This window comes from Aedes aegypti, chromosome 3 (genome assembly GCF_002204515.2).
Source record: "Aedes aegypti strain LVP_AGWG chromosome 3, AaegL5.0 Primary Assembly, whole genome shotgun sequence".
NCBI lineage: Eukaryota > Metazoa > Arthropoda > Insecta > Diptera > Culicidae > Aedes > Aedes aegypti.
In genome coordinates, this window is record NC_035109.1 from 127944353 (window position 1) to 128016441 (window position 72089).

Genomic DNA, 72089 nt, shown 5'->3' on the forward strand with positions numbered 1-72089 from the left:
AAGGGATTATTTTAATACAAATATAATGTTTTTACATCATTTTAACCAAATTGTAACTCTTAGCTAGTAACAGATCATTTATATTGTATCAAATATTAGATATATTAGAAGTTCTTCTTCATCTTCTTTCTGGCATTACGTCCCCACTGGGACAGAGCCTGCTTCTCAGCTTAGTGTTCTTACGAGCACTTCCACAGTTATTGACTGAGAGCTTACTGTGCCAATGACCATTTTTGCATTCGTATATCGTGTAGCAGGTACGAAGATACTCTATGCCCTGGGAAGTCGAGATAATTTCCAACCCAAAAAGATCCTCGACCGGTGGGATTCGAACCCACGACCCTCAGCTTGGTCTTGCTGAATAGCTGCGCGTTTACCGCTACGGCTATCTGGGCCCCTGGAAGTATTAATCCCGATATTAGGCAGTGTTTGGCCCCTCTAGCTTTTTGAAGTGAAGTATTGTTGCTTTCGGGTTCATTGACCGGACTCGACCATGTTTTCCGGGTCCGCTTCGCCTCCCGAGTCTTCTTCACTGTCGTGATCTTCTGCCTCGGCATCCCAATTTGATTCCACTTCTCCTGCCGAAAATGGCGCTATTATATAATAATTGTGTAACTGAAAAAGGCGACAGCATGTATGGTAGGTATGATTACTGAAGAACAAAATTAAAATGAGCAAGAAATCTGCATTGGTGTACTGATATTTCTTGAACAAACTTCAAGTCTTCAATTTGCATTCCAGTTGATCACCCAGACTCACCCACAGATTTAACTGATCCATAGCGGTATTATCGTTACATGATGTCATATTTATCATTCCGGTTGATTCTGTAGATCGGATGAATCGCGACAAATTGATCTCAAATGGAGGCAAGTCAACTTTTGTCCCGTAAGGGCCTATTTCTTCACCTCCGCTTATGCCTTAAATCTAGGTTAATTATATGGGTAAACAAGGTTTACGGCTTGGGTACGGCTTTGTTTTTGATTTTGCTTCTAAAAAACCTGGAGCGTCTGTACTCCATGTTAGGAGCGGCTCACAACAGCGTCTGTTCCCCATGCAGGGGCGGCTGATCATCGTCCGAGTGCCAGAGAAGAACTCTAAGCTAAACTGCGCACTATGGCCTTTCGAACGTTTAGGGGGAATGGTCCTCCGGAAATCTAGGGGGTTGGTGTCAGGCCCTGCAAGCCAACCGTAAAAACACATCAGCACAGGAACGTTAACGAGAGAATACGGACCGGAACAATCGGCAAAGACCACAGCGACGAAAATGGACTAGCGATTGGAAACTCGGTACGTGGAACTGCAAATCTCTCTACTTCATTGGAAGTACTCGCATACTCTCCGATGTACTTAAGACCCGCGGTTTCGGTATCGTAGTGTTGCAGGAGGTGTGCTGGACAGGAGCATTGGTGCAGAGCTACGGCGACACACGCGAGCTGGGGACAGCTTTTATAGTGATGAGTGATATGCAAAGGTGCGTGATCGGATGGTGGCCGATCAATGAACGAATGTGCAAGTTAAGAATCAAAAGCCGATTCTTTAACTTCAGCATAATCAACGTGCAAAGCCCACACTCCGGAAGCACTGATGATGACAAGGAAGCATTTTACGCGCAGCTCGAACACGAGTACGACCGCTGCCCAAACCACGACGTCAAGATTATCATAGGATATTTGAACGCTCAGGTTGGCCACGAGAAGGAGTTCAGACCGACGATTGGAAAGTGCAGCGCCCACCGGCTGATGAACGAGAACGACCTAAGACTGATAGATTTTGCCGCCTTCAAGAATATGGCCATTCGTAGCACCTAGACCTAGACGTAGACAAAATCGCAAATCGACCACGTTTTGATCGATGGACGGCACTTCTCCGACATAACCGACGTCAGAACCTATCGTGGTGCTAACATTGACTCCGATCACTACCTGGTGATGGTGAAACTGCGCCAAAAACTATCCGTCATCAATGTTGTACGGTACCGACGCCCGCCTCGGTACAATATAGCGCGACTGAAACAACCGGATGTCGCAAATGCGTACGCGCAGCATCTTGAAGCAGCGATAGTCCTCAAGAGGGGCCTGCTGGAGGGCAGTCAAAGCAGCCATTAACGACGCTGCCGAAAGCATTGTCGGATATGTGGAATGGAGCTCAAGAAACGATTGGTTTGACGAAGAGTGCCACGAGGTTTTAGAGGAGAAGAATGCAGCGCGGGCTCCAATGCTGCAGCATGGTACGCGACAAGACGTGGAACGATACAGACTGAAGACGAAACAGCAAACTCGCCTATTCCGGGACAAAACGCGCCGCCTAGAAGAGGTGGAATGCCAAGAGATGGAGTTGCTGTACCGTTCTTAAGAAACGCGGAAGTTCTATCAGAAGCTCAACACATCCCGCAAAGGCTTCGTGCCGCGAGCTGAAATGTGCCGGGATAAGGATGGGAGCATCTTGACGGACGGACGCGAGGTGATCGGAAGGTGGAAGCAGCACTACGATGAACACCTGAATGGCGCAGAGAAAACAGGCACAGAAGGTCAGCGAAAGTGATGGCTAAGTCAGCACAGCGGAAAGTGGAAACCAACCAGCTCCCACGATGTGGGAAGTTAAGGATGCTATTCAACAGCTCAAGAACAACAAGGCCGCTGACAAGGGTGGTATCGGAGCCGAACTCATCAAGATGGGCCCGGACAGGTTGGCCGCTTGTCTGCATCGGCTGATACTCAGAATCTGGGAAACGCAACAGCTACCGGAGGAGTTGAAGCAGGGCGTTATGTGCCCTATCAACAAAAAGGGCGACAAACTGGAGTGTGAGAATTATCGTGCAATCACCATCCTAAACGCCGCCTACAAAGTGCTATCCCAGATCCTCTTCCGTCGTCTATCACCTATAGCAAACGAGTTCGTGGGAAGTTATCAAGCAGGTTGCATCGACGGCCGCTCGACAACGGACCAGATCTTTTCCGTGCGGCAAATCCTCTATACACGCCGTGAGAACCAGGTCCCTACGCATCATCTGTTCATCGATTTCAAGACGGCATACGACAGTATTGACCATGTAAAGCTATGGAAGATCATGGACGAGAACAGCTTTCCCGAGAAGCTCATAAGATTGATTAGAGCAACGATGGACTCCAGTTCATTCGAGTCTCGGCGGGGACTACGACAGAGCGACGGACTTATGTCATGCGGAGAGCCGGACTTAACAGTCGAAACACGATTTTCACGAGATCCGGACAATTTGTTTGCTTCGCGGACGACATGGACATTATTGGGAGAAACTTTGAAACGGTGGAAGATTTGAACAGCCGCCTAAAACGCGAAGCAACAAGAGTCTGGTGGTGAATGCGTTGAAAACAAAGTACAAGCTGGTTGGCGGAACTGAGCGCGGCAGGGCCCGCCTAGAAAGCAGTGTTACGATAGACGGGGATACCTTCAAGGTGGTGGACGAGTTCGTCTACCTCGGATCTTTGTTGTCGGCTGACAACAACGTTAGTCGGGAAATACAAAGACGCACATCAGCGGAAGTCGTGCCTACTATTGGCTCCAGAAGAAACTACGGTCAAGAAAGATTCACCCCCGCACCAAATGCACGATGTACAAAGCGCTCATAAGACCGGTAGTCCTCTACGGACATGAGACGTGGACTATGCTCGAGGAGGGCTTGCAAGCTCTTGGGGTTTTCGAACACCGAGTGCTAAGGACGATCTTCGGCGGCGTGCAGGAGAACGGCGTGTGGCGGCGAAGGATGAACCACGAGCTCACTCAACTCCACGGCGAACCCAGTATCGTGAAGGTAGCTAAAGCTGGAAGGATACACTGGGCAGGGCATGTTTCAAGAATGCCGGACAACAACCCTGTAAAGATGGTGTTCGCTACGAATCCGGTCGGAACAAGAAGGCATGGGGCGCAGCGAGCTAGGTGGATTGACCAGGTGCACCAGGACCTGGAGAACGTGGGTCACAGCCGAGGATGGAGAGAAGCGGCCATGAACCGAGTGAATTGGCGAAATGTTGTTGGCGAGGCTTTATCAAGATAATTGATGTAAAGCCAAATAAGTAAGTAAGTGGTTTACGGCTTAAGCAATGGTGAAAAAATCGGCCCAAAGTCGACTTGTTAACCTCAGGTGATACATATGATAAATAAAATTCTCTTGTTGGATTATTTCCGATTAAGTTATTTATCATCCTACTATCAATCGAAATCATCATCTTCGCCCTCTAAATGTTTTGGCAAGGAATGTAACTTAATTAGATGTCACATTTATAACAACAATTCACCATAAGCAGGAAACTATATCCTACAGGCGGAATTTTTGATGCTCTTCGTTAATAGTAATTTACGGAACAAGTTGCAGAATGATGATTTTTACAGCACGAGTCGTAAATTTATCCTACGAGGCTTGCATAGTAGGATAATTACGACGAGTCTTGTAAAAATCGAGTTCTGCAACGAGTTACGTACAACATTTTTTGCAATTTCGTAGTAGACCACTTGAGGGTATCAAAAATTATATCGGAATGCATTCACCATTATATTACGATTTCTAAAAAAATGTGTTATGGTTCATTACGCAACTCAAACCAGTTGCGTAATGAGAAAGAGTTGCGTAATGAATCATTACAGCACTGGTTTCAGTTGCGTAATGACTATTCCCGCACTGCATACTTCAGTGCAGGAAAGTAGGCCGTTTCATGACAGATTGGCGTGATGAAAATCAGCCTATTACGATGAGAAATTGCAAAAAAATCTTTTACTAAATGCCTCCAAAATTGGCCGTTTTGTTTTACGCATTAAAGCTCATTTAATGTAGAAAATTCAAGGAGATTAAGTTGTTCTATGTTCAACCGTATCAGGTTTAGGCCCACATTCCAAGTTATTAACCACGGTCGCACACTGTAAAACTTGATAATTAACAAATATTTCGAGCATTACACTTGAAGTTGTCATTGGATAAAGATCAGTAGTTACACTCCCGTGCAAAAGTTTGGGTTCACCCCCTCAAAAACATACAAAAGTGTTCTGTCCATATCTCTGTGATTACACGTCCAATTGAAGCTCTTTAAGCCGCATTCGAAAGGCAAAGAGTTATTTTTACTTCGTATGTATTTTTCCAAAAGCATTTTTTGAACTTTGTATGCTAATTTTTTACTTAAAGTTGTTACATTTTTCAAAAAACACACTGAAAAATCATATCTAATTTCTTCAGCAATGAGTCGACTAAAATTTCAAATCAAAGTGTCATTAGAATCGTGAGACCCCAAGAAATTTTGGCGGAAAAATCTGGTAAGTATTCAAAATCAATGAAACAGTGAGTCAAGTCATCGTGCAAAAGTTTGGGTTCACCCCTCAGTATGATGCAAATCGTGCAAAAGTTTGGGTTCACCTGAACCGCACGCGCATCATTTTTGTCAATATCTCAGCCATTTTTCAACCGATTTTAATAGTTTAAAGCTTTTTTGAGCGCAAATAATGGCGCGTACATGATTGTTTTGAGATTTCACAGATTTAAGTAAGTTCAGGTGAACCCAAACTTTTGCACGATATACCATACTGAGGGGTGAACCCAAACTTTTGCACGATGACTTGACTGAATGTTTCATTGATTTTGAATACTTACCAGATTTTTCCGCAAAAAATTCATGATTGCTCTTTAAAGAATATAAGATTACGATTCTAATCACATCTTGTTTTAAAATTTTGGTCGATCCAATGCTGAGGAAATTAGATATGATTTTTTAGTGTGTTTTTTGAAAAATGTCACAACTTTAAGTAAAAATTTAGTATACAAAGTTCAAAAAATATTTTTGGAAAAATACATACGAAGTAAATATAACTCTTTGCCTTTCGAATGCGGCTTAAAGAGTTTCCATTGGACGTGTAATCACAGAGATATGGACTGAACACTTTTGCATGTTTTTGAGGGGGTGAACCCAAACTTATGCACGGGAGTGTATATATAGAGAACGATGACATTTTGAAAGAATAATAAATTCAACAGATCATTATGCTTCCAATATTGAACAATAAATAGACACGATAAGTTTTGAACTTCTTCCCGTCTTCCAATCCAAAAAATACTGAGGAATAAGAACATTCACAACAATAATTTGTACTATATAGACACAAGTACATATACTAATCACTAATGTAGTTAATAATTATCATGTAGATAGATTCGTTACTAACTTCTGATGAAAAATATGTTTGCCCAAAATAAACGTAATATAATCTCCACTGAACAATAATTCTAGTTCGGTTTCATATATGTTTAAAAAAAAGATTTTTCGATAAATCCTTCCAAAATGATCTTTCGACGAAAAAGTTCTAAAACCATTCAACCAAATATCCCTTCGACCAAACGTACTTTCGACCAAATGTCATTCGATCAAATGTCTTTCGACCAAATGTCCTAAAGCCCCCTTCTCCAATGATTCTATCACTGTGTTTTAACGTCAAAACGACACTCTGTAAAATAATCTGAAAATCCCTCTTCGACTACATTTTAGACTCCAAATCCTTTCAACAAAATAAAAAATGCTTCTTGAGGCAATTAAATTATTTTCGACCAAATGTCCATTCCACCAAATGTACTTTCGACTAAATGTCATTCCACCAAACATCATTCGACCAAATGTCACAGATTCGTCTGTAACATACATCCAAATCAGTTCCAGATACAATTATGGGCCCCGCACATTTAGGTAGATCCGTCTGAATTACAAAATTAAACCCAGTTATGAAGAATGAATTTCGAATAGGTATTTCAGCTACTCTAACCACTAATAACATTGATCATGGGACCCCTACGCTTTGTCGATCAACGTCACCTTCAAACTTAAAACTTATAAGCAGGTGAAATCATCTCACCTGTAAAAAATCTGAACTGCTACGGCTTAACAAAATGTCAATAAAATCTTGAATTTGTTTTACCAAATTCGAATGATAGTGTTGTCTAATAACACAGAACACCTAGATATAAGGAATGAATGTAATGTTTGGATTGATAATTGCATAAGTGACCTTTATTCAATAACTGTACATTTCCTTAAAACTTTGTGAGGATACAAAAAAAACAATGAAATGTAATACAATTCTTAAGTCTTTGATTAACGTTAAACATCAGTTTAAGTCTTAGGACCAAGCGTAAAATTTGAAAAAAGAAATCGGTAAGTTAAGAATGGCTCTAACAAAGTAATGCATCTCATAACAAGATCCTTAAATGCGGCTTGTTAATTCGTAGAATACGCAAATAGGCTGCCATTCTTCGCATATTTGTCTTGCGGTCCATTAGGTTTACATAGAACATGGGACAAGTAGGTGTAGAAGGGCAGTAAGCTTCTTATTATTTTTAATTGATATGAGATTTTTTAAAGACGTGCCGATGTGCTTCCAGTGGACGATTAGTCTCCATTGTAGAAAGCACCACACTAGACGATTGTGCTACTTTTTAACAAATGTCGGTTCCCCGAACGCCAGTTTCCCGAATGACCCGTTTCCCCGAATGTCCTTACCCCGAGTGACCCATTTTCCCGTAAAGTGTAGCAGTAGGTGCTACAATAGTTTTCAGTGGCTGGATGATGAATTTGAGAGAACGGGTCAAAGCAATCAAAATTCTCGACTATACACATGTTGCCAAAAATGCTGAGGACGGTAAAACTCGTAAGAATCACCAATTAAATAAAGAAGGGTGCATATCAGATAATCAGTACGTTTAACTTCTGAAATGTATAAAGTTATGACAAATATGAGTGCCAACAATTTTTCGGGGAAGTGAGCTATTCGGGGAAACGGAATATTCGGGAAACTGGCATTCGGGGAACTGGCGTTCGGGGAACCGACATACGGGGAAAACTAGCACTAGTGTGGGACAAAATTTAGATTCTCGCTCCAGTCCACTTTTTGGATTGCATTTAGGTCCCATAACAACTGTGCAAAATTTCAGCTCGATCGATGAAACTATATTTACGCGCCAGCCGTTCAAAGTTTGTATGGGATTTTCTATGGGAAAACATACTTTTGCAAAGAAAAATCACCAGAGGTCGCTCATTGACCTCTATAAGAATTCTGAACACAGACCTCGATAGGTATTTTTACGATGAAGAATATTGCCAAAGACCGCGAAACAATCCGACACTTGTGAAAAAAGTTATTCAATGAAAACCTATAGGCAAGGCGACGTTGATTAACACGTAAAGGAATAACAAAATCGGGCAAAATTTTCGAATAGTCTATGGTTAATAACTTTTTTCACAAGCATCGGATTGCTTTACGGTCTTCAGCAATGTTGTTCATCGTAAAAATACCTATCGAGGTCTTTATTTAGAATTTTTATAGAGGTCAATGGGTAAACTCTGGCGATTTTTCTTTGCAAAAGTAAGTTTTCCCATAGTAAATGCCATACAAATTTTGAACGGCTGGCGCGTAAATATAGTTTCACCGATCGAGCTGAAATTTTGCACAGTTGTTATGGGACCTAAATGCAATCAAAAAAGTGGTTTGCACAGCTAAAAATATGTTGTAAAATTAAGTGTATTTTCATGCACATATTTGGAGCATCAAAATAAACCTAAATTTCAACGACCAATCAATTATTTTTCAATAGATTTCACTTTAAATTTACATGATCATGTAATATTCAACCATTTCTAGTTGAAAACTGAATGTATATTCATTTAAATTTACATGATGCTGTAACAACACATGCATTTGATTTATTTTTTACAGTAGACTTCAATTTACATCACATTGAAAATTAAATATTTTTTCCTGTGTGGAGCGAGAATCTAAATCTTTCATATAACAGTGTCCCAGGCTAACAACCACACTAGACAACGGACTAGCATGCATCGCCCAGTGGTACAGTTGAAATACGTTCCTGGCGAAAAGTTTTCCGAGCTGAAGCGAGAATCGAACTCACACTCTTTGAGTCGATGCGGCCAAAAGCTTGGTAACATTAACCGCACGGCTACGAAGCTCACAAATTTGTTATTTGAAATTTACAGTACTTTGAAGCATATTGCATATATCCCACCTATACTTGTCAGGATCTCATTTAGTATTGGCTAAAATATTAACGCCCCATAAAAAAGTATAAAATTTCCATAAAAAATGCAAAATTTGCCAGTAAAGAAACAAGGGTAAAATCAACAGAAAAGTTAAGAATTTACATGAAAAAATAAAGTAGTGCATAGAAAAAACAAAATTTCTCATAAATAAAAAAATTTTGAGCAATAAATGGATTCAAAAGTGCAGTAGAATCGACAATATTCTCACAAAAAAATATCGAATTTTACATTTAAAAACCTCAAAATGTCCATATTTTCTTCACAAAGAGCAAGAAATAATTATAAATTTTCCACAAATAAAGCCAAAATTTGCAATAAATAAATAATAATTCGCCCACAATAAATAAAAAATTTCCATTCAAAAATCACAAAGAGCAATACAGTCGCCTCTCCACATCTCGATATCGAAGGGACCACCGAGATAGGGAGAGATCGAGACAAAGAAGATTAATTTAATGAACACTAGTATGAAAATCATTCCTTTACTAGGAAAATAATAAACAAACAAACTTCATTTCGAGTTTTCAAATTGTTCTGAACCTCTTAAATCTGGTCTAGTAACCTTTGATTACATTCATATCGACATATGAAGAGAAAATTCGGAACATGAAATCAACAGGAACACATCGAGATATGGAGATATCGAGATAAGGAGGATATCGAGATATAGAGAGAGAAATCGTATGCAGAATGAAGGGACCGAAGCAATCATCGACATAGGGAGAGATATCGAGATGTAGAACATCGAGATGTGGAGAGTCGACTGTAGCAGTAAATGCAAAGTTGCAATAAACAAACCCAACTGAGCAATTCAAAATGACAATCAATATATGAAAATGTTGTAGAAAATAAATATTTAAGTAAAACTTTCCATAAAAATAACGTAATTTTCCAATAATGAGTAATAATGTGTGTAATGGATTTCATAAATTTTCAGTCAAACTGAAGCATTGTTTTCACAATTGGAGCTAATTAGTCGTCGTATGTAGATGTAGTAATTGCATTTTAGAGTTCGATAATTAATTACGTAAGAATTTAGGGGAGGGGAGAGTGGGGAGATTGGCCGGGTTTGAAAAAAATATGTCTTGCCATATAGAAAAAAAAATGTTTCATACAAAAAATCATACATGGAGGGGAGGCGAGGTTTCGAAAAATCACAAACAAATGTTTTTTTAATACACCCCATCGTTAGGCGCTACAATTTTAATTATTTCGGCAAAGTTGAAATGAAACATGGAACATGGGATATCTAATCTTCCAATATTAGGAACACTTATGTCACTGCTTGGGTTATGTCCAACTACATTGATAGTAGAAGCAGTTGCAGAAATGTGTATACTTCGATTGATGAGTTTTTTCCTAATTTTTTTTTATTTGCATACGAACATAACGCTTTTTAAAGTATCTTCTAATAGGTTCATTTTTAGATCTAATGGGTTGTCTCAGTACTACAAATATGGTTAAGCATGCTGTAACGCTACTTTTGTACCTCATCACCCACTTCATGCAACTACGTCAGTGGTCTAACAACACTTAGCGCGCTCGGCAAAGTTCCATCATGCCGCATAAAGTGTTGCCACAAATGATGCTTAGTTTGTAAACACCAGTTCCCTGGCTGGTGGGGCATGAGAGCATAAGCTTCTACCATCAATGTAGTTGGACATAACCCAAGCAGTGACAAAAGTGTTCCTAATATTGGAATATTATCCATGTTCCATGTTTCATTTCAACTTTGCCGAAATAATTAAAATTGTAGCGCCTAACGATGGGGTGTATTAAAAAACATTTTTTTGTGATTTTTCGAAACCTCGCCTCCCCTCCATGTATGATTTTTTGTATGAAAATTTTTTTTTTCTTTATGGCAAGACATATTTTTTTCAAACCCGGCCAATCTCCCCACTCTCCCCTCCCCTAAATTCTTACGTAATTAATTATCGAACTCTAAAATGCAATTACTACATCTACATACGACGACTAATTAGCTACAATTGTGAAAACAATGCTTCAGTTTGACTGAAAATTTATGAAATCCATTACACACATTATTACTCATTATTGGAAAATTACGTTATTTTTATGGAAAGTTTTACTTAAATATTTATTGTCTACAACATTTTCATGTATTGATTGTCATTTTGAATTGCTCAGTTGGGTTTGTTTATTGCAACTTTGCATTTACTGCTATTGCTCTTTTTGATTTTTTGAATGGAAATTTTTGATTTATTGTGGGCGAATCATTATTTATTTATTGCAAATTTTGGCTTTTTTTGTGGAAAATTTATAATTATTTCTTGCTTTTTGTGAAGAAAATAGGGACATTTAGAGGTTTTTAAATGTAAAATTCGATATTTTTTTGTGAGATTATTGTCGATTCTACTGCACTTATGAATCTATTTATTGCTCAAATTTTTTTATTTATGGAAAATTTTGTTTTTTCTATGCACTACTTTATTTTTTCATGTAAATTTTTAACTTTTCTATTGATTTTACCCTTGTTTCTTTACTGGCAAATTTTGCATTTTTTATGGAAATTTTATATTTTTTTATGGAACGATTAATTGTCTGCCATGTAGTATTCCTAAAATATTTGATATCTTAATAATCCACTACGATATTGTTGAAAATGTACATTTCTCCGATGACAATATTCAAAATTTTATTATTCTCAGGCTGATTAGTGGCATTTTCCGAATTTCTCTGGAAACCTTTTAGAGAATACATAATATACCACTAGAAATCTACAGTATCACGCTAAGAATTCACAGGATGCCCCAGAAATTTTAAGAGTGTATCAAGAATTATCAGATTTGGCACAGTTTCCCCAAAAATAAAAACCAATTACACATTCTCAAGATCCCGCAAGAAACCCACCCAGTGTCCACTAGGAATCTCCAGGCATCCTCCAGGATCCATTGAAATTCCTGAGATGCCCCCCAAAAACCATGAATCCCCAGAGGATTCTCAGGGTATAGTTAGAAAATTCATAGACCCAGCTAGTAAAGAACATTTTGATAATTTCATGGGACCCGTATCTTTGATAACAAATTTTGTATGTAATGTTAGATCGTATAAAAAAGAACGTCTTACAGAATGTATAACACAATAAATTGTGTTAGTAAACTGCATTATCACTAACGCATTGAAATTCTTCAAAAGGTAAGGTGCAAAACTTTTTGCTTTATTTGTTTAAATTACTGCGGTGTGTTTTTGCATACGGAATGTATGTAATTCTATAAAAATAAGAACAGCGAGCTTAAAAATATGACAAAATTGATTTGAACTCTGTGTGAGTCATAGACTTTTAGTTCCTTTTGTGTCAGTGCTTGTATTTTCAAACGAACAGTTTCCAAATCTGAAGAAAAGTGGTTATTATTAAGTGCATTACCTACTGGCAGACTCAATTTGGCTGGTTACACAGTATAAATGCCTGAAAAAAGAGGTTAGCCTCTTGTTGAGATACTGGTGGAGATTAATGAACCCATGAAACGTTGCGAATGCGTGACCAATGACCATTCTGAAGTAAATAAGCGCGTACGTGAGCCCATAGTAGTTGGTGGGATTTGGGAATATCGAAAACGATGGAGCTCTCGGACGTAGTTGGTGTGTAGATGAACTGCTGTTTAAATGACTTAAGCAAAAGACACGATAATACGTACAAAAAATTACATGTTTTAGTCGTATTCAAAAATATTGCCAAAAACGGATCCATTTTGTTGCCAAAATCGGGGGGTGCCAAAAACGGAGCATGTCAAAAATGGAGCATGCCAAAAACGGAATCCCACTGTATATATGCACATATATCGCCTAAACCTTTGTACGCAAAAGGCTTTTCTGCAACATCTTACACGTTGTACTTTGCACATTTAAGCATCCCATAACGCAAAAGGTGATTTCGTTATACGTACATTCTGGTTCTCTGGGCATTAGGGTGTGGCTTATTTTTCAAAAGTACTCATAATTAAAATTTCGTGTGCTCTACTTAATTCAAATTACATTAAAAGAGAAACCTCAAAATCTGAGCCAAAAATATTAACATTTAGAGGTGGCTCAAGCGTCTTGAAGGTAAATTTTCAGGTTATGAAAAATGACCTTCAGTGAAGTAAACATAACTTTGTTATTTTTCAACCGATTTTAAAACTTTAAGCATCAATAACTTTAAAATTGAATTTATGAAAACTTTGTACAACACCAAATTTGTCTTAAATCAAAACAAGTTTTAGTTAAAAGTAATTTATTCCACATTTTTTCTCATTGTACAAAAAATTTCAACTTTGTTTGACCATAACTTCATGATTACTCAACCAAATAGAAATCATTTTACATGCTTTTAAAGCTAGTTCAATTGTTTTCAAACCTTTATACACATTATGCACCACATTTCACTTAAATATGTTTTGACCAAATAATTCAGAAAAAAATGCACAAAAGCATGATTTTTTGAAGAAAATGCCAGTTTTTTTTTCAAATTTTTGCCAGTTAAATATTATTTCTAGTTTTTCCCATGTGTTAAACTTTTGAGAAGGACTTTGTAACAATTTTCAAATAATTTTGCAACAAATATATGTTTGTATATGTTAAAAAATACATGCACTATTCAACTCGTAATTAAGGCAAGATGCTTTTCAAGTTTAAGTTTAATAGAAAATATGCAATTTCCGGCGAAAAAACTAAAACAATCCAAAGAAATGATTTGATTAAATCATGTTTTTGGGGAGTTTTTGTTAAATATCTAAGTCAAAACCATTTTTTTTTTGAAAAATATGTTGTATGAACAGTTTGAAAACAACCAAATTTGCTTCAAAAACATGTCAAAAGATTCGATTGAGTATTTATAAAGTTATGGTCAAACAAAAATGATTTTTTTAGTTAAATGAGGAAAAATTTGGATAAGAGTATTTTTGACTAAGACTAGTTTTTATTTAAGATAAATTTGATGTTCTACAAAGCTTTCATAGATTTAATCTGGAAGATAATAGTGCTAAAAGTTCCAAAATTGGTTGAAAAATAACTAAGTTATGTTTACTTCACTGAAGGTCATTTTTTAAACTTGAAAATTCACCTTCAGACGCTTGAGCCATCTCAAAATGTTAATATTTTTGGCTCAGATTTTGAGGTGTCACTTTTAATGTGATTCAAATTCAGTAGAGCACACGAATTTTTGGTTTTGAGAACTTTTGAAAAATATACCGCTCCCTACTGGGCATGCTACCCCACTCCACGGCCCATGCATTGAAGTCTCCTCCAGTTAGTACTGGCGTCCCACCGACAAGTTCATCGACCAATTCCTCTAACATCCTCATGAATTCGTTAAGTGTCCACCTTGGACGAGCGTAGCAGCTGCCTACGTAGACACAATTGACATTCGCGATCACGAATCTTCTTTAGTGGTAGAAACCACATCGTGGATGAGGCACCTGTATGCCGCTATATCCGTGCTGTCCACCACTTAGTTGGCATTATCGAGCGGTACTCGATACGGCTCAGCTAAAATTGCAACGACGTAATTTGCTTCCGTTGTTGACTGCCACAAAAAGTTGCGCCTTTCATTCCTCCGGATTATGGAGTGAACATTTTCGTCGCTTCGTGTAATCTTTCCCGAAGTGCCCTTTCTCCCCGCATTTCCTGCACAATTCGGATCTGTCCGGACCTTTTCCGTATCATTGAAATTACACAATATCCCGTAACGCCCATTAGGGGTCGTAGAGTTGTCTGCATCTTTCTGTTGAATCAGGAATCAGGCAGGAAAGCTTTCGACTGTTGAAGGATGCGTAAATCTTATCTAAGAGTCAAGGTCTAGTCCTAAATCTCTGACTTTGGTAACGAACGGGTAGGAGGCAACCCTCATTAAAAATGTACCACTAGGGCGGCTCAAAAATTAAAAAATGTTTGCAAACCCAATTTCCCATATCTTCCTTTCCATCCTTACACTCTTAAAAATAATGACAGTTACGGGTAACGGGTTACGGGTTACCACCAGCGAGTGACCAATCGATTAAGTTTTCAGCTTAAACGGATGTTTGGGTCTCCAGATCCGTGCTCTTGAAAATTTGAGGTTTGGCTTCGATTCATGTTCACCTTGAATACGATTGTGTCTGATTCGGGAAATGTCAATCATAGCGGCATCGTTTTCATGTCCTTCATAATGTAAGATTACATTTTTTTTCAATACATCTTTCATAACCCATTTTTACGTCATTTCATCACTTACATCATGTATCATTCAGTCATAATGTGAATTACGTCCGGAATGATTTTCATTATTTTTAAGAGTGTGTGGTTGAAGATGTCAGTTCGTTTCGAAAATGAACCTTGCTACTGATTAGCGAATGTACAGTTTAATAAGTTAGGGAGAATTCCTGTAGATACTGATAAGAAGGTCCTAATGTACCACTTACGAATTTGTGCGACAAAATGTCGAAAATGATTTGCTTGGTGGGAAATTTATCCTTCTTTGAAAAATAAATTGATTATTGGGATGATAGAATTGTCTTACACAAAACACCTAGGCATAAGAAATTAATGTAATGTTTGAGGGTATACTAATCGATTTATAAAATATCGAGTAAAGAAGAGTTGACTGTATCTGCTTTACGAGTGATAAGACTGATTTTTTTTTGACTGGATCGCAAAACGACATTTTTCTACCATTAATATTGCTTTATTTCATCATCATCAAACAGTTTTAAGGATCTTCACAACGCTGAGCATCACAAATCTATTACATCAACATATTGTGCGAAATGAAAATTACTTCCCACATAGTGATAGTAAGCAATTTTCAGATATTCCTGTCGTTGTAGTCGTTTCGGGGAGAAAAGTGTAGGTGGGAACGGGTGTTGGATACACTGTGGGAAATCCAGTTGTAGGATGACCATTGATATGGGACATGTGTGTTGCGGTGACGAGAGGCGGAGCTGTGAAAGAAAAGAGAAAAGATGTTGTTAGAGAAGTCATATGATATTTTTTTCCATGCACTATCCTTGATCTATGTTAAAACATAGCCAAATTATTTAATTTCAATTATTTCGAAGCATTACAAAGAATTATTTATCCATCGATACATTGGCAATGTTAGCATTGTTTTTAGAAACAAAATGATCGACATCCCTGGGCTAGGTCTAAGTTACTGATGGACTGATTTGAATGAAATTTTTCAGTACGTCAGACATAACCCAAATGTGAGCACATGTTTCGAATTTATGTAGTAGGACTACGTCTTTCTTCTCTATACAGGAGTAAAATTGGAATTTCAAAACCAAGAGCGTTACGTTGGCATGACATATTTTAAACGTTTATAACATTTTGCTGGCTTAACGAAATCTTTTGATTATCACCTCAATCGTAAGGCAAGACATCAAAGGTTCATGTTGTTTACTCACTGAATCTCACATACAGTGTTGCGAAGAACTTAATTTCTCACAACTCACGTTTGAGATTTTTCATGCGTGAGTTGACAATCACGCAACTCAGCAGTCTAAAATTCATGGATGAGTTGGCTCACCTTTTTGACTCATTGTCTCGTATTTCCACAGTTTACTCACACACGGCAATAATTTCTTGTTAGTCTGGTGAAATTATAGTAATTCTTTCTAACGTAAATAACAACATTCGGGTTTCACAAGTTTTTGCCGGGTCTTTCGATTGAATTATTTTTTACAGTTTGAGTTGATTGAGTTGATTTTTCATCCAAATGCTAGAGAAAATTTGACGACATTTGTTTTCCATACTGCGCTTGGATCGCATCTCAATAGGGGATTTTTTTTTATAACCGTACGGGTTTGGGCCGAAGGGTCTCAGATTTTCATGAAACTTTTTCCACAGGCAGGGCTCATGGATATATGAATAAAAAAATTGAGAAAAATTCAGGGTCGCCTATTTTTCCGGAAAACTCAGGTGGAATTTTTTTGTTTTCCCTCGACACTACTTACTTTGAAAAATCATAACTCAAGAACGAAGCATCGTAGAAACAAAGTTTTTATATGAAAATTTAAGCAAATTTTCTCAACAATCCAAAAAAATATGAACTGGAAAAAGTTTTCCACAAAATTTTCCACCGTTGGAAAAATTCGTAAAGAAAAGCCGGAAAAACTATGCCCGAACTCGTGGAAAATTTTCAAAAAAATATTTTCGAGAAGGTAATTTTATAAGCTTTAATCACTGAAATTTTTGGAATGCACTTTTTTTTCGTTTTTGAGTTATGGCCAATTTTGTGAAAAATGTCCAGATGTGCCATATAAGACTTTTTTTTTTTTTTTTTTTTTTTAAATTCTTTATTAGTATCATTCCAAACATTACATTCATTTCTTATATCTAGGTGTTCTGTGTTATTTGACAACACTATCATCCTAATTTGGTAAAACAAATTTAAGATTTAATTAACATTTTGTTAACAACATATTACATTTCATTTGCCGTAGCAGTTCAGTTTTTTTTTTTTACAGGTGAGTTGATTTCACCTGCTTATAAGAGAAAAAAAATGTTTTAATATACTTAACCTAACTTAACCTAAACATATAACGCATTAATCGTGGCAATAGAAGATTGTAACGATTTTTGCCTGAAATTATTTATTATTTTATTTGACATTTGTTCCAATGTTTCAACATTGGATATTCTATGTAACTCATTGGTACTATACCAGGGAGGAAGTCTCAGAATCATTTTCAAAATTTTATTTTGAATTCTCTGCAGAGCTTTCTTCCTGGTATTACAACAGCTAGTCCATATTGGTACAGCATACAACATGGCTGGCCTGAAAATTTGTTTGAATATCAACAGCTTGTTCTTAAGACAAAGTTTTGATTTTCTATTAATAAGGGGATAGAGACATTTTACATATTTATTGCATTTGGCTTGAATGCCCTCAATGTGATTTTTGAAAGTTAAATTCTTATCTAGCATGAGCCCTAGATACTTAACTTCATCTGACCAATTTATTGGAACCCCTCTCATCGTGACAACATGTCTACTTGAAGGTTTCAAATAAAGAGCTTTTGGTTTATGTGGGAATATTATTAGTTGAGTTTTGGAAGCATTAGGAGAAATCTTCCATTTTTGCAAGTATAAAGAAAAAATATCCAAACTTTTTTGCAATCGACTACAGATGACACGCAGGCTTCGTCCTTTGGGGGAGAGGCCTGTGTCATCCGCAAACAAAGATTTTTGACATCCCTGAGGTAGCTCAGGTAAGTCAGATGTGAAAATATTGTATAATATTGGTCCCAAAATGCTGCCTTGGGGAACACCAGCTCTTACAGGAAGTCTTTCAGATTTGGAGTTCTGATAATTAACCTGAAGTGTACGATTTGACAGATAACTTTGAATTATTCTAACAATGTATGTTGGAAAATTAAAGTTTTTCAATTTTACAATCAAACCTTCATGCCAAACACTGTCGAATGCTTTTTCTATGTCTAGAAGAGCAAGACCAGTAGAATAGCCTTCAGATTTGTTGGAACGGATCAAATTTGTTACACGTAAAAGTTGATGAGTGGTCGAATGTCCATGGCGGAATCCGAACTGTTCATTGGCAAAAATTGAATTTTCGTTGATGTGGGCCATCATTCTGTTCAAAATAACCTTTTCAAAAAGTTTACTGATGGAGGAAAGCAAACTGATTGGACGATAGCTAGAAGCTTCTGCAGGATTTTTGTCTGGTTTTAAAATTGGAACAACCTTAGCATTTTTCCATTTGTCAGGAAAATATGCTAATTGAAAACATTTGTTAAATATATCAACTAAAAATGATAAGCTACTTTCTGGAAGTTTCTTGATGAGGATGTAGAAAATTCCATCATCGCCAGGAGCTTTCATGTTTTTGAATTTTTTAATAATAGTTCTCACTTCTTCCAAATCAGTCTCCCAGGCATTTTCGAAAACGTTCTCTTGATTGAGAATATTTTCGAACTCCTGAGTAACTTCATTTTCAATTGGACTAGTAAGTCCTAGATTAAAATTGTGCGCACTTTCAAACTGCATAGCAAGTTTTTGAGCTTTTTGGCAATTAGTTAGTAATAATTTGTTTTCCTCTTTCAATGCCGGTATTGGCTTCTGAGGTTTTTTCAAGATTTTCGATAATTTCCAAAAGGGCTTAGAGCCAGGGTCCAATTGAGAAATTTTATTTTCAAAATTTTTGTTTCTTAATTGAGCAAAACGTTTCTTGATTTCTTTCTGCAAATCCTGCCATATAATTTTCATAGCAGGATCGCGAGTGCGTTGAAATTGCCTTCTCCTCACGTTTTTAAGACGGATCAAGAGTTTAAGATCATCGTCTACAATCACGGATTCAAATTTTACTTCACATTTTGGAATTGCAATGCTCCGGGCTTCAACAATGGAATTTGTTAAAGTTTCAAGAGCATTGTCAATATCAAGTTTAGTTTCTAAAGAAATGTTAACATCAAGATTGGAGTCAACATACGTTTTATATATATTCCAGTCGGCTCGTAAATAATTGAAAGTGGAGCTGATAGGATTGAGAATCGCTTCTTGGGATATTTGAAATGTAACAGGGACATGATCAGAATCAAAATCAGCATGAGTAATCAGTTGGCTACAAAGATGACTAGAGTCGGTTAAGACCAAATCAATCGTAAATGGGATTCTAGAAGAGGAAAAACATGTGGGGCTATCAGGGTATTGAATTGAGAAATATCCTGAAGAGCACTGCCGTTGGAATTACTTTGAGAATTATTCCATGACCGATGTTTGGCATTAAAGTCACCAATGACAAAAAAATTTGACTTATTGCGAGTCAATTTACGCAAGTCAGTTTGGAGCAAATTTACTTGCTGTCCAGAGCATTGAAAAGGCAAATAGGCAGCTATGAAAGTATATTTACCAAACTGTGTTTCAACAGAAACACCTAAAGTTTCAAAAACTTTAGTTTCAAATGATGAAAACAGTTGATGTTTTATACGCCTATGAATGATGATTGCAACTCCCCCACATGCCCCATCAAGTCGATCATTACGATAAACAAAAAAGTTAGGATCTCTTTTGAGTTTAGATCCAGGTTTTAAATACGTTTCGGTAATAACTGCTATATGCACGTTATTAACCGTAAGAAAATTAAACAGCTCGTCCTCTTTACCATTCAGAGAACGAGCATTCCAATTTAAAATATTTAAATTATTATTTGGATCCATTAGAAAAACGTAATCCAATAACAATTTGATTTGTAAATTTGACACCAACTTGGACTGCTTCAGTCATAGTGGTGGCTTTGAACATTGCATCAATCATTAGATTCAATTGTTCAGTTAGAAAATTAAAATCAGAGGCAGACATGTCATGTGATTTCCCATTGGAATTTTCGGTAGACGAAGAAGCGGAGTTACCTGTGGCGGTAGGGTTTTTTCCATTTGATTTGAAACTAGTAGAATGGGTACCCATGGATCGAACAGGGGAGGAGTTCGAATTTCCTGCTACGATATCGGCAAAGGATTTACCGTGGGTAGATACATTCGAAATAGAAAGATTCGAACGGCTACCCGATGGATTAAAATTAGTTTGTGACTGAGCATGATTATGATCTTCCTGATGGGTATGATTCCTAATCAAGCGATCGTTAACTGAAAAATGAGCATTGTTCGATACTCTACCAGGCAAATTCCGGAAACGACCGTTATCGTAACGGATATTATCTTTCATCTGCCTGGCACGAGCCTCAATGACCTTTTTTCGTGAAGGACAATTCCAAAAATTGGACTTATGGTTAGCCCCGCAATTACAACATATGAATTTGGTGGTATCTTCCTTCACTGGACAGACGTCTTTGGCGTGAGAAGAACCTCCGCAAATCATGCATTTAGCATCCATGCGACAATTTTTTGTACCATGACCCCACTTTTGGCACCGACGGCACTGAGTGGGGTTCTGGTAATTTCCTCCAGGTTTCTGGAAATGTTCCCATGTCACACGGACATCAAACAAAAGTTTTGCTTTTTCTAAAGCTTTAATATTATTTAGTTCTTTTTTGTTAAAGTGAACTAAATAAAATTCTTGAGATAGCCCTTTCCGAACAATGCCAGATTGGGTTCTCTTTTTCATAATGATAACTTGGACTGGGGAAAATCCAAGTAAATCATTTATTCCATTTTTGATCTCTTCAGGTGATTTATAGTCACTTGAGAGACCTTTCAAGACAACTTTGAACAAACGTTCAGTTTTGTCGTCATAAGTAAAAAATTTGTGCTTCTTCTCTTCAAGATGTTTGAGAAGAAGCTCACGATCTTTAAGAGTTTCCGGCAAAACGCGACAGTCTCCTTTCTTTGCGATTTGGAAGGAAACCTTGATTCCCCTAATGGAGTTCAAGATCTCCTGCCTAAATCCCCCAAATTCGGAACAACTGACCACGATAGGCGGCACTCTTTGCTTCCTCACTTGAATCAAAGAGCCTGGGCTAGAGGCTGCTTCGATTTGGTGTTCGGAAAATTTGTCTAAAGCATCGAACTGATTGCTCATTTCGATACAATTATTCATTTCACCCTTGGAAGAAACTTCGCATTCCGGGGAAGCGTCCTTTCTTCCATTCTTGCCACGTGTAGTGACAGTTTTAAAACCCACTTTTTTGGAAGGAAGTAGTGAATTCAGAGATTCACCCTTCCTTTTGTTAGTTGTTGATACCATGTTTAATTAATAAACGAAAGAAGACGTGACCTTCGAAAGGTTTTTTCCCAAGACGGTGTCCAAGAAGGATTACCACCGCTAGCTATCGCTAACGGGTCCAACGAAAAATCGAAGGCACGGGTCCAAACAAGGATCGTAAAGGAATCAATAGTAGAAAAAATAGTACGGAAAAGTACTGTTTTAGTAGCACTGAAAAGTACCGTTTTTAATTTTAGCACTGAAAAGTACTGTTTTTGTAGCACTGAAAAGTACTGTTTTATTGCTTTAGGTAGTTAAAAGAAAACTTCCAAGAGCAGAGAGAATTCGTGTACGCACAGCACGAAGGTACGATGCGCACTGAAGAGTTTTTTCTTTGAAAAATCATAACTCAAGAACGAAACATTGTAGAAACAAAGTTTTTATATGAAAATTTAAGCAAATTTTCTCAGAAATAAAAAAAAAATGAACTGGAAAAAGGGTTTCACCATTGGGGAAATTCATAAAGAAAAGCTGGAAAATCTATGCCCGAACTCGCGGAAATTTTTCGGATAACTGGTAACTGGTAACTTTTAGGATGTACTTTTCTTTAGTTCCTGATCTATGGTCAATTTTGTAAAAAATGCAAATATTTGCCATACATGCCTTTTCGTTTAAAAATCATGACTCAAGACTCATCATGACTTGTCGAACCGGATTCAAATTATCTCAAAAATATGAAATTTTTGAAATGGAATCAGTTTCCCAGGACATTTTTCACTGTTTATGAAAACAAATAATGAAAACCCGATTAGATATTCCAGCTTTCAAACAAAGTATATTTGAAAAGAGCGATCAATAAGATCCAATCCTACAATATTTTTCAATACGATCATTTTTCGTTCCTAAAACATGTTCAAATATTGCTAGGATGACCTGTTTGAACCATATATTTACAAATTTATAAGTTCATAAACAAAATTTCTTAAGAACGAAACTACATAGAAACAAAGTTTTCTTCATTCAGAATGTAGGCATTTTTTTCCTGTTAGGTAACTACAAAATTGACAGTTAAATAAATGGGTAGACAATATGACAAATAGGTATTTACCAATTCAAGTTTAAAGCGTTGAAATGGCTTGAGAATCATAAGTTTACCAAAAACTAACAAAGAGCAGTAAGAAAGTGCAAGTGTTGTCTATCAGCTGTATATTCCTCGTTATTGATTTTTGGAAAGTGAAAAAAGTTTTCCCGAAGCTGTTGAAATGGACAAAGTTCAATATTACTTTATTAATTTATGCTGTAACCCCTTCGGACTGGACGGCCACAAATCAGTAAGGACAAATCTACGATCGATCAGCCAAGGCCTCATCAGTAAGCTTCATTCGAATGGAGTTCGGTGGATTACGGAAAAGATGAAAATTTGCGTGAAGTGCTCCATTACCGGTGACCAGAAGGCTCTCGTAACGGATCTTCCAAAAGCAATGGCGTTTGAGGAACAAGTTTCACCACTATCTTCGTTGGCGTCGCCAATGGAAACTCCTTCCTCGGGTGAGTCAGTTGGTTCTATAAATAATGTACAAAAAATACAAGAGCTTGCTAAATTCTTGGAAATTTCTTTTCAAGTAAAATCTTCACGTTTGGATGCTTCTAGTAGTATTTATCGCAATGCTTCTATGGACGAAATGTTCAATCAAATTTTGAGTAAAATAAAGACTTGGTTTCCGCCTAATATTGTCGATGTTACAGAGGATTTTAATTCCGTTTTATTAAATTTGAACTCAGCCGTTACAAAAGCCGAACCTGACAAGCAAATTGAACTTCTAAAATTACTTCCTAGGAATTGGTCATATGCCAAAGTTAAAGCTTATGTTGACGTGTCTAAACACGTTATAACTGAATCAAAAAAATACAATTTAGGGATTCAACCACATTCAAAACTAGGACGACCCTCGCATGGATCAGATGTCCAAGACATAGTTTCAAATTTTTACCTAAGGGATGATATCAGTTGGCCATTTCCTGGCTTGAAAGATACCATATCTATTAAGTTACCCAATGGAGTGCGCCAAAATGTTCAAAAACGCCTTTTGCTTGACCCTTTGGATACTTTATATAAACAATATTTGGAAACCTGTAAGAGTGAACAGGAATCTGTCTCATTCACATCGTTCTGGAAACTTAAACCAAAACAATGTGTTTATACAAAGGATTCATCGGCCATGAATGTTTGTGTTTGCATGATACATGAGAATATGAAATTCATGGTTGATGCATTGAAAAAAAACTAATTGCTTTGAAGTTCATAATACTGAAAAAAAAACTCAACACCTTCTTGACTAGTCAAATGATATATCCAGATAGTACAGATGATTGTTACCTGAGGTCCTGTGAGGATTGTAAATTAAAGAAATTAGATTTTGTTGCCAATCGCTTAGATGAAAACAACGTTGAAGAAGTTAAGTATTGTTTTTGGATTATTTCTCCTCGTTGTGAAATTATCAACAAAGAGGAAAATGTAAATGATTTTATAGAAAACTTGAAAAATCTCACAGAGAAGTTTCTTGTGCATCAATTCAAAGTAGATAAACAAAATAAATTTATAAGAGCTAAAAAGGAATCACTAGTTGAAAACAAAGAAATAATGTGCCAGATGGATTTCGCGGAAAATTATTCGTGCGTGATACATGATTCCATTCAAAGCCATTACTTTGTACGACCTCAAGTAACAATACATCCATTTGTAATTTATTACAAAGACAAATCTTCGATCAAAGTCTTAAATTTTGTTGTAATTGCTGCAATAAAAAAGCATAACACGACATCAGTTTATGCTTTTCAAAAAAAAAACTAATTTCAAGATTGAAAAATAAATTTCCTGAGCTTGAAAAAATCATTTATCTTTCTGATGGTTGCGGAGAGCAGTACAAAAATAAATAAAATTTCAAAAATGTATGCAACCATGAAAATGATTTTAAATTAGAGCAGAATGGCACTTTTTCCCAACCTCACATGGAAAAGGTCCATGTGATGGTATCGGTGGCAATATTAAGCGAATGGTTAGAGATGCTAGTATTAGAAAGTCAGCGGAAATTAATAACGCCAAACAATTTTTTGACTGGGCTGTGTCGCAAAAGGTGAAAGACCAATTTAAAAAAGATTGGGAATTCATCTATGCAACTGAAAATGACTATTCAGAGGCTGGAAAATTACTTCAGGAGAGATTTTCTAACCTTGTTTTAATTCCTGGAACAAAAAAATATCATTCATTTATTCCAAAAGACGAACGCAGCATTTTTGCGAGTGAATTCTCAGATGCACATGAAAACCAAGAAAATACAGTTCTTAATACTACAAAGAAACGAAAATCTTCTGATGGTAGCAACCAAAGGCAATCTTCCCGGTTGAAAAATTAGATAGTTTTAAGATAAAATGTAAGTTATGTATGTACTGAATAATTGAATAAATAAAATTAAAGAAAAATATAAAAAGAATCTTATTTGTTCCATAGAAAAGAAAGAATCCCTTGGAATGGAAAAGAAACAGTTTTTTCAGCTTTGCTTAACGGTGTAATGTTTATGAAAAATATAATCCAATCTGACTTATACTTCATTAAAACCAATCCCATATCGTTTCTTTCAGATCTTTTAGAAAATTTGCAATTGCTTTGATCAAAAAAAACCTTGTTCTTCTGATGCTTCGATTGAAATATGGGTTTTCAAAGAAAAGGCTAACATGGTCATTTTTCACAAAATTGACCATAACTCAGGAACAAAAAAAAGTACATCCTAAAAGTTACTAGAATTGAAGTTTATAAAGTTTCCTTCTCAAAAATATTTTAATTTTTATTCCGCGAGTTCGGGCATAGATTTTCCAGCTTTTCTTTATGAATTTCCCTAACGGTGGAAAATTTTGTGGAAAACTTTTTCCAGTTCATATTTTGTTTTGCATTCCTGAAAAAATTTGCTTAAATGTTCATATAAAAACTTTGTTTCTACAATGTTTCGTTCTTGAGTTATGATTTTTCAAAGAAAAGTCTTATATGGCACATCTGGACATTTTTCACAAAATTGGCCATAACTCAAAAACGAAAAAAAAGTGCATTCCAAAAATTTCAGTGTTTAAAGCTTATAAAATTACCTTATCGAAAATATTTTTTTGAAAATTTTCCACGAGTTCGGGCATAGTTTTTCCGGCTTTTCTTTAAGAATTTTCCCAACGGTGGAAAATTTTGTGGAAAACTTTTTCCAATTCATATTTTTTTGGATTTTTGAGAAAATTTGCTTAAATTTTCATATAAAAACTTTGTTTCTACGATGCTTCGTTCTTGAGTTATGATTTTTCAAAGTAAGTAGTGTCAAGGGAAAACAAAAAATTTCCACCTGAGTTTTCCGAAAAAATAGGCGACCCTGAATTTTTCTCAATTTTTTTATTCATATATCCATGAGCCCTGCCTGTGGAAAAAGTTTCATGAAAATCTGAGACCCTTCGGCCCAATTTGTACGGTAATAAAAAAAAATCCCCAGGCAACAGATCGTCTTGCTCTGACCGGGCGTGCTTCTCAGGCACAGACATCGATAGGAAACGACCTCAATCGGATCGGCTCAACTTGAATAGCCATGTCGGTTATGCCTGCGAGAAGGCAACTAAGGCGATCCAGGATTATGCTGAACAGTTCAGAAATAAGCTACAGAGAGAAGGTTATTGGCTAGCGTGTCCTTATCCATCCATAGGTACGCTGGTCCAGCGTGGGAAGCTGCGCTGAAGACAGAGAGAAATCGAGTTCAGCTTGACAGTTAGTTCAGGCTGATGGCCATGCGGGTATCGAGTGCCTAGCGCACCATACCGTCGAAGGCGTTATAATGTTATTTCTCCAGCCAGTAGCGCAACCAGGATTTGATTCTAGGGGGGGGGGGGTTTGCAATTTTTAAAATACTTTTTGAGAAGATATTTTCCGATGAAATTAATCGAGGTGAAGGATTTATTTTTTGCATAGTAAACGAAATTAGATTATAATCTTTTAGCGCAGCGATTTGTATTAGAAATCACTGGTACTATTGTTGCAGTAGGTCGAAAGCTGATCAACATTGAAAACTCAACCATCGGTAGAAAACTAATTGTAACTTCATATAGAATTGGAAATATAGAATATCCAATGATTCAATGGTCAAAAATGAGTTCTGCTTTCATTGTGATGATTTTATGTCCCAATTTTTGATAACACCTTAAAATTAAAGATAAAACGACAAATAAACTTTGGTTTCCACCGGCAGCTAAATATTCCACTAGCAGATTTTTCTTCTCCGTAATCTTCCAAAATCAAGGAATTCGTTAATCTTAAGGTCGTCCAATTTGGCAAAATGCTGAGAAACTAAGAAAATTTTGATATTTCGGATGCTGCACCAATTAAAAAGATTCAATTTATCTGAAGGTTTGACAAACTATAGACACAACGCCTTCAGTTTCTGTTTTAAAAGGATTAGAGAATTTTGTTATTTTTCAGCTTATTGTCTTGATAATTTGCATATAATTTTGTTGTTTTCAAATCATCTGAAGAATAATTCATCAAAACCTACACAGCTTAGAAGAATATAACTGTGAAAACCATTGACATTTCCAAAGTTAATACGAATCAAATTAAGATACGGCTCTGTAGTTGTACGATTTTCAAAAATATACTTGGCAAGCCTTATAATTTTTCGGCTCTGGGGGGGGGGGGGTTGTTTTGACCCCCAAAACCCCTCCTTGTTTGCGCCACTGTCTCCAGCTGAAATGGAAAGAACAGCAAACGAGTGATTGAAAGTACAATTCGAGCCGGGTGTCGTAGAAAAAAAAGGTTCATAAAAGGCATGTGTGTCAGTACAAGTAGTGCGCTAGGGGACGAACCTGGTGTAATGGTTAGAACACACGCCTCTCACGCCGAGGACCTGAGATCAAATCCCATCTCCGAGATAGTCACTATAAATTTCAGTGACGACTTCCTTCGGAAGGGAAGAAGCCGCCAAATACAAGTCTCTGCCGCTGAAAGCTCTTCCTGTGTCAGCATGCCGTATTGTAAAGATTCGTTTTGCAGCTTCTTCCGGTTGCTCAGATACCTCCGCACGTAGCGCACACTACGCAACAGCCGATTCCATGCGGAAAAGCGACTCCAATCAATCGTTCTTGAACAACTGCCTTCCTGGTGTATCAGGCATACCCGGATCTCTTCTGAAGTTTCGTATCTGACCTGTTTGTCAACCGGCCATTCACTTTCCGAACTATACAAAAAATCGGGTCCCCGAAACCATCGGCTAGTAGAAAAGAAGCTTGGTCCACTATCCCACTTTGTAGCATCGTTCGCAACGTTTTCTTTAGATGGAACCCAGCGCCATTCTTTTTCTTCAGATTCGGTCAAAATCTCCCCAATTCTCACGGCAACATATTGACGGTAGTTGCGGTGATCAGAGTTGATCCACGTTAATACGTTTTTGGAGTCCGTGTGGTAGAAGCATTGGTTGAGCGGTAGCCTGTGCGATTGACGAATCATCTTCTTCAAGCGTACTCCCAGAACAGCGGCTTGCTTCCATACGCGGAAATGACAGGAATTTCAACGGCGCTACTTTGGATTTTGCAGCCACCAAAGCACATTGCATCTTGCCGCCATATTTGGCTCTGAAGTACGTTACGCAAGCATAGGCTCCTTCACTTGCATCCACGAAGATGTGAAGTAGTAGTGACTCACATTTTTCACCGCCGCAGTTCGGAAAATAGCAACGCTGAATCCGAGTATGATCTAGCTGACCGCATAGTTTTGCCCACTGCCACCATCTATGACATAACTTCTCCGGGATAGGTTCATCCCAATCCGTTTTCGCTCTCCAGATGTCTTGAATGAGTACCTTGTCGTGAATGATAAAGAAGGATATCAATCCTAGCGGGTCGAACAGACTCATGACCGCCCGCAGAATTATGCGCTTGGTTGGTAGTTGAGAATTCACTTCCTTGTTCGTGGAGTATGTGAAGTTATCCTTCTCGGGACACCACAGCATCCCTAGAATACGTTCAGTTGTGTTGCTTTTATCCAAGTTTAGCTGTTTCGACGTAGCTTTGCTGGGTTCCCCGACCCGTTGGAGAACTTCCTCTGCGTTGGACATCCAGTTCCTAATATGAAAACCTCCTCGGGAATGAACGGTTCATACTTCCTTCGTTAGTTTTACTGCTTCGTCGATGGTTTCAGCACTGTTAAGATAATCGTCGACGTAGTGCTTTTTAACTATAGCATTAGCGGCCACCGGAAATTCTTCAGCATGTTCAGCCGCATTGAGGTTCTTGACGTACTGCGCTGAACACGGAGAGCAGGTAGAGACGAAAGTTGCAACGTCCATGAGATAAACTGCAGGATCATCCTCCAGAGAGTCACGCCACAACAGTCGTTGAGCATGACTGTCCTCTTTCTTGATTATTGGGGTTTGGAGCTACCCCTTGAGGGAGATACCAAATTCTTCTTTCAATTCTGCTTCTGTCGCCTGGTGGATATACCCCTTTCCCTGGTATTCTACCATCTGTTTCTTAACGCTTTCACCTATGGCTGGATCTTTCGCCATGCGCCGCTCAAGACACAGCATTCGCTTGACGGACATTTGATAACTGCCGGGGAATTCCATCTGGTCGAACTTCCATAGTAGGCCGGTTTCAAAACGCTGCCCAATCCACCTCGTTGAACTCTTCAGTAAGCGATTGGCTCTCTGGATCTCTTGCGACTCTGGTCCGTCGCCAACTTTAACCCCCAGACTTTCTACGGAAAAGTATTGTTTCACCAGCTAATGAAGCGATTAATCCGTCTCACAGCTACAGATGTGAAAACTCAGAGCATGATCAGTGCTACCGGGTACCGATCTGTAAATGGTCCCCCCCAAACGGGTTTTCGCCGCAATGGATTCCTGAGGGTTTCCTTCGCGAATTTTCAAAACTACCCCAAGATGTGAGTTATCGTTGCCGATAAGTAGTTTGCGAATAGCGTTGACATAATCCCTTATGGGCAATATTTCCAAGTAAGGATACTTCCTCATCATATCCGCATAGCGAATTGACTGTCGTGGTAGATCTAGGTGACCTAATAGACTGATGCAAATTTTGAAGTTTTTGCTTCCTCATGCTTAAACGATTTCAATTATGATGGAAATGATCCTCTCAAAACTTGAAGTGATTCGGAAGAAATTTGGTTGTGCACGCACTATTTAAGAATTATATGGGAATTACTATGGAAAAGGCAAACCTTTTGTGTTCAGTCCTCTAACTGCTCGTCATAATAATCTATGGAAAAGTGAACACACTCATCTCATGTGAAAACTTCCCAGCTACAACTTTGCCGAAGAGCACATTTTGATGGGACGTAAGGATAATCTGTTATTATTGATAACGAAGCCTATATCATGCTGAGATGATCATTCAATTACTTTCAGAGCAACACTGCTTTTTTGCTGTAGAACATAGTAGCCTGGATTACTTTGATCTATTCTTTCCGCCAGGAGTACTACTGTTACCACGGTAAAAAGAAGCAAGGTATTATACTCCGAAAAGTGACAATTGGCAGTGACGTCATTCCTATCGCAAACTCGAACGAGTGCAAAAGAAAGCAAGGCCTCATGCTTGACGATAGGAATGACGACACATGTTTTGATGGAAAATCGTTGTTTACACGTGGGAATAGCCTACCTTGTTTTGTATACCGTGACTGTTGCCTGCCGAACTATTGGTGAAGCATGCTACATGCAAACCAACTTTAAGATGATGATGGCGTTTTCCATAGTAATATCCATATAAACTTTAAATGGCGTGTGCACAGTCAAACTTCTTCCGAATCACTTCAAACTTTGGAAGGATGCTATTTACCATAATTAAAATCGTTCAAGCAAGCCAAAAATTTCAAAATTTGCATCACTCTAGTGACCTATGGTTCGGACTCATTAATTGTGTTGCACTTACCGGAGCCACAGGTGGGGTTGGGAGAGACTTTACCGTTTCGCCTTTGGGTGCGCTGTTTAGTTGATGCTTGTGTACTGATCCAGTTGCAATACCGTGTAATACCGTGTAATGAAGTGACCGATATAGAATCGATCTTTTAGATTGTTGAGGACAGAGTGTTCAGATGGTTCGGACCACTTTTAAGCGATTTCGTTTGTTGTGGGATATCAAAGTTGCTAATAGATCGAGTCTACCTCACTCTAAGAAGTTTAATTATTTTTAAGGAAAACGTAGTTAAGTTCAGCATTTTTTAACTCCCGTAGTTTGTAAGTTTTAATTTAATTTGAATAAATACAAGGAAAAAATAACTTCTTGTACTACACTTTCATCTGCGTGATGCTAATCAAACAATGGATAATTCATCCCAATCTGTTCCCGTGGCCTACCTATGTAGGTCGATCGCCGTTAGGTAGAACGATGCGTCAATCGTTGTTGCTCAGTCGGGGGGTCTTCGGCAGTGATTTCCAAGTCGGCAACACACCATTTAATCACATGAATGGTTGGGGGCCTTGGAAGTGTTTGAAAACTAACCTATGAAAACTTAAAACGGTCGTATATCCCAAGGCTTATATACAATGGAGTCCTTGGAGGACCTAGGACAACGCCACAAATTATAACAAAACTAATTTTACTGCTATGAATTGATAAGGGCTTGTGCCATGTCAAAAAAGCATCCATTGATAATTGGTTACGCTTGTAGATCAAAATGCCTATACTCGTTATAGATCTTGAAGGACCTTGGACATCCCAACAAATCAATACAATAAACCGTTTACTCACAGGAATGATTAGGAGCCTTTCGAGTATTTGAAAATTAACCTCTTGTCACTTATTACGGTCGTAGATCCCAAGACCTATATTCTGTGGAGTCCTTGGAAGACCAAAAACATCCGTAAAAACAAACTAAATATTCCGATGAATTAAATGAAGTCCTTGGAGGAACCTAGGATATCGGTACAGATTTTAACAATAATCATTTTACTGCTATTAATTGATAAGGCCATAACAAAAACATCACAGGATCGTATTTAGCCAGTACATTGCAGGAAGTTTTTGGACGAGCTAGAGCACCTGTTCTACTCACTTAGTCACCAAACTCGGATCTGAGAATACAAACTCTTCTTCAAAATATATAACTATCCTATAGGGTCCAGTATTGTGAGACGCTCTTCTACATAGATATGACATATTGATCTCCGTTAACTCATGTAGAATCATATACCCAAACTCCAAAGGATTCTTGGAAGACCTTAACTTGTACACATTTTGTCTTGATTAGGAACCCAGTTTATCAAATGAGCACAATTTCTATAAGTAATATAAATTAATTTAATACAAGTAGACTCCAAAACGCAAAAACTCGTTTTACGCACTGATTCAATTTGCGCACCCCCAACCTAGTTCGTAAATTGCGGTTACAGTGTACTAATAACACTAACAGAAGTCAAAGGGCTTATCATGATAATGTTAAAATACGTTGAAACTTAATCGGTACATTCATCACATAACACCTCTACTTCGAAGTAATACCGCAAGGTGGTGCTGGAGGGTAAGGGATCCCATGAGTGTGTTTTTAGTGGGTAGGCACTCAAGTGAATCCCTCACAGCGCCAACCTTCTCTGTACACTAGCATGTGTATGAACAATAAACATAACAGGCTAGTCTTTAGAAGTTTTTAAACTACTCAATCGCAAGTGAAAATATCAGAATTTAGTCCAAAAACACCGTTAAAAAGCAAATATCCGGCTAGCGAAGCATCCGGAAATTCGAAGCAGCATGGTAGTACTTACGTGCTTTGAACATTTTTCAAAATTTCCCGATTGGGCCACTATACAATTACCATGGAAACCCTCAAATTTTGCAGAACACTATTTTTATCGTAAGGATGGCAAAGAAGATATGGAAGATTGGCTTTTTTCAACGCCCTTAGTGCACATAATATTAATGTTCGCGCACATTATCACTCTTTAGCTTTGACTTACTAATTATTGTTGGATGATATCCGTTCTCGTCAGCCGTGTATTCGACGCCGTACTCAACTCCATCGGGTCCAACGTATTTGTAGGATCCTTCTATCTCCAACGCCTCCCGACCGTCATCCAGTATTGTAGTTAATATGGTTTGTTTCACTTCTTGGCCATTGCTCAATCGATAACTAAAATTAATATGGAAATTTGGAGTTGAATGGCATCCTAGAATCCAATTAATAGAGTAGAGCTTCTAACCCCCAACTGATTTCATCGGATTCGATATCATTGTACTCTTGCACTACTGTTGGAAATGAATCATTCTTCTTAGATGTCGGAATCTCTGAGACGGCCAGAACGCCTAAAATCACTATCACTGTGGCTATTAATAATTCGCGCAACATCTTTGCTCTCTTCCGGCTAACCGTGACTTTTTACTAAAGCAAACGTTGGTTGAGAACTGATTTATACTTAAGTCTGACCAGATGTTTTATAGTCAACGCACTCTCCATATTAACATATTCATGTTTCTTTTATTGCTGTTCATCTTCGTCCGTTTGGCGAAAATAAGTTTATTCAATAAAATGGGTTCTCAATAAAAGCCAAAAACTAACGGAATAGGCCAAACACGATTTTCTTTCGCCTAGAATTGGCAAATAGGCAGTCAGCATTGGGCATACCCAGAATGTTGCGAGAGCTAACGAGTTCGATGTCCACTGTTGCCAGGGGTGTCGTAACCGGTTCAAAGGCAATAAATATATCTTAGATGGTATCATAATCATATAGATTGCGTGCTAATGATACACATTACACATGATTGGTCGGCAAAGAAAGCCGTCTTGACTTGTTCTTGATCTCAAGATCTCACTATCATTCGATTGCATGTGAGGGTGTAATGATTATTTGCCTATTACAGTGTTTGCCAAACTTTTTCTACTTTCGCCCTCTTAAGGCTGATAGTTTTTGACATCGCGGAGCCTTCCCTAGTCGAGTGGTTAGAGTCCAAACAAAAGCCATGCTGAAAGTGTCTGGGTTTGATTCCCGGTCAGTCCAGGATCTTTTCGCAATGTTAATTTCTTTCACTTACAAGGGCATAGAGTATCATAGGACTTGTAACACGACATACGATTGCGACAACGGCAACTGTGGCAAAGAAAGCTTTCAGTTAATAACTGTGGGAGTGCTCATAAGGCGGCATCCATTTATTACGTAACTCTAAAATCGGAAATTTTCGACCCCCTCTCCCCCCCTCCCTAACGCTTTTTGTATGAAAAATTTCGAATTTTTGTATGAGCCGTAACGCTTGAGCCTACTCCCCCCCTCCCCCTAGAGCGTTACGTAATTTGTGGATGCCGCCTAATAACACAAAGCTGAGAAGCAGGCTATGTCCCAGTGAGGACGTACTGCCTATGAGAAAAAGAATTAAGTCACTTTGCATATTTACTTAGCTATTCCGGAATTTATCTGATTCATCTTTTGAAAAGGGCCAAACTTTTTTACTCGATTTGTTTTTTAACATTATTATCGAAAAATGACAACTCCTACAAAAAAGTGTTGTACGAATGACTTGTTGATAATTGTCCAAATTTTTGAATAAAAATACTGACAAAAATCTTGAGATAGGTAATTATGTTTACTACCATCCATTCATACCTCGCGAGATGGGCACTTTTAACTTAAATGTTTTAAGGAAACAAGTTTTGCAACATAAAATGTTTATTGTCTAAAATAATTTTTTTCGTGTGTTATTTTCAAACAAAACTAAACAAGTGAAAGTCACTATCATCTCAGAATTCAATAAAGCTCAATAACTGAGTCAATTTTGTCCAATTGGTTCGAGAATTCCAATGAGAATTGTTCCATTTATGGTATACGTGCAGGTTTACCAGATTGCATGCAAGTTTAATAGCTTCTATTGTGGTTTATGTACTTTGAACAGAAATCAGTATATGCAATGCAGTATACAATGCAGTTTGTAATATTTGTTATATTTGACAAATACTTTTAAAAGCCATATAAAAAATGGGACATTTCTTAGAGATTCATTGAACTCAGCAATCGCACATTTCCTGGAGACACACAATTTAATCTATTAGCCACGTTAAAACGTTTATTTCCCTCCGCAGTGCAATGTATGTTTGAAACTTTCAAGGACAAGCAAATCGGATATGTAAAGAATAATAAAACATACGTTTTGTTTGAAAATACCTTTGGGGCTGTCCATGAACTACGTGGTTATCCGTGAGGGATGGGAAGTGGGGTGACCAAAGACCACGAGGGGAGAAAGTGGGGTGGGAGCATTTAAAAACGCAAAAAAATGATCACATGGTTAATAGACATTTTTATTTACAACAACCATTTATATGCATCAGATCGGAAGTTTATTCATACGTCAATTTTAATTTGAACTCAGAACATTTTTATTTGTGAGTATAATGTTTTTTCTTAAAGAAATGATCCAGAGCTGGATTATTATTTTCTACCACATAATGACTCCAACACACATAAACTTACATCTGGAGAACTTGCAACTCTTGCGACTGGTGCTTGGGCTTCTGATTGAGAAGTTGTAGTGTTGACGGGAACTGTCAGAGAAATGAAAATAGATTACATATCATTGCAGTTACCAAAGAAAGGTAATTTTTTTTTTTGAGAAATTATTATGATTTTTATTCACACAGAGCATGTTATTTTCATTTGTGATTTTCAGCATATGTGCAAAATATAGGAAAAAAAGTTCGCGTTTCAAATTGTTATTTATTATGGAAAACATTAAAACCGATTCAAATATCTTGTCTCCTTACGCATGTGAGAGTTATTCTACACATTTTAAAAAATTAAACCATCTCCATGTGATACTCTGAAGTGTTCTGAAGTTTCAAACATGTTTCACTATATTACCGTTTATATTTGGATAAAAACCATTCTGCTTTCCTGAATGGCTGACACCATCGTGTATGACATATTCGAATAGTAACCCTTTGACTATCGAAACCTCTTGGCCTGCATGTGAGAGTTTTCTATCGTTGACTGCTCGTTTAACACTTAATTTATTGCTGTGAATTAAACGAATATTTAACTTAATAACACTTTGTTTTCTGTTACCTCCCAAAGTTGAAATCATTCACCCGAAATTGGATCCATTATGAACGGCGATCACTTGAAAATTTTCGTCTTTGCTTCTTGGAGCCGCTAAGATCACGACTGCGTTCAAAATTATTAGTATCGATGCAGTGACTACTAATTGGCGTGACATCGTTATCGAAGAGGCTGTTACTTATGTGGAAGTTTCTGTTCTTGAAGCGATAGATGAGGACTGATGCGAAAACTTGTCTGAACGTTTGTTATATTGCCTGAGACAGTGTTGTTGATCGGTGAGAGAATCAGCGAGAACCAAAGATAATTATTCTCTTTTTCACCTTCCCTCTTCGCACCGCGTGGCAGGAGAAGCAGCGCGTGGGCAAGTTAATGAACGGACTTCTCGCATAATCTCCGATAACGCCTAAAAGTCATTGGTAACCACGTGTGTAGCTCGTTGTTTCTGAGCAAATGAATGAACAAGCAAAGAATCCAAACCAACACCACCGGCAGGTAGAGAATGATCCTTTCTTCACCATAGAGTTGTTAAATAACGTGTAAATCTATTCAAATGCTCAGAAACAACGAGCTGCACACATGGTTACCAATGGCACTTAAGGCGAGATCATATGGTATGCGAGATTTGTTCATTTCCTTCTCTCCTTGCAAATGAACAAAGATACACAGCATATCATATTGATTCATGTCATGATAGCGGCTGTATACAGATCGCATTCAGGAGAATCGCCGCCCGATAATTTTCGAAAGAGGAGAGGGATTCCCACTCATTTGATCGCAATAATTCCATGGCGGTATTCGCATTATTTCGTATTAGAATAAGATACGAAATACGAAACACACTTTTTCTCTCCCAATTTTTACGGTTAGCACTCACTTTTCTTAAAACTTTAGGTAGGGTAACTGGGGGCAAAACGCGCCCTCTAAGGAAGGAAGGACCAATGCACGAGTTCACTAATTTGACGTTTGGGCGGTGCCGAATTCACTGGTTTCCATGGCCCATAAATAACACGGCACCGCTTAAACGTCAAATTAGCGAAACCGTGCATAGGTCCATAAGGACGTTACTTTCTGCTGGATTCCAGGACATTCCGGTATTAGCGGAAACAAAGATGCTGATCATGCGGCCCATCGAGGAAAAATATCACATCTAGTACAAGTTAAGATACCTGCCACTGATGTTATCAACTGGGCTCACCATCTATTTCAGCCTGCGACCAAGCAACCTGGGAATCACACCGCCCAACGTTCTTTAAACGATATAAAACAACTACCAAGAAGTGGAACGATAGAGAAGATCGATATGAGCAACGCGTCTTGACTCGACTTAGAATCGGTCACACTAGGTTGACAAAAGTGCATTTGTATAACAAATTAATTTCAAAAAATTGTGACGTTTGCCACATTGAACTTGCAGTTATATGTTCGACGACGTGTCAAATTGCATAAAATACGACAATATACGTGAAAAGCTAGGTATCAATAGTGGTTGGTTGGTTGGTTTGACTTTATTAACGAGATTTTTAGCCCTGTGCTAGTTCATCTCGGGACCAACGGCTTTACTTGGGTATCAATAGTGATTTCGCAATAGCCTGAGGAAACAACAAGCATGAAGAAGTTTAGATACTGAAATTCTTCAAAAAATGTTAATAATATGATAAGTTGCAAACACAATATCTTCTAAGGAGGTGAATGAACCAGTTGATTTAAAACCTCCATAAATAAATAAAAAATATATTCCATTGTTGGCCGGTAGAGGGCCGAAGTCGATCCAGCGATTCCGGTTTGGATGGCTTCCGGTTTACTGGCGCTCTGACGACTCAAGCCGATGATACGCTCGTACTACTTTGAGTTGCCCCGACGTTGGATCTATCCTACTCCGATGAAGTTTCCCAGGCGGCAGAAGATAGCCCGAACCGATGTTATCCGGGCAGATGCTGAGGTCCGTCCTGTGATTCCGGTGGAGGTCGACTTTCAGTTTGCAGGCGCCTCGACGACTTGTTCCCGATATTACGTTACACTTGTTTTACGCGGTACATATATGAGTTTAACAATGATTTTATTATGGCAGTTCAAAAAATGCTTCTTAGCTGCCAGAGCGGTGAATGGCGCCCTAAACATGTATCATTGACATACATTTTATTCGGTACCATTATAGATTTTTCACTTTTCAACATTTTTCCTACAAAAATAAATATTTTATCTTGCATCTAGCGCAAAAAGTTGTGAAACATATCGAACATCCGATTTTTGACAGTTTTTAACATTTTGGAATCTTTTTAAATGAGCGGGGAATGGCGTCTTTACGGAAATATTGCTTTATTTTATCATCATTGATACACACAGTTTTTCAGGATCTCTATGACACATGGTATCACAAATCTATTACATCAACATATTGTGAGAAATGAAAATAACTTCCCACATCCCACTAGTGATAGCAAGCAATTATTAGATATTCCTGTCGTTGTAGTCACTTCGGGAAGAAACGCGTTGTCGGGAGAGGCTGGTGGTGGGCGTGTTGGAAATTCAGTTGTAGGGTGATCATTGATATGGGGCATGTGTGTTGCAGTGACGAAAGGCGGAGCTGTTGAAGGAAACAAAAAAGTTATTGTTAATATTTGTGTTATATTTTTCCACGCTTAACCGGTGATTAAATCATGAATCGCATCACCAAACATTGACTCCAAGACAACTGTGGAGATGCAGAGCTGTTCTAGATCTCTAGTAACAAGGGTTGTCTAACGAACATTCCTTCACTTCCCCTGTGAACAAAAAAAGACGTGACGGCGCCGTTATTGATTTTAAAATTTTATCGATTTGTTCAGATTAAGAATAGTTAGCAAATCTCTGTGCAACTACGGATTGTAGTCACTTAAACTCCTTTGCGTTTGGGCCTTTTATTTGACTTTCACACTCAGTTTTGATTTTTCCGTTAAAATACCGAACGGTTCAGTGATATTAAAATAGCAGTACGACTTCGGTAATGATTCTTTTCCGAGATTTTATCAAAAATCCATGGGAGTAGTAAACAATACATTTTTGCTCAATTTTTGGAACGGTTGTACCAATTTCACCGCAAAAAAAAAATGAAAATGAAAAGAATGGGAGACGGGTATTTTTTTTCAACTATACGATGGAAATAGTTTTATGTGAAATTTTCAGCATTTTTCGGTGGTAATTTGAAAATGGTTCAAAGACGATATAGGTTTATGTGGAAAATGCTATGGAGAAATTTCAGAAAATGTTCCAAACACGTAAGTAGGTGACTGGTAAGTAGACATATAATGTTTTCATGACAAATGAGTAGAATAGCAGCCTCCTCACTTTAAGAGGTATTGTGGAAAATTTATAGATAATGCTTGCATTTCAGTTTTTTTTTTTAAATTTCTTTATTAGTATCATTCCAAACATTACATTCATTTCTTATATCTAGGTGTTCTGTGTTATTAGACAACACCATCATCCTAATTTGGTAAAACAAATTTAAGATTTTATTAACATTTTGTTAACAACATATTACATTTCATTTGGCATAGCAGTTCTGATTTTTTATAGGAGAGTTGATTTCACCTGTTTATAAGAGAAAAAAAATAACGTTTTCAATTTACTTAACTTAACTCAACCTAAACATATAACGCATTAATCGTGGCAATAGAGATTGTAACGATTTTTGCCAGAAATGATAAATGATTTTATTTGACATTTGCTCCAACGTTTCAACATTGGATATTCTATGTAACTCATTGTTACTATACCAGGGAGGAAGCTTCAGAATCATTTTCAAAATTTCATTTTGTATTCTCTGCAGAGCTTTCTTCATGGTATCACAACAGCTAGTCCATATTGGTACAGCATACAACATGGCTGGCCTGAAAATTTTTTTGAATATCAAAAGCTTGTTCTTATGAAAAAGTTTTGATTTTCTATTGATAAGGGGATAGAGACATTTTACATATTTATTACATTTGGCTTGAATGCCCTCAATGTGATTTTTGAAAGTTAAATTATTATCCAGCTTGATTCCTAGATACTTAACTTCATCTGACCAATTTATTGGAACCCCTCTCATCGTGACAACATGTCTACTTGAAGGTTTCAAATAAAGAGCTTTCGGTTTATGTGGGAATATTATAAGTTGAGTTTTGGAAGCATTAGGAGAAATCTTCCATTTTTGCAAGTATGAAGAAAAAGTATCCAAACTTTTTTGCAATCGACTACAGATGACACGCAGACTATGTCCTTTGGCGGAGAGGCCCAAAATGTTACCTTGGGGAACACCTGCTCTTACAGAAAGTCTTTCAGATTTGATGTTTTGATAATTAACCTGAAGTGTACGATTTGACAGATAACTTTGAATTATTCTAACAATGTATGTTGGAAAATTAAAGTTTTTTCAATTTTACAATCAAACCTTCATGCCAAACACTGTCGAATACTTTTTCTATGTCTAGAAGAGCAAGACCAGTAGAATAGCCTTCAGATTTGTTGAAATGGATCAAATTTGTTACACGTAAAAGTTGATGATTGGTCGAATGTCCATGGTGGAATCTAAACTGTTCATTGGCAAAAACTGAATTTTCGTTGATGTGGGTCATCATTCTGTTCAAAATGACCTTTTCAAAGAGTTTACTGATGGAGGAGAGCAAACTGATTGGACGATAGCTAGAAGTTTCTGCAGGATTTTTGTCTGGTTTTAAAATTGGAACAACCTTAGCATTTTTCCATTTGTTAGGAAAATATGCTTGTTACCGCGATCAGGGAACTTCGAACTGGGGAATCAGTGTTCTTGATTGGAGTTTGAACGACACAACTTTATTACTCCGTCGATTATAAGAACAACGATATTCGGCGTGATGTGATCTGGTATATTCTGCGTTTGGATAATAACTGAGGGATTTTCTGGTCCATCCTTCGGCTTTATCTCGTAAAGCGGAAAGATGAGTGGACAAATTATTCGCAAAAATCTAGCTATCTTGCAGATCACTATCGGCAGCATTATCGGATGCTGCGACGGACTGCTGCTGATCTATGGGAAAGAACAGGCTGACTCTATAATTGGTTTTCGAGCAGTTAGACTGGCTCAAAATTCACGTTATGCGTGAACATACCGGCCACCGTTAAAAATGCGCTTTTTTAACAAATCTTCTTCTTGCTTATCGCTTAGAATTCAATGCTCGTTAGCCTAACTGTACCTATTCTACTCTTAATGTACGTTAATTTCATTTTTCAATTCATGGTTCGGAATTCACTTTAGAAAGTCTGGTTTCGATTGCTGCTTGCTTGACGTCACTGTCTTCGTTTGAGGATCTTGTAGTGTCCAGTGGTCTTGCTGCGCCGCACTTCGTCTGCTGTCGGGAGTCTGCTTCGGGTTGTTTACTTCTACTCGTGGGATCTTCGTCGATAGCCATGTGCGTTGTCGGAAACACTTAGTGACCTCGATCGTGCTTGGTTTATCGATGTATGGTGGTGTAGGAGTCATCACTTCGTCGCACGTGCTCTTCGTCGGGTGGGTGGCCTCGTTGACACCCTCGATGGCTGGTAATTCTCTGGAACAAAACATAGGCGGCTTTTTCAACAATATTTGAGAATAAAAACAACACTTAACTTGGTTGGAGGCTACCGGCCTCCGCGGGTCCGCAAACGGACGATGATCGTTGGCACCTAGCTACTGAGCGTACTTGTGCGTTGTTGAACGACTTTCCTCCAAGGGCGAGTGCGATTGCGGGTGTAGATAACGTGACATCCTTCAGTTTAGAGCGGAATCCAAGCCCGAGTTGATCTTGCTTCCTTTGATCATAGCTTCCCCTGTTGCAGAACCACTAGTCTCTCCGACAAATAGTGGATGCGTTTGGGTACAACATTAGATCATTGGTTAGCATAGAATCAAGAACTTGCAGCAGCAGCAGCAGACGTCGTCGTCGGGAAATTATGGAGGATGAAACATTCCATTAGCTTTTTGAAAATCAATATAAAACATAGACTTACATGGATGGGATGTCTTTCGACCCCCCGGCGTTGCGCAGTGGTAAACACTGCGATTGTTGGAAGTATACTAATTCCCTTCAGGTTCGTCAGCGATTGGGTCACCGCCGGGTTGCTGAATGGGTAAGACGCAAATCTTCGTGATCGCACGCCGGAATTCGCCATCTTGTGTCCGGACCGTCACGACTCGCACGTAGTTGTCGTCTCCTCTGAACACCTGCGTCACTCGTCCTAGTCTCCACTTGAGGGGTGGAAGGTTGTCGTCCTTCAGCAAGACCATCGTACCCACATTGACGTTGTCGCGCTGGCGAGTCCAATGTGTTCGCGGTTGCAAACCAGAGAGGTAATCGGACTGCCACTGCCTCCAAATCCGACGGACGTACTCTTGGGTCTGCTGATACCTGTCGAGCCTGTTCATCGGTACATCAGCCAGGCTTGGCTCAGGCATCGTGATGAGTGACCGATGGACCAAAAAGTGCCCTGGTGTGACCACCTCCAGGTCATTGGGATCTGCAGTTAGCTGGGTTAGTGGACGAGAATTGAGACAGGCTTCAATTTGAGTGAGGTCTGGAATTCATCCAAAGATAGGATAGTGTTCGAAAGAGTGCAGCGGAGATGCTTCTTGAGAGACTTGACGGCAGCCTCCCAGAGGCCGCCGAAATTCGGAGATCTCGGTGGTATAAACTTATATATAAACGTGATACCGTCTTCAGCGCAGCTGGTGGTTACTAGATGTTGATGTTGTTGAGATCCGAAAAGACGGATGAGTTCATCCAGCTCGCGCTTAGCTCCTCTGAAGTTCAGTGCATTATCGCACTCAATTAGTTGTGGCTTACCCCGTCGGGCAACGAACCGGCGAAGGGCGGCAATAAACGCACTAGTGGACAAATCGGCTACACATTCGACGTGGACTGCCTTCGTCACCATACATATGAAGATGGCGACGTAGCACCTTATCGGAACTCCTTTTCTGCTGGTACGGTAGAAAAAGGGCCCACAGTAGTCAACTCCGGAGCGGAGAAATGGTAGCGTAGGAGTAACCCTTTCTGATGGCAATTCTCCCATTAGCTGTTCCATAACTTCAGGTTTGCAGCGGAAACATCTTAGGCACGAATGCACCACTTGTCGTGCTTGGTCGCGGATACGAAGTGGCCAGAATCGCTCCCGAACTGCGGCTGTTATTAACTGTGGTCCAGCGTGGAGGTTGTTGAGGTGGTAGAACCTCAGAATCATTTCTGTCAGCGGATGCCTATCTGGAAGTATCATTGGATGGCGTTGGTTGTACGTAACTGGAGCGTTCCTCAGCCGGCCACCGACACGTAATATGCCGTTCACCAATCGAGGAAGAAGTGCCTTCAGTCGGGAGTTCTTTTTAACTTGCCCATCGCGAATCACTTCCGCGATATCCTGTGAAAACCGTTCCTCCTGGGCGATCTTCACCAATTGTTCGGTACTTTGATCTAGTTCGACAGTCGACAAGAAACCCGTGCGTTTCGCATTCCGAGTTTTCGGGTTGGTGTTGTAGTGGAATCTTCGAACTAGAGCTACCATTCGTACTAATTTCGTGAACGATGAAAATAACGAAAACAGCTCGTTTGGCGGGCACACTTGAACAGGTAGCGCTACGATGCGTTCTTCAAGCTGATCCGGCGGATACTCGTCTTGGACGGGAGCAGACAACGACGGCCAAAAGCGGGAAGGTTGTCGAAGCCAGTCTGGACCATTCCACCAAGGAGTGAATTCCTTCAGTTCGCTTGGAGGCATTCCTCTGGAGATGACGTCCGCAGGATTTTCCAGCCCTGGCACATGTGCCCAGATTCCTTTAGCAGTGATTCGTTGGATCTCGGAGACCCGGTTGGCCACAAACGTTTTCCAACGAGAAGGATTAGAAGATAGCCAATGATAGACTATAGTCGAGTCCGTCCAAAAGAAACTCCTGGCTTGAATATTTGTACTGGATTCGACCTTTTCGAAGAGGTGGCTTAGAAGCAACGCGCCAGATAGCTCTAGGCGCGGCAGACTGATCGTTGGGTTTCTTTTCGAATTTCCAAGAGGAGCCACCTTGGATTTTGCCGTGAGAAGATTAGCAGAGATGTCGCCATTGGACGCAACTGTCCTGACGTAGATGCAGGCACCATAGGCAAGAGTTGATGCATCGCAAAATCCATGAATTTCAACCGCCGCAATACTTGGTGTAGCGAAGACCCAACGCGGTACGCTTAAGCTTGCGATGTCTCGAAGATTTTCACGGAACTCTACCCAGCGTTGTTGAGCAGAGTTACTGAGTTCATCGTCCCACGCTTTCCCTTCTCTCCACAATTCTTGCATAAACAGCTTAGCCTGTACCACCACTGGGCCGACTAGTCCCAGGGGGTCGAACAGCCGTGCGATATCCGAAAGGACAATTCGCTTTGTGACAGGATGAACGTCGCTGTGTTTCGGTACCTCGAAACAGAATTCGTCAGTGCGAGTATTCCATTGTAGACCGAGAGTTTTGACCGGAGAGGTAGCTTCGAGATCGAGAAGAGTACGTTCATCCCTTAAGTGTTCAGGAACGACTTGAAGGATTTGTGGGCTATTGGAGGCCCACTTCCGCAGTTGTAATCCAGCAGAATTCATCAGCTGGAGTAGCTGTAGAACAAGTTCCTGACCTTCTTCGACACTGTCGGCACCGGTGAGCAAGTCGTCCATATAAAAATCCTTGCCCACAACAGCGGCAGCTGCAGGATGGCCTTCCAATCCAATGTTCGCGAGAGTTTGGAGGCATTTCGTAGCAAGGTACGGAGCAGAAGATGTACCATACGTCACGGTTGTGAGTTGATACGTTCTGATTGGTTCTGACGGCGAATCTCTCCAAAGAATAAGTTGAAGCCTTTGATCGACTGGATTCATCCAGATTTGCCTATACATCTTCTCGATGTCAGAGATGATGGCAAACTGAGGAAGACGGAATCGCAAAATGATTGCGACAAGATCATCCTGCACTTGTGGACCGATCATGAGAGCATCATTCAATGACACTCCTGTGTCGGTTGCGCACGATGCGTCGAAGACCACTCGCAATTTAGTGGTGATGCTGTCTGGTCAAAATACACAATGATGTGGAAGGAAATAGGTGGGTGAGTGTGTTTCAGGATTGTCCACTTGCTTCATGTGCCCAAGCTCCGCATACTCGTTGATGAATGCTGTGTATGCCTGTTTCAAATGAGGATCGGCGTTGAGGCGGCGTTCCAGGGAAAGGAACCGACGATTGGCGACGACCTTTGAACTACCAAGTTTGGCGAATGCTGACTCTCTTTTTGGGAATGTAACGACAAACCGTCCGGTTTGATCTCGGATGGTCGTTTTTGAAAAATGCTGCTCACAGGCTGTTTCTTCCAGTGACAACGTGCTGCTATTCTGACAAGACTCAATCTCCCAAAATCGAGCCAGTTGTTCTTCGATGGTTGGAGTAGCATATGCGACGTTAACGACTGACGACTCTAGGATTGCTGCCTCGACCTTCCCTGACACCACCCATCCTAAAGCCGTATTTTGTAGGTTGGGATGATAGGGACCGGCCTTGAAATGGCCTTCGCGCAATAAGTCGTAGAAGTTCTCAGCGCCAAAGATTAAGTCGATTGGACCCGGTTCGCCAAACGAAGGATCAGCTAGGACCAGGTCGGAGGGTAATTGAAGGCTGGAAACATCCACCGCTTGCGTTGGTAGTTCCATAATAATTTTGGGAAGAACATGGAATCTCCAACTGGTTTCGAAATCTGCGTGGTGAGACTGGATACGAGCGACGACGGAATATTTGGAAGAGGTTGATGATAATCCGACACCGCTGATCGGAAGGAAATCTTTGGATCGTTTCAGCTTCAGTTTCTGGACAAGTTGCTCCGATACGAAGTTCAGCTGAGACCCCGAATCCAGTAGAGCTCTAGCCCACAGAGACTGCCCCTCAGGATCGAATACCTTAACCAGGGCTGTAGAGAGCAGCACTGTCGATTGAACTCGATGATGCTGCTTTGATGGCGACGATGAGATGTGGTGAGTCGAAAGGGCAGATATTGTGGGCGCTTGGTTCTCATTGGCCGATGTTGAGGGCTTGCTTGCATGAGAGGACTGCGAGTGGTTTGTTGGAGCGGACGGCGAAAAGGATGACTGCGAACTAGACGACGACGACGACGGTTTCGATGGTTGGGTTTGGGTAGGAGGGCTAGTTTGATTAGTCGGGTTGGTTCTTTGATGCAGCATCGTATGATGTTTTTGGTTGCACACTCGACAGGCTCCACTCGAACAGTTCTTCATTTGATGAGAAGGTGAGAGGCAGTTGATGCATAACGAATTCTTCTTTGTAGCGTCGAACCGCTCGCTAGCGGTCATCTTCCGAAATACTTCGCAATGGAAGGGTGAATGAGGGGATTGCTTACAGAAAGCGCACGATTTCTGCGGTGGTGATATGGCAGAATTAGCCAAGGTTAGTTTGATGGGAGCGTTACGAGCAGAGGGAGTTGTCCGGGGAGGATCAGATGGTAGATATTTGGGGGCTGCTACTGACTGCAGGATGAGGCTATGACTTCGCAAGAATTCTATCAACTCCCTGTACGTAGGAACATTGGTTGACCTACGGTGGGTTTTCCAATGACGCATGGTAGCTGGATCGAGTCTAGAACTGAGCATAAATACAAGAAGAGTGCTCCAGTTCTCTGGGTGCTCACCAACCTTCTCGAGCATTCGAAGGTTACGCTCATATTCGTCGATGAGCTTATTGAGTGAGTCATGAAATTCTTTCTTCATCGACTCGACCCTAAAAAGCGCTTCGATATACGCTTTAACAATGAGGTATTTGTTCTCGTACCTCTTTTCAAGTAATTCCCACGCTACAGAATAATTTGCCGAAGTAACCTCAATAACTTCGATCACACGTTTGGCTTCTTTCGAAAGGGACGAGACTAACAAGGGAAGGTCACGATGGTGTTACACGGGGTTTTCAACCGGACCATTTTTGTTAGATTCTACATGCCGAAATAAGAAAAACCCCAAAGCCTTTCGGGTGATAGACCAGTGGTGTAGCCAGGAGGGGCTCTGAAAGGGGCAATTTTGTACGTATATTATATTATTAAGCTAATTGGAAATTTGACAAAACTATTTTTTTAGTATCTATTGTGATGGCAGAGAACAGAATTGACATTAATGTATGTTTGAAATGTATTTTCCATGCCATAGGCGCAATCGGGATGGGTTTAGTATTTGTATACTATTCTAATAAAACCAAATTTGTTTTGGTGTCCATAGTCCATGTTAGTTACGCCAATGGCATGGAAAATACATTTTAAACATACATTAATGTCAATTCTGTTCTCTGCCATCACAATAGATACTAAAAAAATATTTTTGTCAAATTGCCAATTAGCTTAATAATATAATATACGTACAAAATTGCCCCTTTCAGAGCCCCTCCTGGCTACACCACTGGTCCATCACCCGAAAGGCTTTGGGGTTTTTCATATTTTGACATGTAGAATCTAACAAAAATAGTCCGGTTGAAAACCCCGTGTAACACCATCGTGACCTTCCCTTGTAAGTACGAAAATTTATCCACATTGCTGAGCTGTGGAGTGGAATCAATCAACGACCGAAAGGTGTCTCGGAAAGTTGGCCAGTCCCGAATGGATCCATCGAAATGCGAAAGTTTAATTTCCGGAAGTTTCACTCGACACTGAATAGTATTCACTGGTAATGGAACTGGTTGGGTTTGCATGTAATCACTTGATATGTTGCCATCTTATGAGTTTTTCCGAACTCAAAAAATTTAAGCAAATAGGTCTTATTTAGTTATTCTACTTTGTTGAAGACACCAATTTTGAAATACATAACTAGACTAAGATGTAAGCAAATATAATTTTTCCCCACTAGCGCCATCTTGTGAGTATTTTCCGAACTAAACAGGTTTTATGTTAGTAGGTATAATTAAAATGTTCAACTTTGTCGAAAACCTTATTTCTATTCACTTAACCGAGACATAAACAAATAAAAATTTTGCCTACTAGTGTGAGTGTTTTCCGAACTAAGAAGGTTTTATGCAAATAGGCCTCATTTAGTTGAACAACTTTGTCGAAGACACCAACTTTGTATCTTATCACTGAACTGAGACATAAAAGCCTAAAATGTTCGACCACTAGCGCCATCTTGTAAAAGTATTTCGAACTAATAAGATCTTAGGCGAATAGATCTCATTTAGTTGATCAAAGACACCAATTTTGTATCTCTTTTGTATCTCTTCGCTGAACTGATATACAAAAGAAGCAAATATTTGTACGCCAGAAGGTTGTTTCATATGTTGCTGTTCTATTTTTAGGACGCTGGGCGGATATGGGTTAAGGAAGGCCCCGGAAGATATTATATAAATATAAAATATATATAAATAGGGTGCAGAGCTACTTGGGCACTTCCAAGATTCACTTTGGCAGGAGGTGTTTTTCTCGGCCAAATTGCCTGAAACTTTGCAACAAGAAGCACTTTAGTATGACGCACGTTGTAGCAAATATGAGCTCTGTGGCTTTCAAAAAAACCCACTGCCGAAGTGAATCAAAAGTTCCAAGAATAGGATCCAGCTCCCTATATACGAGATCACGACTGCGTTCAAAATCAGTATCAATTCAGTGACCGACGCCGATTGGCGTGTCATCTTTAGTACATACGCGGATGCTAATGTGCTACTCTCTTTCAAAGAAACGATGACTGAAGACTGCTGCGGAAACTTGTTCGAGTGTTCGTTATATTGTCTACGATTAGTTGATTCAAGGATTTATTAGCATTTAGGAAGTCGTTTGTTTATTATTTTTAGCTTGATATCGATCTATTTTTGACTTTTTTATTTGAATGCATTATGGAATGCTTGGAATCTTATATTTTTAGATTCGACCGGTTTGCTCACGCAGAGCCCCAAACTTGAACGCATTCAGAAAAAAGGAGAAGTAAACTCCTTCTCTCATCGTGGAATAACATATTCCATTCTTTTTCTTTCTGTGCTAATGGAATTATACTCTTAAACTATAAAACAAACTCAAGGCTTAAACCTATTTATAACACAGCGGAATAATAATTACTTTTTTGCGAATTATAACTTAGCAAATTGCCGCTCTCAGAACTATGTGCTTGCAGGTCGACCCAAATGTACAAAATACTGGTTTTGTCGGTGTTTGAATAAAATTTCAATCATGATTTATCAGTGCGCATCGTTTCTTCGTGCTGTGCATATTTGAATTCTCTCTGCTCGTGGAAGTTTTTTTTAAACTACGTAAAGCAATAAAACAGTACATTTCAGTACTACTTTTCTACTATTGATCCCTTTTCGATCCTTGTTTAGACCAGTGCCTTTGATTTTCTGTTGGACCCGTTAGTGAAAGCTAGGAAAGGATTACATCTCCTTCTTGGACACCGTCTTGAGAAAAAAAGCTCTCGAAGGTCACGTCTTCTTTCGTTCATTCACTAAACATGGTTGCAACTACAAACAAAAGGAAGGGTGAACCACAACTTCCTCCCAAAAAAGTGGGGTTCAAAACCGTCACTAAACGTGGCAAGAATGGAAGAAAGGACGTTTCTCCGGAATGTAAGGGTGAAATGGATAATGTTGATAATTGTATCGAAATGAGCAATCAGTTCGATGCTCTAGACAAATTTTCCGAACACCAAATCGAAGCAGTTTCTAGCCCAGGCTCTTTGATTCAAGTGAGGAAGCAAAGAGTGCCGCCTATCGTGGTCAGTTGTTCCGAATTTGCGGAATTTAGGCAGGAGATCTTGAACTCCATTAGGGGAATCAAGGTCTCCTTCCAAATCGCAAAGAAAGGAGACTGTCGCGTTTTGCCGGAAACTCTTAAAGATCGCGAACTTCTTCCCAAACATCTTGAAGAGAAGAAGCACCATTTTTTTCTTATGACGACAAAACTGAACGTTTGTTCAAAGTCGTCTTGGAGGTCTCTCAAGTGACTATAAGTTACCTGAAGAGATCAAAACTGGAATAAGCGATTTACTTGGATTTTCCCAGCCCAAGCAATCATTTTGTTAAAGAGAACTCAATCTTGAAAGAGCATTCTCAAGAATTTTATGTAGTTTACTTTTACAACAGTGATCTGAATTACATTAAAGCTTTAAAAAAGGCATGATTTATTTTTGATGTTCGTGTGACATGGGAACATTTCCAAATAAGGTACCCCGGGGCAAGTGAGGATACGGGGTAAGTGGGACATTCCATAATAGCTCGTTTAGGAAAAGTTTTTCAAGGGGGTTTTCTAGAAAGTTGATGATATCAATGGTTCAATCGCCGCGACTTGATGTGTCAGTGAATCATCGATTTGTTTTCGGCGAGAAGTAACGTAGAAAGTTGAAGATACAATGATAAGGAAAGTATTTGGTGCAAACATTATTGGTATTTTTATTATCATGTGCTCCATGTACCAGTTATCAGTTCATTGAATTATATTGAACAATCTGTTTGACCTATCGTTTTTTTTTATGTCCCACTTGCCCCGGGGTACCTAACCTGGAGACAATTTTCAGAACCCCATTCAGTGCCATCGGCGCCAAAAGTGGCAAAAAATCGGTGCCACATGGATGCTAAATGCATGATTGGTGGAGGTTCTTCTCACGCTAAGAACGTCTGTCCTGTGAAATAAGATACCAAAAATTATGCGCAAATTATGGGGAGTAACCATAAGTCTAACTTCGGGGATTGCCGTTCGCGTAAACGAATTGTCAATGTTCGTACCAGGCAGATGAACGGGAACGTTTTTCATCCATTTTCTTTCGTCGGGTAGCCGTTTGAATCTTTTAATGTCGAATGGATTTACCCAAAGAAACTCCTATGCTAATATTGTAGCAGGCAGTTTCAGCTCCTCCCCTGTAAATTGTCTTCCTACGGATAACCGTTCTAATTCAACTCCTAATCCATCTTTTCATTACGGGAAGGGGAAGGGATGGTAAAATGAACACCTTAAGGATATTATTTTGTTTCTGATAGAAAAACGAGGACATGAATTCAGAGTGAAATAGCTAAATTTTCACATATTTTTATTGCTAGCAAAAAATAATTCAAATGTTCATTTTACCTGCACTATGTGGGTAAAATGAACACCTTTCAGGTGTCACCTGTTGGTGGTAAAATGAACACCATGCAAAAAACGTGAGCAAAACGAATATTTTTGAAAATTTTCATTGCATTCTCGAAAATATATTCGTTAAGGACTGTATCCCATTCAAAAAAATCCAAATGTATTAAATTTGACATCATATTATAACAATATTCACCGCACCTAAAAAACCTCAAGACCTCCAACAATTTCAATTTTCAAACGTGGTTTTCTAAAACCTTAGTTTTCGTTGATATTTTCACTTCAATTGACCTCCGTATCAACCCGAACACTCCAATTTATGGTCTTAATCGTCTGTGCGTGATAAAAATACATTTAAATTTGTTTTCCCTCGGTAAAATGCACGGTGTTCATTTTACTAACACTTCCTCTAATCCCAACAAAAAAACTCAGAAAATGCACCTTCTTCTTCTTCTTTCTGGCGTTACGTCCGCACTGGGACAGAGCCTGCTTCTTAGCTTTATTACAGTTATTAACTGAGAGCTTACTATGCCAATGACCATTTTTGCATGCGTATATCGTATGTCAGGTACGATGATACTTTATGCCCTGGGAAGTCGAGAAAATTTCCAACCCGAAAAGATCCTCGACCGGTGGGATTCGAACCCACGACCCTCAGCTTGATCATGCTGAATAGCTGCGCGTTTACCGCTACGGCTATCTGGGCCCCTACTTGTAGTAAAATGTCAGCCTCTGATTTAGATTTTTAAACTGATCATTTAAATCAAATGATTGATGCAATGGTCAAAACCACCACAATGGCAAGTTGGTGTAAAATTTACTAATTTAATTGTTATCGGACGACGTTTATCTGATGGATCCAAACATTTTTTTTTTAGGACGAGCTGTTGAATTTTCTAATAGCTACTAACATACATATAGCAGTCATTACTGAAATTTATTTGAAACCTGGATCCAATTTTTTTTGTTTATCGTAATGATCGACTTGATAAGGCATGTGGGGGAGTTGCGTATAAAACATCAAATTTTTTCGTCATTTTAAACCAAAGTTCTTAATTTTTAGGTATTTCTGTTGAAACACAGCTTGGTAAATATACTTTCATAGATGCTTTTTTGCCTTTTCGATACACTGGACAGCAAAGTAATTTGCTCCAATCTGACTCGCAACAAGTTAATATGTTTTGTCGTTGGTGACCTAAATGCCAAACATCGCTCATGGAATAATTCGCAAAGCAATTATTACCGCAGAATTGCATTTGATGAGTGCTCTCTAGAATATTTCTCAATTCAATATCCTGATAGCGCTTTTTGTTTTTCCTCTTCTAGAAACTCTTCTACGATTGGTTTGCTCTTAACCGACTTTAGTCAACTTTGTAGCTGATTTTGATTCTGATCATATATAGGTTTCATGAAGCGATTCTCAATCCTATCAGCTCTACTACATTCAATTATTTTCGAGTCCACTGACTGGAACACATATGGAACTGTTACCATTTTTTTTGGTATGGCTCTCTTAGCCCTCGGTCAAAGCCCCAGACTGCTGGTCTGACCAACGGCAGTCAGCTGGGCGGGTTCAAAAGGCCTGAACCTATTAGAAGATACTTTAAAAAGCGTTATGTTCGTATGCAAATAAAAAAAAATATTTAGGAAAAAACTCATCAATCGAAGTATACACATTTCTGCAACTGCTGTGGGCAGTTACTTTACTGATGCTTAGTTTGTAAACACCAGTTCCCTGGCTGGTGGGGCATGAGAGCATAAGCTTCTACCATCAATGTAGTTGGACATAACCCAAGCAGTGACATAAGTGTTCCTAATATTGGAAGATTGGATATCCCATGTTCCATGTTTCATTTCAACTTTGCCGAAATAATTAAAATTGTAGCGCCTAACGATGGGGTGTATTAAAAAACATTTTTTTGTGATTTTTCGAAACCTCGCCTCCCCTCCATGTATGATTTTTTGTATGAAACATTATTTTTTTCTATATGGCAAGAATACTTTTTCAAACCCGGCCAATCTCTAGTGTAATTAAATGGTATAGTACTAAATTCGTTTTTTTATCTACTTAAATTATTACTTACTTATTGCGAAATAGCGCAAAAACTTGCTATGCTGTTTGGAAGCGCGCATAATTTAAATTGAGCATGAGCATGATTGACCGCTCGCAGATGCTACTCCGTTATTACAAGAACAGTTGTACTTACACAGGGAACCAACAGACGCTACTCGGGATCAGTAGCATCCTCAATGTGTAACGGCGCCAGCTGCGTCCGAATGCAGGTCAAGTGTTCGTCACTCGCCTCCATAGGAACAAGCGACTAGATCAAAGGATCAAACACTACTAACGCGTTCCACGATCCGCGACACTATTCCACCGTGCCATGCGAGCGGCGCGACATGTTTGATCCTGCCCTCATCACCCGCCTCCGAAGAAGCAAGCGTCAAGGTCAAACAGAACTCGGATGCGCGCATAATTTAAATTTAGGACTTATAAGTGGTAGGCTAGGCACAAAAAAACCTGGGTTGTACATACAAACTCGATCAACATCGTTCTTATTCTTATGGAGAATGAAAGACACGATAAGGTTTTTCATAGTGAAGCGAGACATGGTTTTTGCATGACCCCTACAACATTCTGACTTGTGTGAAGAACGATTTAGAATACCTATAGTGAAAATCTTGTAAAATTAACTATAAGGATTATAACAAGAATCTTCTTTAATCGTTAGAAAAACTAATGGAGCAATCCTCTATGAAATAATCAATGGATCATTTCTTAAAAATATGACCGACCAACCCTGTATATGCTGTGGATCAAATTTCCATGAGCATTCTTTAAAATACTTTATGAGAAGTTTTTGGAACATCCATTGAGAATTATTGGAAGATTCTTGAAGCATCTTTGGAATAAGCAATGGATTAATCTAAGACCAGTCGCGTCGTGCGATCACTCTTGATGTAATCTATCAAACAATTGCTGAAACTCTTGACGATTTTCAGAACATTTCCTATAGAACTTCCAGAGGGTCAAGAAGTTCTACTTCTGATTCATAATTACCGTAGAAATTTCTGGAAGTAGTTCTTAGTTAATTCATGAAAAACGATTTTATCAAATTCCTACCGATATTTTGTGGTCTCTATTTCAAGGCCTAATGTACATACATGGCGAAAGTATGCTGATACTTGTCAGCTAGGTATGTGAATACAAAACCAACTGATTTTCAATAATTCGAAACCGAGAGATGAATGAGCATCACGCATACACATTTCAATGAAGGCCTTTTTCGCTTTAATGCAAGTCTCTAAGAAGTTTTTACTTTAAGGCAAGGTACTAAAGTCTCTGTATTCTGCTTGCACTGAATCCTGATGCAAAATTGTTGTTTCAACAGGCTCTTCAAGAATTTCTTCTCAGACTCCCCGAGGGAAAGCTTCAGAAAATATCATAGTGATTTTACTAAGAATACTTTTAGGGTCTCTGAGAGGGAACTCTCCTGAAATTCTTCTAGAGAATTCTCTGTCAATTTTCCAGATTTTTTTTTCCAGTGGTTTTTCAAATCATGCTTAGAAGAATCACCTCAGAATTTGTTCCAGGAAATCCACGAGAACCAAAGCTACTGCATCCAGTAGTTTCCTCAGTTAATATTTATTTATTTTTTTCAAAACTATCCTAGCAGTTACTCCAGATATTTTTTTAACTTTTCCTTCAACCGAATTTTCCAGTTGTTACCAGTTGAGATCTTTAAAGATTTCCACAGAATTTCTCCCAAGGAATTCCACACCCGATTCTGTTTTAGCACGGGGGATGCGTACCGTGCAAAAAAAGTTTTCAATTCAAAATTTCAAAAACCTTGCAATAAAAGTAACACCATTTCACGATGTTTCACGCAAAAATAAGGTTGTGGCGAAAATAAATGTATGGAAACTTTTTTTACACGGCCGTGTAAAAAAAAATCCGTGCAAAAACAGAATCGGGTGTAATTCTTTCACGTTTCCTCCCAGGAACCCAGGAATTCCTTGAGGTGTCCTTAGGACAAATCATTTTTTTTCTGGAAATTTTTCCAGCATTCAATCTAAATATTAAAGCAGCAGATTTTCCAAATATTTCTAAAAATGCACTAAAAAATATTGCCATACAATCTTCAAAAGTCTATTTAAGTTTTTACAACACTCAATACTACAGAAATTTTCCCAATCATTCTTGAGCAAAACTCTTTTGATATTTTGTTCAATGTTTTTCGACAAATTCCTTTACAAAATCCTGAAAAATATTACCCAAAGATATGATTGATTTTTATTTTCGATTATCTCAGCAAATTATTAAATCTCCTAAAACTTTCTCGACAGTCCAAGAGTTCTTGCAGAGGTCCTTGTTTATTAAGGATGACTTTGAAACATACATAGTTTTTTTTTTTCAAAAATACCTCACGGATTTATTTTTCAGAAATATAAATATTAGTTTTCCCTTTGAAACATTCCTGGAAGAATTCGCAGAAAAAAACTTTCAAGACTTCATTTAGAAAATCTCATAGAATTAGTGCAGGAATTTTTGTATAAATCATAGAAGGTAAAGTTCAGTTGAGTCAGTCGTCGGGTGTAGACGCATTTTTAAGCGCTCCGTAGTTATTTTAAATTATTTTTTTTTCCTTCTTTGCTGTTTACAAACATCGCGCGCGACCGGTAAAAATGCAGTGCAGTGTTAAATCATGCAATATCAGTGACGATCGCTTCCTATGGAAGTGCGAGTTCTGCTTTAAAAATTACCACGCGGCATGCATTGGTGTGCAACGCCATCAGGAGAGTTTTGTTTTATCATATATGGTACCTCTATGCGGCGATTGCCAGCATAATTTGAAAACTGGAATTGACACCCGCAAAGTGCTCCATCAACAGCAGCAGCTAATCGATTCAATTAGAGCACAAACTGACGCCAATCTTCGAGTAGCCGCCGATCTTAAAAAACTTAGTGCAATGGGGGATTTATTTGACCAAATTGAGCATCAACTGAAGGAATCGGTGTTGTGCATTAATAATAGCACATCGGCGAGCGTGTCAAATGCTGTATCGGTATTATCGCGTGTGGCCGAAAAGCATTCATCAGAATATAGGAATGATATGCCCAGCAACGATTTGATTGCACTAAAAAACCATTTGACTGGTCTATTAGATATTTCAATGAAATCTTCAAAACAACATATTGAAGATTTTGTAGAGGCTTTGACGGTAGATCTGACTGATGAATTAAAAAAGATCTGTACCGAGGTTCAGTCTTTGAGTAGCCTAACCATTGAGATGGCTGCTCATTGCAACGAACACAATGCTAGCATTGGCAGAGACCGATTTGCGGAAGATGAGTCACCGCCAAGCCTATTACAAGAGTTGGCTGAAACTGCTGATGTAAACTCTGGTTTGAGTTCCGGTACCGCAGGTTCTCCGCCCAGTTTAAATTTTGAATCAAATAAAAACAAAGAAGACAACTCTGGCTGGCGACTCTTAGGCACGAGGAAAGTGTGGAAAGCGAATTGGGCGGAATACGACAAACGCCAACTCCACCGATTGAATCAGCAAAAGCAGGCCGAGAAGGCCAGAAGGCGACGTAAGCGGAACGTGACACGCAAAGCTACAACCAACAGTTTGGGTGGTAATGTGAACAACGTTTACAACAACAGTTCTGTCAATACTCCTCTCCGCTTAAATTCTATGAACTCCCGCCGTACTGTTTTCGGCAATCGCAGGAATGCCAATGCTAATAATGCAAACTCTTTCCACCTTCCACCCGATCGTGAGCTACTTGCAGCAGCAAAAAATCAGTTTTCACGTCCACCGCTAAACTACCAACCAACGATACAATTTGAAAAAAGGGAAACCATGAATCCCTACCAACCAAGCGCCCCCACAACTTCACGAAACATGCCACAAGGAACTTTTTCAACTCCATCATCCTACGTAGAGTGCCCGTGTAGACACACGTGTTTTCGCCAGAACTGACGCTCTCTCCAGAGGAAGCAAATTATGACGACAATAATTGTGCGGAAACCGATGCTCACCAGGACCTGATGACCTCTTAGCCGTTTACGCTCAACCTGACGCAGTCTCCAGACGTAGACCATGACGATCCAATAGTGGGTAATATTCAACAAATTGTTCTAGGTAATATTTTAAATAATAACGATGTGTCTAATGAAGGATCTGGAATTTCAAGTAATGCTGTGCAAAGGGGTGTGTTTCCAAAAACTTCTTCAGAAGCTACCGAAATTTTGGTATATTGCCAAAATTTCAATCGCATGAGGAGTGCATCAAAAATGAACGAAATTTATAAAAGAATAGTAACTTCATCCTTCATCCTTCATAAGCAGAAGGTTATGGGTTCAATCCCAGGCCCGTCCCTATACTCGTATTTTGTAGTTATTTCTTTCACTTGCTTTCATTTTTCCATTCATTATCGATCACAGTTGATCTATTCGTTCATAGCATTTGCTAGAACCAGAGACGAACAAAAAACCCGTTTCCCTACGCTTCCACTCTTCCATCAATATAGCATGCCTTTCTATACGCCTGATACATTGGCAGTCGACTAATCAAACGGTTAGCCCCTCTGTCTTTAAACTACCACCCATCAACACCTTCCCGCATGAACTGGCGTAGACGTAGTGGTATATACGGTCTACCGTGGGGGTGTCCGGCCATATGGCCGAATACCGTTTGGCCGAATGCCGTTTGTCCGAACGTCATTTGACTGAATGCCGTCTGGCCGAACGGGTCCTTTGGCCGAATGCCATTTGGCCAAAATACGAACAAAAAAAAATAATACAATTGCTACAACACTGATGTGTAGAATTCAGAAAAATTACCTAATAACTGTGATATGATGGGACGCAGTGTTTGGATTTCGATCCGAATAAGCAGATCGAACCATATTCAGAGAGTGTAACAGTTCACGAACCATAACAGTTCGTGGCACATTGCAATCGGAGAGCCCTATGAATGTTAATATTCACTCTCTTAAGCTTTTCATTTGCATCTTTCAAGTTCATATGTTGTCACGATGAGGTTAAGTATCTAGGGCACATGCTAGATAAACATATAATTTTCAAAAATCACATTCAGTGCGATATTTAGTTTTACATCAGTTTATTTAGATTGTGTAATTTTTTACCAACTGTTAAGCGTTACCCAAATATCCTGAAAAATGTTAACAAACTTTTTGTACCTCTCATTCAAGCTGATCTTTCTACTTTCTCGCTAGGTCTTTGTCCTAACAAGAAATGAAAAAACCCCCCCCCCCATCACATGCACACACACTGACTGGTTAGTTTCAGTTGCCTGAGCTCGTTCCTCGAAGTTTCACCGGTTATTTCCCCGGAATCAGATTCACCACTCGCCAAGTTGTCTCTTTCATCTCTGGTGGACCTCCTTACGAAGTTTTCCGCTGCCTGTGGCAAGTATTGCAGCACACAGTCTTCTGGCAGTTTGTGTGAGGGAGGACACTCTTGTGGCGTGGTTGTTGGTTTCCTTGGAGCTCTGACCACTTGTTGGTAGTGTGGGAGACTGGCTGCTCCCGGGAAACAGCCAAGAGTGTCATATTAAAGGGATCAAAGGCAGTTCACGTTGGCTGACTGTTCAAATGTCACTTTAATTTATCGTCAGATTCGCCGGACTGAACGGATCGGTTTGATTGGACCATCTCCCTCCGAGTTGAAATAGATTTTCAAAGAAGCGGAAAGATGCTTTCGGAAAGAGGATTGGCGAAACACAGTATTGGGCAATAAATTTTCTATACTTTTTCGTGCTGTGAAAATATCATTCAGACTGGTCTAAAAATAACTGAGATAAAACCCACCACAGTTGATCAGTTTGAAAGGTAAGAGTCAAATTGTCATAAAGTTTTCCACTAGTTTTCAATCAATCATAGAAACTTATCGAACAGCTTGTGGCAGAGCACCCGGAGAGGAGGGACTTGAAAACGGTTTTCCATTTATTCAATTAGAGCCCTAGCTGGGACGGACGATATTGGACACAGTAAGTTGACAGAGGCTGAAATATTTGAAATTTTACGCCTCGCTTACTTTCGGGGTCGGAGGACGACGGTTGCTGAGGGGCGAAGGACACACATGCAAATATGAAATGGTGGTTCACTGGGAAACGGATTGCCATCCGTTAGAGAGAGAGTCGTTGACGGGAGGAAGTTTTTTTTTTCTGCTGCTTCTGCCTAGGGACTGATAAAGCATAAAAAACTGTCCCCGACGATTTTTGGGCCAGTAATGTCGGTTGAAATTTAATATAAAAAATAAATCTACGAAACGCATGCAGCGGATTACGGAAACCATAGGACGGTCAATTTTCGCATTTGATGGTGAAATACTTAATGGCTGTGAGTGAAGGGTGGTTAAGCAAATTGCAGTAAAAAGAAAACATTTTAGGTTGATTTAAATAAAATGGTCAAAAACGATTGTTGGAAACATTCTGGACAGCTTTTATTCATGACATTTTTGGAACTGTTTCTAATAGAATACTGAATTTGGATTCAAATTGCTTTTTGAATGTAAAAGCGTTGGATTTATTTTTTATAGTCACATCCTTTTCATAAAACTGAGATATTCAAATTGCTTTTTGAGTGTAAAAGCGTTGGATTTATTTTTTATAGTCACATCCTTTTCATAAAACTGACATATGGCACAAATCTCCCAACTGGTGGGCAACGTGCCTTTGGAGCCGGCCTTCTGATACCTGAGATATTTTCATGTTATCTCGGTTGTCCTTATATTATATCAGTTATTTTGTATTTTATCTTCTTCCTCTTTTACTCCTATATTATGTTATGTTTTATTCCATTAGCGAAGAAGTCCCCTTCATCCATTCATATGGTCATTCGAGTTTATAGCAATCAGTGAATGTAACCTATCCGAGGGCGGAAAACGTATTCTTAGTAGATGTCAAACATCGCCTGAAGATTGGAGATAAAACAATTGAGAAAATGCACCTATGTCCTTTGCACCTTTTCTCAAATCTATCCTTTCCATGATAACTGTGGAGATACAGAGGTAGATTTGATCCTTAGTAACAATGATTATCTAACTAATCTAAAGTCCCATTTATTGAATATATGTGTAACTTTATTTGTTCTGGTCAATCACGGAGCAGTAACTACGAATTATACGGTCATCTATGCTCATGCTAGATTGCGCATTGTAGTAATCCCCGCAAAGTAAACAATGACTTTCCAAACCAAGAAAAAATATCCCGCACACTCAATTAACGTGATGGCGTCATTGGTCCCGTCCATCAATAGTGAGCAAATAATCCACTCCTTCTCATGGAACCGCATTCCATCTTTGCATAGCCTTCGTTTGTCAAAGAGTGTAACATTTCCCTTCTTTCTCCTCTCGCTATTGTGTCAATCGCAAACTATGACATTGCGAAAAGCGGAAATTTACTTACACTCTCCACCCGCACCTCGCTTGCCACCTTCAAGCAGCCAATCGAAGTGGCCGATCGTCCATGGGTCGAACAAACCCAAACAAACAGGGTGGATTTTTTTTTATTTTGCTGTTCGGTACCCCTATTCTGTTCATGTTTTTTTTTCTGCTGCCTTGAAAGCACTATGGGCCGTTTTCAATATAGTTTGGTTGCTAAACATATGTTTTCCATTTTGTGGAACATATATAAGATTTGTTAAGTGAAGACGGAATACTACACTTTTTTTAATTGATTACTTCGTGATTCCTTCGATTAGTATGGTTCCATGAGTCGATATCGAGTCATAGAACTTCGACTCATGGAGGTTTCTCTGTAGTAATTGAATTGTAATATTTCACTTTTGCAAAAGAAAAAAATAAAATACTAAATCACTATTTAGTAAGGCGAGCACATACCGCAATCCGGGGTAACATTGATCGCTTTTTTTTAGATATTTCGTAAAAATTTCCTTTGAAAATGCGTATGTCGCTAGTTTTGTATGTTTGAAAAAAGTACTGACACTCATTGCTTGTATTTTTATACTGTATTTTGTTTTCTTAAAGTTTAAAGCATGTTTGAAAAAATGTTTTAAGACATTTTTCATATTGCTAATATGGGGTAACATTGATCACTCATGAAAACAACGTTCGGTAATATTGAAAATTTCATTACTTACTAAAATCATAGACCCTGAAGCTGAAAATAAAGGCCAAATTCCTATAAGTCGTTTACTTTGTAAGTTATTTCGAAATTAGGAACAACTTGAATTGTGGAATACGCCTAAGGGTAGGCAAGTTCTTAAAGGAATTCTGCATTATTTATGGTAGTTTATGAATTATGCTTAAACATAATTCCTTTAAGAACTTGCCTACCCTTAGGCGTATTCCACAATTCAAATTGTTCCTAATTTCGAAATAACTTACAAAGTAAACGTATCACTTTTAACGATGAAGAGTCATTGCGATCAATGTTACCCCGATGATCAATGTTACCCCGGATTACGGTATCTTCAAACTCTAATATGTTGCTTATCATGAAAGATAGGCCTATTTCGTTTGCGACTTACAGACTTCTTCAGTGTCGAGTGCTCGATGTGAAGACGAATGTCGAGACGCATTTTTGAACAGCACCCATAATGAAAGGTACTGGGTATTTAGGCCAAAGTACGTTAATTTGGCTAAAGAAAGAATAGTTTAAAATAACATAAGGGAAACTGTATGGTTCCGATCTTATGACCCATTCAGCCTAATAACCCGGTCAAACGTTCATTCATTTATTTAGTTAACATCTAGGCAGAAAGCACTGAATCAACAATTTCACGCAACAATACTCGGTTCGTGGCCGCATCTCTCTATCCTCGATTCTGCCCCACGCTCACCAAATCGATACGCACTTGATCCGCCCACGTACCTCGCTACGCTCCACGCCTTCTTGTACCGACCGAATCATAAATAGTAGGCTCGATTTCCACTGATGGTCAGCAAGGATCCAAGGTAGACGAACTCGTCGACCACCTCGATAGAATCCCCGTCTATCGTAACACTGCTACCTAGGCGAGCCCTGTCGCGCTCGGCGCCACCAGCTAGCATGTACTTTGTCTTGGCCGCATTCATCACCAATCCAACCTTTGCTGCCTCGCGTTTCAGGCGGGTGTACAGGTCTGCCACCTTTTCAAATGTTCGGCCGGCAATGTCCATATCATCCGCAAAGCAAACAAATTGACTGGATCTCGTAAAAATCGTACCCCGGCTGTTAAGCCCGGCTCTCCGCATAATACCTTCAAGCGCAATATTGAACAACAGGCACGAGAGCCCATCACCTTGTCGTAGTCCTCGGCGAGATCCAAACGAACTGGAGTGTTCGCCTGAAACCTTCACACAGTTTTGCACTCCTTCCATCGCCGCTCTTATCAGTCTCGTGAGCGTCCCGGGAAAGCTGTTCTCGTCCATGATTTTCCATAGCTCTACGCGATCGATACTATTGTATGCCGCCTCGAAATCGATGAGAAGGTGATGCGTTGGGACCTGGTATTCACGATAGTTTTGGAGGATTTGTTGTACAGTAAAGATCTGGTCCGTTGTCGATCGGCCGTTAACGAAGCCGGCTTGATAACTTCCCACGAACTCGTTTACTATAGGTGACAGACGACGAAAGATGATCTGGGATGAAACTTTGTAGGCCGCATTTAGAATAGTGACCGCTCGAAAGTTCTCACAATCTAGCTTGTCGCCTTTCTTGTAGATGGGCCAAACGTACTTAGGCATAAATACGTTTACAATAATATAGAATTGCCATAAAATCAATTAAATAAAAGACCTTCAGCCATACATTACGTTTACCATACACACTTAGATTATATTACTGGGGTCGGTAAAATTTTACTGGGTTTTGGAACTACCGAAAAAGTCAGTAAAATGAAAACTGTCGCCACGCGTAATTGAAAAGCAAATTTATCCATGTTTTATTTTTTTTTTTTTCGATAAAAAGAAAACCTCTCTGCAAAATTTCAGTGAAAACTCTCTGTTTTTCGATTTCTGCCTTTTTTTTAGTTTACTGACTTTTTCGGTAGTTCCAAAACCCAGTTATTTTTACCGAACAGATTGAGTGTGTATTTGACAGTTTTCATAATCCTCCATACAGCAACTAAAAACTAATATTAAGTTGGTTAGTAGAGTAATTTGGGGAAAAAATTTCGCATTGAGGTTTTCTCGGCTCACGCAACAGAAAACCTGGCAATACTGTATGGGTTCAATGGCTATGGTTATGGCTGTTCACTATAAACATAAACAATTTCTTCAAAGTACTTCGAAGCTATAACTGAAGTAGTGTTTTTAGCTGTTCTGAAGAGTTTTAATCTACCCAGGTAATTAATAAGCATTTGAATAAGCAGTCCAGCAGACTGCTTACAGCCTTTGATTTGCTTTATGTCCTATCAAAGCAGTTTGATTACTTAGCCGTCTCCGATCAGCTTCTGCTTTTTAAAAGCACTCTGTTTTTGAAAAGCATTTTCACTGCAAGCGCTGGTTTATTTCCTAAACAATCTAGATGCCTGTTTGTTGCTATACAACTGCCAAAAAGAAAAAAAGTAAAGATAAACGTTATGATTTGACAGAGTGTTTCGTCTCTCTCATGCCAATCGCTCGTATGTGTATGCTGTTTCGGTCATCTAACGCCATTATTCGTGACTACGAAGTGATAAAAGATTTCAATTATGGAAAATCTCACAGAAAACCGAAACAACATAGACAGCTTCATAGTCGTGAATAGGTCTCGAGTTTTGGAAGTGTTTTTCTCATGTATGGCATGTACTTTCCAGACTCCCATTTTGCCAGCAGGTGTAAGCTGGGAACAAATATGGATAAATAAATCCACTCTCTTTCCTCTATCAAATTATTTTTTCTCAATCAATACTGGTCATGCAGGCGTATTTTTTACTATATTAGGGTAGCTTATCTAGGGCACAGTTTCATCGCTCGACACCTAACTTTCTGTAGCATATCCGGCTGCGCGGAGCATCAAATATCTTCCAATCGTCAGGTCTCCGTTGCGAATCGTAACCCAGATGAAAGCAAAAAGCTTCAATGACAGAGATGACGACAAGAGAGAGAGATAAATGAGAACAGATAAAGTCAACTTTTTGTTTTTGTTTTGCTCTCCACTAAGGCGTTGCCCTTTTTGACAGTTAAACACAACCTTTCTGAAGGTGTAGCATTGAAGCAGCCCGTTATTTCGCCAAAACCTGCCTTTGGGAAGCACTAATGGCAGCTATACGCTCAATTAGCATTTAAGGCTTTCCAGGTAACCACTAAGCATTTGAATAAGCAACACAGCAGACTGCTTACAACATTTCAGATAGTTTCTGTCATATCAAAGCAGTTTGATTGCTTAGCCGTCTCAAATCAGCAGAAGAACTGCTATTTAAAATCAATCTGTTCTTAAAAAGCATGTCCACTGCAACAGCTTATTTTTGTTCTGAGCAACCGAGATGCTTGTTTGTTGCTATACAATTGCAAAAAGAAAAGTAAAGCACATATGTTACAATTTGTCGTTTGCGTTTTGTCTCTTTCATACCAATAGCTAGTTTGTGTGTATGTTTTTTCGGCTACCTGACATTATTGTTCGGGGCTATGATGCGAGAAGAGATTTTACAAAGCACTCGAACTTATAGAAAACCTCGCAGAATACCGAAAAAACATCAACAAAAGAATTTAGCTCATATGTGATTTGTACCTCCCAGACTCCCATTTTTCAAGAAGGTGTCCGCTAATAATAAATGTTATCATTTTACTAAGGAAGCAACATGTTATAAGTTGAATCAACTCGTACAAGGCACTACGGATAATTACAAAATTAATTCGCTCACCTCTTTCACTTTCTTTAATACATGCCAGTATATCGACCATTTATGGCTATACAACATTTTCGAACCTCAAAAGGGATAGCTTAAGTAGGGCACAAATTCATCGCTCGTCACCCAACCTTCCGTAGCAGTTCCTGCTGCGCGAAGCATCACCATCAAAAAACTTACACCTAATCGTCGGATTCTCATTACGAATACCAAACTGGAAACCAGCGTCACCGAGGCAATCCAGGTGAAAATTCACGCACTCAGTGGTGGCATCTCTCTATATGCTGTCTACGCTTCTCGACAGTGCACGGACAACGACGGCACAACCACTCAATTCTCGAAGAAACTCGAGAAGCTCACCCGGAACCGGCTTTGTGATGGCCGGCGACCTCAACACTCGTCATACCCTGTGGCTAAATCACACCTGCAACAGGAACGGCAACCTTCTTGCCAACCGCCTGAGCTCGAGCTCGGATATCTTACACTTCCCGGACGAGTCAACGTTCTTCTCTCCAGCGACTTCAACCCTGATGTGTTTCTCTCAGAACTGGACCTCTCGAAGCCAGTCACCCACCACGACCTGAGTTCCGACCATTATCCGGTTGTATGTGAGCTCGACTGTAGCCCAACACCGGCCGCGCTGGCGATGAGACGGGACTATCATCGAGTCAACTGGGTGACTTTCAGTCGCCTGGTCGACGCCCGTCTTCCTGAGGATCCAGAGCTCCAAAATTCCGACGGGATCGAGCACCAGCTCGGCCTGTTAGAGGATGCCGTGCATGCCGCAGAAGATGCCTGAATCCGCAGGGTACCGTTGAGGCGACAATTCACCACGATTGACGCCTACACCCTGCAGCTAATCCAGCAACGCAACTCTGTGAGGCGGCAATTTCAGCGTACCGGATGCCCCATGAATAAATACGAACACTTGCTGCTCAAGAAGCTGATTGGGGACAGGATGACCACAATCCGGAACCAGCAGTTTGCGAACAACACTTAACAGATAAAAAACCACCCACGGCCGTTCTGGAAAGTTGCGAAAATCCTGAAGAAACGGCCAACTGCGGTACCCCCACTAAAGAACGACGACGGTGGCATTCTAGTATCATCGTGTGAAAAGTCAAACGGTTTCGCTGGCATGCTTGTTCAAGCGTACAACCTCGGCGCGACCATGGTGAGCTCGCATGAAGCCACGGTACAGCGAACGATTAACCAGCTGGATGAAGTTAACGGCATCCCGTTCACCGGCCAAGTCACCGAAGACGAAGTTCGTTCGGAGTTGAAACGAGAAAAGGATATGAAGGCCCCCGGAAACGACGGCATATTCAACCTGGCTTTGAAGAAGCTCTCCGGTAAGGCGTTCCGGCTCTTGGCAGCAATCTTCACGAGATGTTTCCAGCTCAACCACTTCCCGACTAGGTGGTAGATAGTGAAAGTCATCCCTATTTTGAAACCTGGCATGGACCCAACTGCCCCTACGAGCTACCGGCCCATATCATTGCTGACGGCAGTCAGCAAACTCTTCGAGCGGCTTATCCTCCAACGACAAATGGTGCACATCGAAGAGCCTCAAACCATCATCCCGGAACAGTTTGGCTTCCGAAGAGGGCACTCCACCATCCACCAGCTGGTCTGGGTGGAGAAGATCATCCACCGGAACAAGGCACTCTCCAACAACACGGCCATGGTACTCCTGGACGTCAAAAAGGCCTTCGACTACGTCTGGCACGACGGGCTCATCCATAAACTGGTGCGGACGAACGTCATAGACTACCTATCGAAGATGATAAGAAATTACCTCGCTAACAGATCGTTTCGAATCCATCTTGCAGGTTCATCATCGGACATCCAAGAGATTGCCGCGGGTGTGCCTCAAGGCAGCCTCCTAGGGCCCATCCTGTACAACCTGTACCGAACATCACCGAAACTGCTTCCGCCACCCGACTGTTTCATCCGGGTGTCCCGTCGACTGATCAAGCGAGGTTGGCTACTTCGGTTTAATTATCGACGACAAGCTGACATTCCGTAGCCATACAGACAAGCTGAAGCAGAGGTGCATCGGGCTACTGAAGTCGTTGTACACTTTGATATCCCGTCGGTCTCGGCTAACGCGTCGGCACAAACTGGCAGTTTTCAACGCGGTCATCGCCAGGTGATAAACTACGCCATGCCAGTTTGGGGTACGTGCGCTACGACCCACAAAAAGAAGCTGCAGGTGGTACAGAGCCAGCTGCTGCTGACGATAATGGACTGGGTCTCCTATAACACCTCCCAACCATGCGTCTAATAGGAGATCTGACTGTACTTCGTCTCGTGGTGTTGATCATGAGTCCGATCCTCGCTGCCTCCCTCTTGAAAGGCACGAACGCCTCTTCCACTGTCCGATGATGTCGATATCGTCCACCAGTGAAGGGAAATGTACTGTCGCAAACATTTACCATTTTTCTACACGATCATCAAAATCCAAAGCAAACCATGACCGTATAAAACAAAAAAATGTCACGGCTCTTCAAAACTGTAATCTTCTTCTTCCTAACGTTTTTTCAAACCCGAATGCGAAGTCTCGCGAAACATTACTAAAGGACCTATGTACAAATGAGAGATTCTCTCCTCTCTCGTTCTCTTTAGATTATAACATTGGAATACTAAAGCTTTTGGGAAGTTTTTCACTATAGATCGAAAGGCAGTTTCTATGACTAGCGTTTCATACAAAAAACGCAACAGAAGAAGTTAATGTGACTCAGTTATTGATCAAAGAGAAAGTAAACAAAGAGAGCCTCTCATTTGTACATAGGTCCTTTAGTAATGTTTCGCGAGAAATGACTTACGCACAGTGGTAACACGATTTTTCGGTTTTCGGGGTTTTGCATTTTTGCTCGATAAAGGCAGCATGAAATTGAACTTGTTTATTGTATCGCAACGGAATGATTGTGCTCTTGCTATTAGCGCTAAAAGATTTCAATTAATTGAGAACACACGCGAAATATTAGCGATTGAATTACACAGCGTAACAAAAATGACATTTTTGCGTGTCTCAAGGATCAAATTATGTGTCTCTAGTAGATTTGGGGTTGCTGAATCTGGTGCCATTCTCAGAAATGTTCCAGCACGTCACAATTTTTAGCTACAGGTCGCCAAAGTTGTATAAAACACTGGTTTTATTAATGTTTACATGAAATTTAAAGTACAACTTATCATACTTTTTTGTAATCTAATCCACCAAACATGCAAAATAGAACTTGAACTTTCATTTCAGACATAATTTGATTGAAATTGCGCGATTAAATTTCGATTACACCGATTGTTTCATCATGCTTGCAGTCTCCATACAAAATTCTTCGTTTCTTCTATATGGCAAAATACAACAATTCTCTAAACCATCAAAAAATAATTTTTCCGTATTGAAAGTAATACAAACTTTGATGATAAGTATTGTTATACGCATAAAGTTTGAATTCTGTGGCAAATTAAGCCAATATATTACCTTACAAGCTGGCAAACTTGCATGCAAGTTGGCTGAAATAGTCATTTTTTGCATTTTCAACAGTCAATATCTCAAAAACTAGACGTGCTATGATATTTCTGAAAACGGCAATGGATTCAGCAACCCCTTATTGAGTGAATAGTGGTATTTTGGTGCTGGAGACAAAAACGTGTTCCGCAGTGTTATTTAACATTTTTTTCAATCATTCACCTCGTGATGGCTGCCCGAAAACGGTCATAGAGGAGAGACAAAAACAGTCAAACAGTGTGTGAACCGTTGGCAGCGCAACGCTTGATGGTATTGATGCTGCTGCTGCGTTGTGTTTTAGTTGACTGGCAGAATCGATGGACTGTGGCAAATTGTGATCACAGTTCCCGAGCCTGTCGTCCACAAAGCTAAGGAGCATATGAAACTATGCAATAATGGTACCGCTCATGCGGTCTCAATCTGTTGAACAGAATTCCGGACATGATCTTGTACGCCGAATTAACGAGTGTTTTCCCTCGGCTATTGGCGCACTCCAGACGACGCCCGTTCTTGTACAAAGGGCAAATGATATCATCAAACCAACTAAAGTGGGATTCCGTTTTTGGCAACAAAGTCTAAATTTTCAGTTGCCAGAAACGGAACCGTGCCAAAATCGGAACCGATTTTTTTTATTTCATTGTTCAACTATTGGTTTTATAAGCATTGTAAGGATGTTGTTACATTATCCTTATGGAATCTCTACACTTTTTATATTAAATTTAGGGGAGGGATTATTAGAGTATGTTTAAAACTACTTATTGAACTTTAACACTTCACTTTTGCCATAAATGAAATACTAAAATCACTAGTAAGCCGAGCAAATACCTTCAAACTCTAATATGTGTTGCTTATCTTAACAGATAGGCCTATTTCTTCTTCGACTTACATACTTCTTCAGTGTCGAGTGGAATCGTTTGATATCGAGACAACGAAACGGTCCACTTCGAAGAAAATTTCCGTAGAGTTGGACCTAGGAGGGAGAAACCAATACAAAATTTCTGTACGTCATAGTGAGCCGGGATTCCGCTGTCACGAACTGTTACTGTGAGCCCAGATCTCAAACATTGGACTAACTTGGAAAAAGCGCATAACTGATTAAAACACATTTTCGCATTTCATCAAAAGTGACAAAAATCGAATGAAAATAAATTCATGCACATAATGCAAGTAATGTCACGTGAACACTAGGCTGTCCCTTATTTTGCGAAAATGCGAAATGTTATAAGTTCGTCATTGTAAAGTGCTCGTTTTGGTAAGAAAAAAATCAGGTAAAAATTTGAGGTCCGTACGTGGACGCTAAGTGGTCCCCCAACGACCCTAAAGGTATTAGGTGTAGATGACCCCCGTGCGCCAAATCGAGCTCGCTTCTCTAGTGTACGCAACATGAGTACGAAAAGCCACAAGTAACAAATAAATAATCAGCATAGAATTTCAAGTAAAATAATATTTTATAATATGAATATCTTCCTAACACTGCACGCTGACATAAAATTCGTAACTAAAAAGGGTTCGTTCAAATATTACGTTACGTAACAGGGGGAGGGAGGAGATCTTCCATAGTGTTACGGTTTATACATAAAAAATAAATATTTCATACAAAAGCTGTTATGTGGGGGATGGGGGGGGGGTGTATTAAAATTGGCAAATTTTGCGTTACGTAATATTTGAATCATCCCAAAGAAAACAAACTTCTATGCTGATTATCAACGCGCGCTGGACAATTTGTTACTGGTGGCTTTTCGTACACCGTTGGGGGACCACTTAGCGTCCACGTACGGACTTCAAATTTTTACCTGATTTTTTTCTTACCAAAACGAGCACTTTACAATGACGAACTTATAACATTTCGCATTTTCGAAATATAAGGGACGGCCTAGTGAACACCTTTCAATCTGATTGAATATGAAGCATTGAAAATCGCATCGTTGTACTTTTTTCAATGAAAATGAATATTTAGTGCATAGAAAACTGTGGCCCTTTTTCCATATTTGTCAGGAAAGATCGAAAGTACACAACAAAAGAAAACTAGCTATTTTCTCCAAGCCTGCCTTGATTGTTATTGACAAGCTGCAGTTATCTTGCAGTTCAAACAAACGTTGTTTTATATTTCGTGTGTAGTATATGTGCCTCCCTCCCAGGGTTGGACTATGCTATTAATCTTTAGCCTCGTAATGGTACGATCGTATCGTATCTGTTTGATCTGGTGGACACCGTAGATGGGCTACATCGTGCCCGAAACCGGTTAACAGAAAGGTAATTTTTTACCCTTTTTTTACGATAGTAAGAACTATAAGTGTTATGTCTTGTCTCACATAGCGTTTTCGTGAATGTCGTAGGCCATCAAGTAGGCTGTTGAAAAATCCAATGAAATGCCCCGTAGAAAATGACAGTTCCGTTCACTAACGTTTCTTTCAACTCTCCCGTTCGATATCCTTTGCTTTTTTATACACGAACACGTCGGAACACTTAAGGATCATAACTATGGAAGAATTTTCTAAATCCGATAGTCTGTTTTAAAGTCATTTCGTGACATACAAACACCATTCCATTTTTATTTATATAGATAGATTTAAAATTAGTATTACTTTAAGGTCCTCACCTAAAATTTCACAAAATTCGGTAAGAATACTAGAATGAGGGTGAGCTTGATACATGTTACCTACCATTTGAAATAAACATAAATTCGTTGGATCCTGCTATGAAATCACAAGAACCCGACAGCGATCTACAGGTGCTCATAAGGATACTACAGGAACGTGCTGGACTCCGAAGCATCTTGCTATGAATTATTCACAACATTACCACTAAAAATTCTCAGTATACCGCTAGAAATTCACAGGACGCTCTAGAAATCTTCAGAGTTTATTATGAATTATTATATTTCGCTTGATCCCCAATAACCATTTATCCATCCTCAGGATCCCACGGGAACCTTCCAGTGTCTGCTAGGAATCTCCAAACATTCTCAAGAATACCTTGAAAACTTCTCAATCGCACTTAAGTACGAATTTTGTTTAATTTATTAATTTTTTGAATTAGCTTCAGAATTGTTCATAAAGATTGTATAAAATCTTATGATGATGATGTATTTGTATTTATTCTTAAAATAAAGTAATCAACAAAACGACAAAATTCTCTACTGTATCAAAAAACGACAAAATTTTTCGGGAATAGAAATGTAATGGTAGACAAGAAAAACCTACGAGAACAAGTTTTTTATTCCGATTTTTACCCATTTCATCGCCCATAGTGGAAGGACGAGACCAGATATTGCCGATTGGTTAGCGTTACACTTATTTTCTTTTCTCGGGTGTTGGTTCCGGGGGGGATGGCGTAAGTGCGGTGAATTTAGGAAAACCAAACTAAATATTTGCACCCATTTTTCGCTAGTCTGTTGGAAAAAATCCATTAGAGGTATTGTGTTGCAAGGACGGTGGAGAAAACTGATGGATTTTCAGTGGTTGTGATTGCTAAATCATAGCATACTGCAAAGCTTAAAACTCGATCAAAAATCATTTTTTTCTTCTTATAGGCATTATACCTCTTGTGGGATAAAGTCTATGTTCTTGAGTGGGAAGAAGTTTTGTATATTGTCAATAAGAAATAATAGATGTTCATTGCTAATGATACAAATGCATGTGTATGCAAAAATAATAAATTAACAAACTGACCATAACTGTATTTTTGAAACACTCGACAAGAGTAGGCATTGAGTAAATGGAATACCAGGTGTGCATTTTTTGGTAGCATGGTAAGAAACTAAAATTTCTATTAATCACCAAGGACTCAAAAGTGCTTATTTGTAAATAGTAATAGTCAGAAAATGATTCTGATAGAAATAAAAATCTAATTGACTGTTATGCGATTATCAATGTGTAAGTAATTCCCGACAGAAAAAGAAGAAAGACCGACAATTTTATAGAAAACGTCGATTTTCAAGAAAAAAATGAAAAAAAAAAAAACAAAATGCCCACAACTTGT

General features: G+C 39.2%; 1 protein-coding gene and 1 long non-coding RNA gene across 2 annotated transcripts; both read right to left on the reverse strand.

Moving 5' to 3' along the window:
* Nucleotides 1-15702: 15702 nt before the first annotated feature.
* LOC110679003 (flexible cuticle protein 12-like) lies at nt 15703-33067 on the reverse strand. The gene is made up of 3 exons (XM_021852826.1): nt 32876-33067; nt 32633-32805; nt 15703-15976 (listed from the first exon to the last, which is right to left on the reverse strand). Exons 1-3 carry the CDS (start codon nt 33019-33021, stop codon nt 15810-15812), a joined length of 486 nt encoding a protein of 161 aa, XP_021708518.1. The 5' UTR covers nt 33022-33067; the 3' UTR covers nt 15703-15809.
* A 1995-nt stretch (nt 33068-35062) lies between these two features.
* Nucleotides 35063-35985, reverse strand: LOC110679189. Its single transcript, XR_002502293.1, has 3 exons — nt 35746-35985; nt 35519-35673; nt 35063-35202 (listed from the first exon to the last, which is right to left on the reverse strand). It is a non-coding gene; the product is annotated as an uncharacterized LOC110679189 (long non-coding RNA).
* Between the last annotated feature and the right edge of the window lie 36104 nt (nt 35986-72089).

Coding starts and splice junctions, on each gene's coding strand:
- LOC110679003 (XM_021852826.1), bottom strand. CDS start 33,021: ATGTTGCGCGAATTATTAATAGCCACAGTGATAGTGATTTTAGGCGTT. Junction 32,806..32,875: donor TCCGATGAAATCAGTTGGGG/GTTAGAAGCTCT, acceptor TATTAATTTTAG/TTATCGATTGAGCAATGGCC. Junction 15,977..32,632: donor ATATCATCCAACAATAATTA/GTAAGTCAAAGC, acceptor TTTCTTTCACAG/CTCCGCCTCTCGTCACCGCA.